The sequence below is a fragment of the Mustela putorius genome, unplaced genomic scaffold (assembly GCF_011764305.1).
Source record: "Mustela putorius furo isolate JIRA1106 unplaced genomic scaffold, ASM1176430v1.1 tig00000731_pilon_pilon_pilon, whole genome shotgun sequence".
In the NCBI taxonomy this organism is placed as follows: domain Eukaryota; kingdom Metazoa; phylum Chordata; class Mammalia; order Carnivora; family Mustelidae; genus Mustela; species Mustela putorius.
In genome coordinates this window covers 2,967,524-3,035,956 of record NW_025421461.1, presented here as the reverse complement: position 1 = coordinate 3,035,956, position 68,433 = coordinate 2,967,524, and the positions used below count along the sequence as shown (strand labels likewise).

At 52.6% G+C, this 68,433-nt stretch overlaps 3 protein-coding genes across 6 annotated transcripts; 2 read left to right on the top strand and 1 right to left on the bottom strand.

The window, feature by feature from the left end:
- Positions 1-4,118: 4,118 nt before the first annotated feature.
- ALDH3A1 (aldehyde dehydrogenase 3 family member A1) lies at positions 4,119-9,498 on the top strand. Its single transcript, XM_045083681.1, has 10 exons — positions 4,119-4,280; positions 5,715-5,946; positions 6,171-6,256; positions 6,480-6,688; positions 6,882-6,999; positions 7,540-7,681; positions 8,051-8,217; positions 8,565-8,664; positions 9,065-9,195; positions 9,298-9,498. Exons 1-10 carry the CDS (start codon positions 4,119-4,121, stop codon positions 9,310-9,312), a joined length of 1,362 nt encoding a protein of 453 aa, XP_044939616.1. The 3' UTR covers positions 9,313-9,498.
- A 19,305-nt stretch (positions 9,499-28,803) lies between these two features.
- Positions 28,804-46,700, top strand: SLC47A2 (solute carrier family 47 member 2). The gene is made up of 17 exons (XM_004776575.3): positions 28,804-28,994; positions 29,713-29,814; positions 30,071-30,139; positions 30,917-31,065; positions 31,634-31,676; positions 34,623-34,667; positions 34,881-34,978; positions 35,448-35,545; positions 36,611-36,724; positions 37,456-37,523; positions 38,432-38,540; positions 39,178-39,253; positions 39,680-39,749; positions 43,267-43,399; positions 43,480-43,574; positions 44,007-44,109; positions 45,162-46,700. The coding sequence occupies exons 1-17, from the start codon at positions 28,842-28,844 to the stop codon at positions 45,380-45,382; spliced, it is 1,746 nt and encodes a 581-aa protein (XP_004776632.2). The 5' UTR covers positions 28,804-28,841; the 3' UTR covers positions 45,383-46,700.
- Positions 46,701-47,054: 354 nt separating this feature from the next.
- Positions 47,055-67,996, bottom strand: ALDH3A2 (aldehyde dehydrogenase 3 family member A2). Of its 4 annotated transcripts, none has more exons than XM_045083673.1 (12): positions 67,873-67,996; positions 67,560-67,721; positions 64,740-64,971; positions 63,389-63,474; positions 61,784-61,992; positions 60,587-60,704; positions 58,652-58,793; positions 55,966-56,132; positions 54,461-54,560; positions 51,672-51,907; positions 50,427-50,497; positions 47,055-48,583 (listed from the first exon to the last, which is right to left on the bottom strand). In XM_045083673.1, exons 2-12 carry the CDS (start codon positions 67,710-67,712, stop codon positions 48,490-48,492), a joined length of 1,608 nt encoding a protein of 535 aa, XP_044939608.1. In that variant the 5' UTR covers positions 67,713-67,721; positions 67,873-67,996; the 3' UTR covers positions 47,055-48,489. The 4 variants fall into 4 exon arrangements, with proteins under 4 accessions (XP_044939608.1, XP_044939611.1, XP_044939610.1 ...); XM_045083676.1 differs by having other exon boundaries at positions 67,850-67,979; XM_045083674.1 differs by having other exon boundaries at positions 48,481-48,583; positions 50,427-50,546.
- Positions 67,997-68,433: the final 437 nt, after the last annotated feature.

Sequence of the window (68,433 nt, the reverse complement as noted above, 5' to 3'; positions counted from 1 at the left end):
GCTGGTCACTTTCCATCTCAGAGCATGCCCCCACCTTCCACCCACCACACAGTTCAGCACCCCCCTGGCCCCAGGCACCAGATTCTCCCTGTGTTTCCTCCTGCTATTTTGAAAGGTTTCTTGTTCTACCAGTCTGGGCTAGGGTCCTGTCCCTGCTTGCATTTCTGCAAGCTGCAGCGCCCAGTCCAGACCTCATCAAGACTGTGCCCTATTCAGAGGTATTCTCGAGAAACAAGTTCTGATTATGATACGCTATGATAAGTTCCTTCATGCCCACCCAAACCCACAGCCTGTCTGGCCCCCAGGGTGTCCATGAGCCCCTGGCCCCTGAAGCCTAAGCCTTGCCTCCTACTGGCAACAGCATGCCCATCTCAGTTTATGATTAACTGCAGGGGATGCGTGACCTTGTTCACGGCCTCTGTGCCTCTGCTTTTGCTGTTCCAAACCCTCCTGCTGTGTGAATACCCCTCACTCAGCACAGACGCCGTCTCCCTCCTGTGGTGCTCTCAACCCCGTCCCTGTAATGTCTTGTGCATGTTCCAGTTGCTACAGTTCCAGGTGGTTTGGTTTTTTTTTAAGATTTTATTTATTTATTCATCAGAGACAGAGAGAGCACAAGCAGGCAGAGTGGCAGGCCGAGGCAGAAAGAGAAGCAGGCTCCCCGCCGAGCAAGGATCGCGACGTGGGACTCGATCCCAGGACCCCGGGATCCTGACCTGAGCTGAAGACAGTGGCTTAACTGACTGAGCCACCCAGGTGCACCAAAGTTCCAGGTTTTGTACTCTTTTGAAATTTTCTGTTCATTCCATCATTTGGCAAATATTGATTGTGCAGCTACTATGTGCCCAGACTCTAAGTGAGGATTAGGGCGGTGAGCAAACCAGATTCTAGCTGAAGGGCAACCGGTAGCCAAGGAAATAAGCAGAGTAGCGTGTTGGGGGCAATGAATGCTCTGGAGAGAAATAAAATGGACAAAGAAGACCCAAAGGGGGTATCAGGGCAGGGCCTCCCAGGGAGGGAAGGGAAGGGCCAGAACACATCCCTGGGGGCTTATAGACCCCCCCCCCCATTGGAGAACCTCTGTTTTCCTCTCAGTGAAAATGGGAAGCAAAGGCACCCAAATGCTGGCTGGAAAAGAGCCTCCCTCCAGGTAGAAAATTGTAGCAAAGTCTGCTAGGAAGAGGTCAAGAGTCTGGGACAGCAGGACAGGAGTGAGAAGTGACAGGAAGTGACATCTGCCTCCTTCCCCATTGGGTGGCACAGAGAGACAAACATCTGGAAAGAGCAGAGGAAGGGGCTTCCCGATGCTTCCTTCCCTCCCAAGTATCTCTGGTTTCCTGGGTGACCACACAGAGGGAGATTTCCAGGCAGTCATTCCTGGTTCTTGGCCTTGTCTCCGCCCTTCAACAGGAGGGCAGATCTGCGCAGAGGAATCCCCCAGCCTGTAGTGCCCCAGGTGGGAGACGCTCCATCAGGGGGGCCCTGACACCCATGCACATGGCCGGGAAGTGAGGGGTTCCAGAAGATGTGCGTGCATTGGCACATGCTGGGGGAGCTGCGTGCGTACGCACCGGGGACTAATGCCTCACCTTCTGCTGACCTTATATAACAGGGACATCCGGAGAACAGCCTCTGGCAGTTGAACTTTGGGAAATCTAGGAGAGTTCCGTGCCAGGCTGAATCAATCAGGGCCCCCTTGCCCAGGGCAAACACTGAGGCTCCTTTTGAAGAGTGGACAGGAGCCCCACCCTAGCCTCCAGAGATGCATTCTTGCATTTCAGAAGAGAAAAAAAATAACAATAATAAACCACCCAAGGCCTAATCCCTGAAGCTGGGGCTCAGAGGAAGTCGAAGTTAGCTAGAACCCATATTCGAACAGTGTTTTTGTTCTGGTTACCCATACTTCCTGGGCAGGGACTCCGGGGCCAAGTGGGCGGGAAGAAGGGTCCTTAAATGCTTCCCCTCTCAGCGGTGGCTCATTCCAGAGTCTCAAGACGCTAGGAAAGGCTGTGTCAGAGGTAATCTTCTCCCCGACCCCCTTCCCATCCCATCTCCCGATCCCGTTCTCTCTCTCTTTTTTTCCCTAGGGGGGTATATCCAGCATCTTTCGGCCTCACTTTGCTCACCTGTAAAATGGACTCCTAACAGTTCCTTCTTCATGGGCACCGACACGGAGTTTTTGCGTGGATCAAAGCGGGTGACTGAGGGGGAGTCAACCATGGGGACTCCTTGGGGGCAGAGCTGGCACAGGTGAGGCAGGTGGGATTCCGAGGAAAGGAATTCCATCAGCTCCTCTTGGGGTGCCAAGTGCAATGTTAGATGCTCTCCAGCTCCATTAATCTCTGTAATAACTGAAGGGTGATGCCATTATGAATGCCATCCATAGAGAGGACTCCTTCCCACATACCCCATGGTTCTGAGTACTGGATCTGGGCTCTTCTACTCTGGGCTGCCCAGCCTTGGTGGCCGATGGCCAGAGCCTGCTGCCTTGGTTTGATCCCCTGAGTCCAAGGACAGAAGCAGGACCATCCTGCAGAGCTGTGTGGCTGGGGTCGTGGTCAGCTGGGATGCCCGGCTGCAGGCAGAGCCCCTTTTCTCTGCGCAGAATGCCTGGGGTGGGGGTCAGCACCGTGGACAGGGGACGCTCTGGAAGTTATCAGAAACCACTGGCTGGAATTTGAACTGGATTACACACACACTCTCTCATTTCCATTTTGCAAAAATGTATATATACCATATATACATATATACCATATATGTATACCATATATACATATATGTATATCTGTATAGTTTGTGTGGTATATATAATTTTTCTGCGAAGTAGAATTAGCCTTATTGTGGGTTTTCTTTTTTTTTTTTTTTCTGATATTAGAAGTTACACAGTATCTGAAAATGCTGGGCTATCTCTGGGCGGGATGGTGAGGAATTGCTGAGGGAAAAGGGAGACTTTTCTTTGTGCCCCTTTCCTATCTTTTCACTTTCTCTACCATGAGCGCATGTTACCTATTCAAAAAGGTACAAAACATTTTTAAAAAGGCAAGCTCGTTGCAAAAGAAGTCAAACATCATAGAAGATGAGCACAAAGATCGCTACTAATTCCACCTCTACCTGTCATCACCATGTTGGGGGTTATCCTTCTGGTCTTTTCTTGCGTGTGCAAGAGCACACGTACATACATGTGCGCATGTGCACACACACTTCTACGCACATGCCTCGTGTTCCTACTGTTCTGTAACCCGCTTTCTTTCTTGTATCTTGTGCTTATGCCTTGTGCCTAGGACACATCAAGCTCTGAGAGCAAGAGAGCTCTACCTCCCCCCTAAATCCTGTGCAGTCATCCATTACACGAGTGCTGGGTACCGCATTTCCATTGCCACTGGCCATTTAGTATGTTTCCAGTAGTCCTCTGTGGTATACAACCTTGGTGACCTTGTTTTTATTCATGAATGCTTGGGAATGCTGTGATTTCTGTGAGCTCCTGAATGTGGACCTGCAGTATCATAGAGAAAAACATTGTAAAGGCTTCTGCTAGAGGTTGCCAGAGGGCCCCCAGAAGAGCCATCCCAGTTTGCCAGTATGGTTTTTTGCATGGCTAGCAGGAATTCCTTCCGCACTTGTGTGTGCAACTCAGAAGCTAAGACCGGTGCTGGCCCACACCCTGTGTCTCCCAGGTGTTACAGGCATACTCTGGTTTTCTGGAATCAGCTGGCTGTGGAATCACGACCTGTGTGAGCCAGTCTAACCCAGAAACCAGCCGGGCTGCATGCACCTGGCTCTTGGCATGTTTGCCTGTCAGGGTCTCCAGCTTTGCAAGCAGGTGGAGGGGGGAGTGAAGGTTGAGAGATGTCAGGAAGGACCTGCCCCAGCACACAGCCCAGAACTCACCGCCAGCAATTAGGGTCGCGAGTCATTGCTCCCTGACTCTCCCTGCAGTTTTGTCATCAGCTCAGCAGGTATGGGAGGGCCAGAGGTTGGGATGTCTGGGTTAGGGAGCTGAGAAGGCAAAAGCATGCCACTTTCCCAGCACTCTTCCTATAAAATTAACTCGGTGCAGGAGCAATGAGAGTGCCAGCTCTCAGCCCCCAGGTCTAAGGTACTCTCTCCCCACAGGCACCATGAGCAAAATAAGCGAGGTCGTGCAGCGGGCCAGAGCCGCCTTCAACTTGGGCAAGACCCGCCCGCTACAGTTCCGGATCCAGCAGCTGGAGGCGCTGCGGTGCATGATCAAGGAGCACGAGAAGGACATCGTGGGCGCGCTGACCGCAGACCTCCACAAGGTGCGCCCCGTGCCCCCAACACCCCGGAGGCGTGGGACAGCAACAGGAAAAGTCGCTGCTCGCTTTGGGGACATCTGCTGCGCGCTGGCGGTCTGTGCCCAGCTATTTGCCTAGAACCTCAACTAGCCCTCAAAGCACGCTGCCCCTGGCAGGACCTTTTTATAGAGGAGGAAAAGTGAAGCTCAAACCATCAGCCCCTGAGATGGGGCGCTCAGGCCACTCCTTCCGACCCATTTCGAGCCCCAGGTTCCCCTGCAGCTCAGCACACGGGCAGCAGCTCCTTTCCCCCATCTGCCTCCCATTTCCTCCTGGCTTCACTTCCTTCTCCACCCAGCCCGGAGCATGAGGCCACCGTTTTTTCGCCATGACCTGTGGACAGGACACCGTGAACTTCCGGTCTGCTTATTCCCTTAGCCCTCAGCCCAATGTAGGGCCACCTAGTCCACCCCCCAGCCCAAGAGAACATCCCAGCTTGGCATCCCAAAGGGCCCCTCCCTCCCTCTCGATCCATCCCTCACCCTGAGCAAAATCAGACACCTGCCAATTCTCAAACCCTTTATCTTGCTGCCCCCAAGACGCCTGGCCTTGATCCCACAGTTCGATTCTGCCTTGGAGAAGAGCAGGGGCTTAGCTGGAGCTTATCCCCCTCCTTGGATAGGTCATGGGCTCCTGTATTTTTACAGGAGTTCCTTGTCTTAAAACAAAAGCTTCACAACTTCTGTTTTGCTCTTTCACAGCCAAAGTTCATGGAAGAGCTGTGTGTTCTGACGTCCTCTCCTCCTCTCTCCTCACCCCTGCATAGTGGCTTCCTCCCCACCCACTCCAGGAGGATCCCTTGAGCCCTCCTCTCCCTCTCCCTCTGCTGCTGAGGGTCTCCTGGATTTTGTCCTCTCTTTGGCTGTCTTTTTCCTGGACCTCTTTCTTCAAGGTGGCCTTCTTAGGGCTCCATCCTGGGTTCAAGGCTCATTTCAACCTAAAAGCATTCCTGGCGCACCGCCACTGGGTTCTCCCCACCTTCACATCCCTGCCCAAATCTGAGGTCCTGGGAGGCACCATGAACTTGACATGTCCAAACCTGCCTGGGCCCCCAACACTGTCAGAAAGGGTCCCTCATGGGTCCACCACCCAGGTGGCAAGTCCTCAGCTTGGCTCGGACCCCCGTGCCTTCTCTGGCCCCAGCACCCAACCTGGGGAGCCCCCCGTGAACATCCCCCATCACCCTGGCTGCAACATGCCAGGCTGTGTCCAACATGCCCACCCAGCCCTGACCTCCTGGGAGGTCCAGACCACACTCCCATTTTTCAGATGAGGTCCGGAGAAGGTAGGCAGCTCATTCAGGGTCCCAAATCCAGGGAACAGTGTGTCAGGACCACACGATCTCGACTCCCTCGATCTCTAGCCTATGAGCTCACACGGAGCCTGTCTCCACTACAGAATGAATGGAATGCCTACTACGAGGAGATGGTTTATGTCCTAGAAGAGATCGAGTACATGATCAAGAAGCTCCCCGAGTGGGCTGCAGATGAGCCCGTGGAGAAGAGTCTCCAGACCCAGCAGGACGAGTGTTACATCCACTCGGAGCCCCTGGGCGTGGTCCTCGTCATCGGCACCTGGAACTACCCCTTCACCGTCACCATCCAGCCCATGGTGGGCGCCATTGCTGCAGGTACATGGGCCCCCTTTCAGGAGGGAGTCACCAGGGATCACAGTCCCACCCCTACTGAGTGTGGCCAGAGAGGGTGGGGAGCTCAGGCCTGGGGGAAGATAGAGACCTGGGTCAGGTCAAGTTCTGATGAATCTGTCTTTCACGGGGTCTGATGGACTCAGAACAGATGGGGCTCCAGGCTTGGTCCCTGGGAGGGTAGGACTCTGAATCCCTGTGCTCTGCAGGGAATGCAGTGGTCACCAAGCCCTCGGAGCTGAGTGAGAACATGGCGAACCTGCTGGCCACCATCGTCCCTCAGTACCTGGACAGGGTGAGGTGCTCTCCGGGTCTTTGGGGCTTGAGAAACTGCATTTTTGCAGCAAGAGGCTAAGCTTTGGGTTGGGGCAAGGAGAGCTGGCCTGTCCCATAGAGGTGAATGGAGTCCTGGTGTCAGGAGAGGGGGGTCTGTTTGATGGGGGCTGTCTCGCCAGGGTTGGGGGGGGGGGGAGGAGTAGTGGTCTTTCCTGAGCCTCATCTCTCTCCTCACGTGGAAGGACCTGTACCCGGTGATCACTGGGGGCATTCCCGAGACCACAGAGGTGCTCAAGGAAAGATTTGACCATATTCTGTACACCGGGAACACCGCCGTGGGGAAGATCATCATGATGGCGGCGGCCAAGCACCTGACCCCCGTCACGCTGGAGCTGGGGGGGAAGAACCCCTGCTATGTAGACAAGGACTGTGACCTGGACATTGCCTGCAGGTGAGGTGTGGTCCAGCCCACGCAGACCACAGTCTTGATCTGAGTCTTAAAGCCTCTGGCTTCTGCCCGCCTGAGAGCTCTCCTGCAGAGCTCAGTCCCTCGCACCTTGATCCTGCGCTGGTGGAATTGAGATGCTCATCTGGGGGCACCTCCTGCGCCTTGCGGAATGTGATCTAATCTGGAATTTTCATAGACGCATCGCCTGGGGGAAATTCATGAACAGCGGCCAGACCTGTGTGGGCCCCGACTACATCCTCTGTGACCCCTCCATCCAGAATCAAATTGTGGAGAAGCTGAAAAAGTCCCTGAAAGTGAGTGAGCATGGGCCCCCTCCTCCCGCCCCGGGGGCTGAGTGAGACAGGGGCTACAAGGTAGTGGGGGGGCAGTCTAGACTTTAGAAAACACTGGACATTTTTTTTCTGATCTTAAAAGTAATCTACACTCATTGTAGATAATTTGGGAAAAGATTATAAAAGAATAAAGCGTAAAGCAAAAAAAAAAAAAAAGAAAAAAAAAAGCTCCTCTCAGAAACCCACCACCCCAAGGCAATCACTACTGACTTACTGGTATGTTCCCTCCCATTTCCTTTCTGTGAACGCAAACGTTTGATCCTAATGCCCGGTCCACACGACTGTGCATGTATTTCTTTCAAACAATGCTGTCTTACTGCAAGTCACATGCTGTGGACGTCTGGAGTGCCCCAGATGTCATGGCAGTCCAGTAGCCCTTGATGTCGCTGTGCACCTGCTGGGGTGGGGCCCACCTTTGCTCCCAGGCCAGGTCACCTCTCAGCCGATGGCCATAATGAACGAGCACATCCTTACCTGAAGCCTGCCTCCTGTTTTCTGTAGGAGTTCTATGGGGAGGATGCCAAGAAGTCCCGTGACTACGGAAGGATCATCAACTCCCGGCATTTCCAGAGGGTGATGGGCTTGATGGAGGGCCAGAAAGTTGCCTATGGAGGCACGGGGGACGCGGCCACCCGATACATAGGTGTGTGTGCTCGCCTTTGGTAAGGGCACCGCGCCCTCCCCAACTTTGCCCTCAGCTTGGCGGGGAATGAAGAGCTCCGGGAGGGGCTCAGGTGGTGGCAGGGCACAGTGCCTGCCCCCTCTCGATGTGGACCCTGTGTCCCCCCACCCCCGGCCCCACCGCCGCGCGCCTCCCCGCCCTTCTGTTTATACACAGTTCTCCCCATGGTCTGCTGGGATGGAGCCCGGGCAGGCAGAGGCCTTGTCAGGTGCCCTGCCTGAGACTCGGCAGCACCCCCTTACAGGAATGGAAGGAGGAAGCTAGATGCCAGGCTTGCCAGGTAGGTGGGGGTCTCGGCAACGGCTGACTCTCGCTTGCTTCCTGCCTCAGCCCCCACCATCCTCATAGATGTGGACCCCAAGTCCCCAGTGATGCAGGAGGAGATCTTTGGGCCGGTGATGCCCATCATGTGTGTGCGCAGCCTGGAGGAGGCCATCCAGTTCATCAACCAACGCGAGAAACCCCTGGCACTCTACGTGTTCTCTCTAAACGACAAGGTGGGCCTGGGGTCCCCTCCCTGCCAGGGTCTTGGGCTTCCCAAAAGGGCATCGTGTGAACAGGACCCAGGGGTCCACAGAGCCAGATTCAGATCCAGATTCGGTGCTCCCTGCTGTGTGATCTTGTGCAAGTCGCTGAACCTCTCTGAGCCCCTTTCTCATCTCTGAAGCCAGTTGTTTCCCACAAAGTACAAAACATGTGGGGAGAGTGGGAGACCCCAACTGGGGTTCAGACTGCAGTATGGCTCTGCCTGGCCCTTGAGGCTCTGGGATGCACCCAGACAGGGTGGGGAGGGACTGGGGTGCCCCAGGAAGAAGACTGAGGCAGGGGCTTCATGCCGTTGCAGGTGGTTAAGAAGGTGATTGCAGAGACATCAAGTGGTGGGGTGACGGCCAATGACGTCATCGTCCACATCTCTGTGCACTCCCTGCCTTACGGGGGTGTGGGTGAGTCCGGGGCTGAACTCACTGCCCACCTGTCTCTCTACAGATGTCCCCCCCCCGTCCCAGCCCTGGCTTGGGAGTTCAGGAGAGAACCTCAGACCCCCACGAGCTCTCCCCTGTGGGTCTCTGGCTCCTGCCAGTGTAGCCACTAGCATGTTTGACCTTGAGATCCTAGAGGTTCCTTTAGGCCCCCTGGTACACCAGGCCTGCTTCATGGAGGCCCTGAGAGAGGGGACACAGGCCGGAGGTCACACAGCCATCTAGCGGTATCGCCAAAACCGAACTCTTCAGAACACTCTCTATTGTCCCCTGGGAGGCTCAGAGAAGGGGTGCCTGAGGGTTGCAGGTGGGAGCTGGGGGAGTCTCAGGCCACTTGGGGTGACCCAAGGGCCTCTCCCTGCAGGGAACAGTGGCATGGGGTCCTACCATGGCAAGAAGAGCTTTGAGACCTTCTCCCACCGCCGCTCCTGCCTGGTGAGGCCTCTACTGAATGATGAGTCCCTCAAAGCCAGGTACCCCCCGAGCATGGCCAAGGTGAGAAGTGGGGGCAGAGGTTGTCCCAGAGACCAGGCTGCTGGGAGCCACCAGGTCCATGCAGGACACACGCCTTCCTGTCCCCTTGTGTCTTCTTCACAGATGACCCGTCACTGAAGTGGACCTGGCTTCCCCATGCTACACCACTGCCCCTCTGTCCAGCCGTAGGAGGATTGCTCCTGGAGCCCCCCCACTTGCTCCTCTGTGATCAGTGCATGTCCCCATTTCCTTCTGGGCCCCGGGCTTCCCTTCCCTAGGTCCCTGCCCCTTTGCTGGACATAGAGAGACCAATAAAAGTTCACCAGCCAGACAAATGTGTGTGTGTGTTTCCCCCATCCTCTCCAGTCCCATCCCTGCCCCCAGTCAGTTCTCATCCTGACTCAAGCAAAGATCTCCTCAAAGTCCCACATTGGCCCCCAGGGCTTGAGGCAGGAGGCACTGGTGTCAGGGAGACATTAACCTTGCATCTAGACAGTGGGCATCAGCTCCATATCTGCGAAGGGGATGGCCAGGGAGGGTGTCTGATGGCAAATGGCTCAGAAATGCAGGCTGATGTACTCCTCTCGAATTAGGTTTGACCCCTAGGTCAGGGGTCCCTCGGTGAGATCACGCAGTCGTCAACATGAACCCCCTAGGTGATTTCCGAGGGCAGATCCTGGGCAGGAGGCCAGGAAGCAAGGTGGACCCTCAGGACCCACGGTACCTTATGACTTTTGGTCAGGCAGCATCTGGTCCCAGGAGACTGGCCTTAGAGGCCCGAGGAGCAAAGTACAGGGTCTGGGGAGGGTGGTCTGAAGCGGGAGCCAAGAAGCAGCCCAGCCTGGCCAGCAGTTGCATGGGGGCAGACTGGGGAGATTGGCCAAGGCCAGCCTGCCTGGTTTACAAGCTGGCAGTGGGTACCAATGACTAGGGCTGGCGGCTCTCCGGGGTACATGTCAGGGGGCTCACAGGAGTCCTCATGGTGAAAGCAGAGCATCAGCTGTACCAGGCCCTGCGCCAAAGACTCCCTGCTCCCAACCAAGGCCAGCCTTGCACTGGGCCCAGGACCCCTGCCTCTCTCAACTTTGCCTGCTCCTGACCTTAACTCACGTCATTACCCCTTTCCCCTCCATCACTGCCCCCCCATTCTGTGCCTAGTCTCTAGTATCTCACATCTTATTTACCCTCCTCCCCCCAAACCCAAATACAACCCCAAATAAAAACGCCTGCGCTGTGTGTCCCCTCCAGTGAGGGGAAGGGAGGGGGACCAGGCAGACAGCGAGTCCTTCTGTATCGCTTGGACGTTCCCTGTGTGCACCATTTACTTATTTTGCAAACACCCAAATTATTGAATAATAATGAAACCAGAATCCTCCCAAAGCCCACGACCCCTCTAGTTACTGCCTCATGTCTCTGTGGTCCTTCCCCGGGACAGACTCCTCTGGACAGTAGGTCATCTGCTCTCTGACAGCACTTTGCTTCCACACACCTGACCCAGCCATGTGAGCCTGTGTCACGTCTACTCTGTTGGACTTGCTCTTGCCCGGATGCCCGAGAGTGGACAGACTCACCATCCCATCACCCCAACAGCCTCCCCGGTCCCATTGCCAGGCCACCCCTCCTTCCAACACTCCCTCACCTCTAGGGTCCTGGGATTCCAGGACCGTTCTCCCCCAACCCTCTTCCCAAATTAAAGTCTCTGATCTCAGCCCTAAGCGTTTTTTGTTTTTTGTTTTTATAAGATTTTATTTATTTATTTGACAGAGAGAGAGACAGCCAGAGAAAACACAAGCAGGGGGATTGGTAGAGGGAGAAGCAGGCTTCCCGCTGAGCAGGCAGCCCGGTGTGGGACTCCATCCCAGGACCCTGGAATCATAACCTGAACCGAAGGCAGATGCTTAACGACTCAGCCACCCAGCTGCCTGCCAGCCCTGAGCTCTTGATTCATAAATCCACCTGCCTACCTGACCCATGAACTTGGAATCTTTTTTTTTTTTAAGATTTTATTTTGTTTATTTACTTGACAGAGAGAGATCACAAGTAGGCAGAGAGGCAGGCAGAGACAGAGAGAAGGAAACAGGCTCCCTGGTGAGCAGAGCCCGATGCGAGACTCCATCCCACAACCCCAAGATCATGACCTGAGCCGAATGCAGAAGCTTTCACCCACTGAGCCACCCAGGCACCCTGAACTTGGCTTCTTAATAGTAACATAATGGCTTGCACGCCCAGGACAGAACTCTTGATTTCCCCCTAAACCAACGTGACATTGCCCTCCGGAGCAGTTCATTCGTCTCTGAGCCCCCAGATGAGATCCTGGAACAAAAACCGGATCATGTCGGGGCGCCTGGGTGGCTCAGTGGGTTAGGCCGTTTCCTTCGGCTCAGGTCATGATCTCAGGGTCCTGGGATCGAGCCTCGCATCGGGCTCTCTGCTCAGCAAGGAGGCTGCTTCCTCCTCTCTCTCTGCCTGCCTCTCCATCTACTTGTGATTTCTCTCTGTAAAATAAATAAATAAAATCTTTAAAAGAAAATGTTTAAAAAAAAAATCGGATCATGTCACCATGGGAGTAAATAATAAAAAGAGGCTTTGTCCCCCCACCTCCCGTCAAAAATAAAGAAACAGATTTTTCTCCCCTGGTAAATAAAGACTGACTTCCAAAAATTTGTCCTTGCATGTACTTTCTCTGTCTCTTTGAAACCTGTGGAAATCTTTTTTTAAAAGCTAAAAAAGCCTCTAGCCAGCTTAGTGGGTCAGGAGCTCTTTCTCAAGGACCTGGGAGCCGCCTTTTTTTGAAAGAGCATCCGGGGAAACAGCGCCTCCTATCGCCTCCGGTCGGAGCTGCACTTGGCCATCACTTGGCCACAAGTTGCAGAATGACCTACTTCCAGCCATAAAGGTAGATGTTTGTGTCCCAGAGGAAGCCCGTTAGTTAGCACAGATAGTGCTGGCCCCAAGGACCAGGTGAAGTTAGAATGAACCCTATGTGACAGATGGTGCTGTCGACGGACTAGTTATCGTTCATCTTGGGGTCGTGTGTGGGACGGAATGTTCTGCCTGGCTGTGTAAGGTGGTGGGATTCCTCCTGTTTCTGCCTGGAGTGTGCATGCCGTTCTGCTTTAATGCCTTCTCCATCACAAATCTGTTTTGTTTCTCCACTACCTTCGTGGAGAGGTTTCCTGGGTAGTGAGATTTAGGTTTTAATTCCATTCGCCCAGCAACACGCTCTGTTTAAAATCCTGCCATGGCTCCCTGCTGCCCCTAGAAAAAGTCCTCAGGTCCATAAATCGCCCTGCAAAGGGCTGTGTGATGTGGGCCCCACCTTACTCTCTGACCCCAGCTGACACCTCAAACTCCCCATCTAACACATACATTAGCCAAAACCTCATCATGGCAGGTGCATCTCATCACACCTGTCTCAGCCCAAACCTTACCAACAACCCCCCCAAGTCTTTCTCCATTCTTTATCACTCAACCTGCTTTGTGTCTCCAAAACACTTGTTATCATCTGTCTTTATCTCAATCTGTTCATCTATTTACAGTCTGTGTCAACCCATTAAAATGAGAGCAGTGACCTTTGTCCATTGTATTCACTGTATCTCCCTGAGGCTAAAACAGCGACCAGTGCATAGTAGGTGCTCACTAAATATTTAAGTGCATGAATGTAAATGGTGACATTGGGGTTTCTTGCTCCAAATCCCCCCTTCTTCCTGCCATCTTCTCATCTGAAGTCACCTGACTTTAGATGACTACGAGCCCACGGGAGTCGACTGGGGTTGAAACAGCCTGGAAGCTGAAACCGTATTAACCCTAAAGATAGCATCTGGGTCAAAGACTTTGTGTCCCTTGTCTTCCCTGAGCTGAAGCCCCATAGACATCGTTCCCCACCCCCACCCCAGGCCAGAGGCAGGAGGAAGGAGACCGCCTTAGCTGGTCCCCAGCCCTCTTTCTCTCCTTCAGTGCCATCCCCCTGCAGCCCTATGAGTTAGTCTCATGAGCCCATTCACAGATTAGGAAACTGAGGTGAGGAAGTCCCGTGCCTTGGTCTCATGTCACTGCGCCCGTCACAGTCCAGCATCCCTGGAGCACCTCCTCTTTCCTAATACCATGGAAATGTCACCTGGTGACATTTTGAGTGGTTCCTCCAAATGCTTATGTGAAGGGCTATTGAGACATACGGAAGCTTCCAGTTCAGAGAAGACATGGCCTGGGTTTTCCAAGGACTTGACCTATTTCATTCCAGAGGGGAGATTTAGAGCAGATAGGTAAAACTCCGGATTCTCTTTCTCCCGCCTCTTCCTCTCCTTCCCACCCTCCTTTTCCTCTTCCTTTTTTCTATTATCTTCATCAAACATGAACCTTGCAGCGTAACCTGTTTTAGTCCAAACATCCCCAACCCAACCTGTTCTGGTCTAATCCTATTTCCAAACTGGATTTGAACTCAAAACAATTCAGGGTGGGGGGAGGGGAAAAAAAACAACTTGATCTTGTCCCAACACCATGATTCAAACTACTATTTTTCTTTCTGCTGTTGTTCTTGGATGAAGGAATGGGCTAAAAACAATATTTGCCCAATTATGATTCAACCTTTACAAACAATTGCCATTGTCTCAAACATAAATGGCCAAGGATCGTCACAACTCATGTGTTACCGGGTGAAAGCAGGTGACATTTCCGGATTGCTCACGGCCATCCACACCGCACTAGACAGAGTACACCAGGGGGCACCTGTCACCTCCTGATTCACAACACAGTAACCCCGTGAACAAATCATCCTTCTGTTCCACTGTTCAATCGTTTCTAGTGTTTAGATTCTGAGATTTGGAAAAAAAAAAAAATCTGTCTGTTGTAGGCACAACTTCTTCCAAACTGTAAACTTTTGTTGTTACAAAACAGAAAGGAAGAGTTGGTCTTCCACAAATATTTGTTCCAGATGCTGGAAGAAACACAAGGTCTGTGCTTTTGAGTAGCCTACAGCTGATTGGAGTGGTTTAGTCAGGATAGGCTAGGTTAGGCTGAGGTAACGAGCCAGCTGCAGAGTATCTGTGGTTAATGCGGCAGGGTGTTGTGGGGCCCTGCTCCCCAAAGGCAATCAGAGACCACTGCTAATGGAGACCCCATCTCTGGGGTTCATCCCAGAGGGGAAGGAGATCCAGAGGGTCACACAGCAGATCACCACACCTCTCATCCCATTGGCCAGAACCACTTGCATGGCCCCACCGGGCGCAACAATACTGGGAAATATGGAGGAGCCTTGTTATTTGTAGATCAGAAAATGTGTCTTCCAAGTGGATGTTCCAGGATAGACAATAAACCCGTGAATCAACAGACAAGGGAAATACCTGGGCAAGGGCAGTGTTGTGCAGATAAGGAAGAACCTGATGACACTGAGAGGTGAGCATTCAAGGGGTTGACTGAGGAAAGGCGTGTCATGCACCCCTCATCACGGGCCACAGAGATCTAACCCTGATGGTGGTGGCTCCTGTGTGCCCCCCAACCCAGGTTGGCAATGCTGCCATCCCAGGCCATTATCCCTCCCCGAACATCATCCCCAGGGCTCTGTACACCATGACTGGGACTCTGCTCTTTGTCTCTGGCCATCTCTGAGAGCGGACAATGGGGAAACCCACCAAGCCATACTCCAGGGGTCTGGAGGGAGGGCAGATGGCAGCTGTGGGCACCGTCTCCTGCTCTGCTTCTGGGGTCCCCTGGGCCCTGCCTTTTCCATGGGCCCCCATCACCCTCAGGCCAGCCCCTTCTCTGTTCCTGTTACCCCAGAGTTTCTCTGCAGGCCCCTTGACTGGTGTGGACTAACCGTTAGGACCTTGGTAACTCTAGCAGGCACATTGTTGCCTCCAAGAAGTCTGTCCTCTCCGTCCTGGTTAACAAGATCTCCATATCATTCAGATGTTCACCTCCAAGAAAGGTCCCTTTTCCCCAGCTCACTTATCACGTAGACAAGTAAGTATCTCTACATGACAAGTATCACATAGTTTTAAACCAATAGTTCCTTGGGGTGCCTGGGTGGCTCAGTGGATTAAAGCCACTGCCTTCAGCTCAGGTCATGATCTCAGGGTCCTGGAATTCAGCCCCACATCGGGCTCTCTGCTCAGTGGGGAGCCGGCTTCCCCCACCCGCTTCTCTCTCTGCCTGCCTCTCTGCCTACTTGTGATCTCTCTCTGTCAAATAAATAAAAAAATCTTTAAAAAATAAATTTAAAAAATGAATAGTTCCTCAACTTTGGTGGCATGTTAGCATATTATAATTTTAGAAAATTCTAAAAAAAAATTAGTAATGCCTAGAATCTTGAGCTTTAAAAAAAATTTTTAACTCTTTTTTTTTTTAAGAGCAATTTGAGGTTCACAGCAAAATTGAGTAGAAAGTACAGAGATTGCCCACACGCCTCTGTCTGCCACCCTGATACAGCCCTGATACACCCTATACCCCAGGTACATTTGTTATAACTGATGAACCTGTATGGACACATCATTATCATGGATCCTGCGCTTTTCTTTTTAAGATTTTATTTATTAATTTGACGGAGAGAGATCAAAAGTAGGCAGAGAGGCAGGCAGAGAGAGAGGAAGTGAAGCAGGCTCCCCATTGACAGAGAGCCTGATGCGGGGCTCAATCCTAGGACCCTGGGATCATGACCTGAGCTGAAGGCAGAGGCTTTAACCCACTAAGCCACCCAGGCACGCTGATCCTAAGCTTTAGATTCATGTTCCGGGGGGGTGGGGGGAGACTAGACATTAAATATATATATATTTTTTTCTTTTTTTAAGTTCTCCAAGTGATTCTCATATACTGCCTGGGTTGAGAGCCCCTGACATGAGCCAATGATGAAGTGTGTTTTCCCAGCCAGAGACGGATTAGGGATGACCATGGGACCCAGTTGTGGGCAATAGGATCTGAGAGGAAGTCTACTGGGAGATTCTGGGAACGTTTCCTCCCCTGGTAACAGAAGCCCAGAAGGGAGGACCCCTCTTCTTAGAGGTGGGTGTGTCTGGATGTAACATTCGGGATAGTGCAGCCATCTTGTGACTATGAGGACAGTCCCACTATGGCTCAGCAGACCTACAAGAAGGATATGGCAGAAGGATAGGAAACAACTTGGTTCTTCAGTATGGGGCTGATATAGATGCCCTGTCTTTAGAGTCTTTGTTCAGTGTGATAACAAAACTGTTCTTTAAAAAAAAAAAAAAAAAGGGGGGGGTGGCGCCTGGGTGGCTCAGTGCGTTAAGCCTCTACCTTCGGCTCAGGTCATGATCTCAGGGTCCTGGGATCAAGCCCTGCATTGGGCTCTCTGCTCAGCAGGGAGCCTGCTTCCTCCTCTCTTTCCTTTTCTCTCTCTTTCTCTCTCTCTGCCTGCCTCTCTGCCTCTTTGTGGTTTCTGTCTGCCAAACAAATAAATAAACTCTTTAAAAAAAAAATTTTTTTAGAAGAGTGTTTTCAGTTATTTGCATGTGCAAGCATGGAGGGAATCAGCCATTTTCCCCACAATAGACTCCCATCTTCCCCTCCCCTCTGCTGGCGTCCACCTCTCGTTCACACCTTATTCCAGCATCTTCCAAGCAGGGCTGGCTTGTTCCCCTACCTGAGACTCCCGCTCGTGATTTCTGGCAATTCCTCCGTCCCGGTCTCACTTCCCTGACCTTACAAGCAGATGCCAGCTGGACCTCCTGATTCCAAACACCTGTTGCCATCGACCCCTCACTCAGGCCACTGCCGCCCCCAAGCTCTGGACTCTGAAACCAGCGGGAAAGATGGCCAAGGGCATCTGGAGGCAGGAGACCCTGGTGTTGGCCCCATCTTTGCCTCTTAGCTTTCTTTGGGACTGCATCAGCCTCGTGAGAATGAGAAATGGAAAGTCCTGGCAGTGCAAAAACACAGGAGGACCTGGGAGCTCAGGGTCCAGGCTGGGTCTCTAGGAATGGCTCCCAGGGCACATGAGAACTGTCCAGCTCTCTGCCTTGGGAATCAGAGGTCACCTCTGCAACTCACAGCCGTGAATTGGGAAGGGGAGCCACCCCCATAACTGCATCTGGACCCCAATCAAATCAGTGAGTGAGTGCAAGGTGACAGGTGGAAAACCCCACGGGTCCACGCCCTTGCGTGTCAATCCAAGCTGCCAACTCCTGCGCAGGTGTCCGTGAAGGACAGAATCTAATTTTCACCTAGAGCCCTGGCTGCAAGGGAGTCTGGGAGTCAAGTTCCAGCTCTTTGGCCCCCGCGGCAGAGAGCTGTTAGCAGGAAGCAGGCAAGGATGCTGAGAGCCAGCTGAACTTGGGGCAGATTCCTAAGCCCCTCAAGCCTGTTTCTTGATTTCCAAGGGAGTGTGATAGCAACACTGAGCTCTTCGGGTCAGCATGAGGATGAAATGAGATAATGTAATTAAAGCACTTGGTACCGTGCCTTGTGAGGGGCTGCTTACTTTCAGTTACTATTTTTGTTACTTTCTCCTGTGGTTCCCTGAGCCCAGGCAAAGCCCCTCACTCTGAAATAGGCACTGGAAGTCACTTGTGGGGTGGCATCTGCAGGGAGATTCAAAGGCACGGCCTCGAGAGGGTGGCCTGGCAATGGCCGTGGACAATCTCATCCAGCCCCAGCCTCCCCTAGACACACTGCTTCGGGCCTCCCGCCTACTGCCAGGCGGGCCACTTTCACCTCTCCAGCCTGGGGTGTGATATAACCTGCATCTTTTTACTTTGCTTACAGCAAAGCTTGAAAATACCAGTTGGGTGTGACTCAAAGTGTTTAATTCCTTAGAGGCTAAAAGGATTGTTTGGAGGCTCAGGGCAGCCACTTGGAAAGCAGCTGCCCAGGCTCACAGCCAGGTTCAGGAGGACAGGCAGGCACGGGCAGTCTCGCCATCAGTCACTCCTTTCTGGGAGATCTGCCTGGGGAAGGGGGGCAGCCCCGGGGCCCTGAGATGCCTCTTCCAACCCCATCACTGTCACGCCCTCGAGTCCCCTGCCCAGCCTCGAGGTCCTCCTCCACGATGGCAGCCCCCCTATCAAGTGATCTGGGAGCTCGCTCTAGGCATCTGTCACTTCTTCTGACTGGCATCAGCCTCTTAGCAAAGCCGGAGGACAGGGCAGCAGAGAGGGAGGACAGGGATGGACGGCCGGTGGGACGATGGTGTCACCTCTCCAGTGTGATCTAGGCTCTTAAATCGCCAAGACAGGGAGAAAGCTCACACCCTTGGTCCTCTCATGTGACAACAGTGCCAAATGACCGCCAGAGCCATCCCGGGAACGCTGCCCAGGCCCAGTCCCAGGGCATTACATTCACAGAACATCTTCCCTTTTGAGTCAGGACCAGACACGAGCTCACGTGTCCTCATGTGACCTTCTGGTAAATACATGTTCGTGCTGGTAGCTGTTTGTTGTTGTTGTTGTTGTTTGTTTGTTTGTTTGTTTGTTTTGTTTTGTTTTGTTTTGTTGCTGGAGAAAGACAACAGCTCTCTGTGTCCCAAATCTCGTCGTCTGGTAGGAGTTTACGGGGTCTGGGACCAGACGAAATAGGAGTGATGACTTCTGCTCCAAACCCCGGCTCGGTGCCATGTAGGCTGGAGAGGCAGATGCAGAACCCACCAGCTCTTGCTTCCTCCCCAATCCTGGACCAAGGGGGGCCAGTGCGAGTTAATCACTCCCCTTCTTTTCTGTGGAACTGGCTCCGGGCTCCCGACGCAGCAGGGCAAGGCGACCTGCCCAGGGGAGCCAAGCTGGAGGCTACAGCAATCTCGCTGCCCAGATGCAGTGGAAAGGACTTGTCCTTTGGATATAATACAGATCCAGCCTGATGCCAGGGGATGGAGGCAAACGCTTTGTTTCTTTGGGCTTTACTCCTTTCCTTTGTGAACCCCAGATCAGGTATCTGCCTGAGAAGGGTGGGAGGAAATCAAACCAGAGGAGGTGTGCGATGCTGTCCGCCCACTCAGTCACGATGGAGAGACCCTTGTTTCTACTTACACACCCGCATCAGTCAACACAAACCCTCCTCCACGTGGCGCAAACACAGTCTGCCTGGAACCGACAGGCATGGAAAGGCTGTGGAGGCCAAGAAAAACAAGGCTGTACCTACCTCGAGTCTAGCCCTGACAGAAGTACAGCCATCTTGGCAAAGCAAAAGCTGGCACCTTGCACCCCCTCTCCACCTGCCCCCCTCCCCTCAGTAGTATGTGTGACATTCCTCAGCCACCCCTGGCTGCCCTAAAAGAAAAACAAATAGTTAATTTGCAGAGATCACATCCTGTGGGACAGGAGTCTCCCTTGGTTTACAAATGTCCTAGTGATTTACAACAAAGAAGCTACCTTTTCAATAGCCAGTTTCCAGAGACAAATAACTCTGTTCCTTAAGCCCTAATGTCACCCTCCCCACCATAAAACTGAAGGAGGCTGAGGCAGAAGGAAATGTAAATCAAGTTAAATTTCTTCTAAACCTAAATCTCACTAACAAGGACACTTGATAGGAGAAATGTGAAACTTTATCTCTAATCCTCCAAGATAGTGTCAGCAATCATTCCCAAGCATATGACCCACTGAGATACATCTAAAGGGTCTCACAAGAAGATTTTTATTATTGGTAATGAATAACCTTTTCCCCAGACAACAGCTAGCCCCTCAAGGTCCTGGAGATCTCGCTTCCAAAATTCCTTAGAGACTTACATCATCTGTAACCCCCTTTGTCCTCACCCACCATCGAGTCCACCCCTACTCTGCCTTTAAAAACTCTGATTATAATCTGGTTCAGGGTCCAAGTCCCTACTCCACTGTGTCGGGGCCCAAGCTTAAGCTTGTCAAATAAACCCTCGTGTGATTACATCAGTGCTTGGCTCGTTGGTGGTCTCTTGGATGCTAAAACTCGGGCATAACAAGGCCACAAGCCGAGCTTTCTCTTGAATCTTCCTCTCCAAGTCGTCCTTCTCTTTCTCAAAAGATTTGTAAGGCAGCAAACCTCCTTGTGCAGATGAGCAAGGCTGCTCAAGGAAAGAAACCCAGGGACTTCGGCAGTGTAAATAACAGAAAGATTATTTAAAGTCTGGGCTTTTTATAAATTAGTCTCCTCGAGTCTCTATGATCTTACCCGTATCAGGAGTCAAGGACTAGAATTTTTTCTTTTTTTATTAAAGATATTATTTATTTATTTGACAGAGAGAGAGAGAAAGATCACATGTAGGCAGAGAGACAGGCAGAGAGAGAGAGAGAGGAAGTGAAGCAGGCTCCCTCCCTGCAGAGCAGAGAGCCCGACGGAGGGCTCGATCCCAGGACCCTGAGATCATGACCTGAGCCGAAGGCAGAGGCTTAATCCACTGAGCCACGCAGGTACCCCAGGGACCATAATTTGAGGAAGAAAGAAAGAAAAGAGACCCTAACATCTATTAAATGTTTACCATGTTCCGGGCATTTCTGTATCAACACGTTCTCTGAGGTTTCAATTTTTTGTATGTGTTTTGTTTTTAATCGTGGCAAAATAGACATAATATAAAATTGAACACCTTAAACATTTGCAAGGGTTTCAGTGAGTCCTGTGAAGTATTGTTGTTCTCCAGAACTTTTTTTTTAATATTTTATTTATTTGACAGACAGAGATCATAGATAGGCAGAGAGACAGGCTTAGAGAGAAGGGGGAAGCAGACTCCCAGCTGAGCAGAGAGCCTGACGTGGGGCTTGATCCCAGGACCCTGAGATCATGACCTGAGTGAAGGCAGAGGCTTAACCCACTGAGCCACCCGGGGACCCTCTCCAGAACTTTTTTCATCATGCCAAACTGAACCTCTACCCCCAGTAAACAACAGCCCCTCACTTCCTCCGCCCCATCACCTCCCCCATCAAACCCCTGGCAAACACCCTTCTCTTCTGTCTCTACGGACCTCACTACTGTAGGTGTTCATATAAGCACCTCATAGAATCCCTTATTTATCTTTTTGAGACAGACTGACTGCACTCCACACAATGTTTGCTTAATGTTCACGCGGTTCATGCGGTGCATGGCATGTGTCAGAATTTCCTTCCTCTTTAAGGATGAATGACTGCCCATTGTGTGGATTTACCGCATTTTATTTATGCCTTCATCCTTCAGTGGATATCTGGGTTGTTTCCACCTTCTGGCTATTACAAGTAATCCTGTTACAAACATGGGCGTGCAAATCTGTTTGGGTCCCTGCTTCCCATTCTTTGCGGGGAGATGGGGGAGACACCCAGAGGTGGAATGGCTCGATTATGGGGTAATTCCATCAATGTCGTGTTTTGATACAAAGGAAGAACCAGCCAAAGAGAAGAAATGACTTGCCTGCTGAGAAAGGAGCAGAATCAGAATTTAACCTAATTTAACCGAGCTTTGTTTCCACTTTCCTTTCTCACCCATTAAGATACACTGAGGCGGATGGAAAATGGTAAGAGTTTCTTTGAGTAGAAACTTATTCGACCCAGGCAGTGCCAAACCAGAGCGATTGCAAGCATTCCACTGATAGAAGCCCCGTGGGAGAGGCTTTTTTTTTTTTTTTTTTAAGAGAGAAAGAGGCAGATGCAAATCAAGGACATTATTTGTCTGTAGCTTAAGCCTTTGCTTTATGTCGAAAAAAGCCTCATTGACTGGGATTCGTTGTCCTTGGGTTTTGAGTTCTTAATCTTGAAGCATTTACAGGCTGAGTTCTGGGTTTGCTTCAACAGGCGACTAATTCGTTTCATTAACACTCCCTTGAGCAAACAGTTGAGTTCAGCGAACTACCTCATGAAAGGGGTACAGGAGTGATGGAAAGTGGGGGTGAATCCTTACCTCCCCGGCTGCCATGTGGTCTGATGGGTCAGGAAGGGTCCTGCTGGATGGTTTGGGAGCACCCCTGGCCCTTACGCTCCACGGCAGGCCTCCCCAGCAAGACCCACAGCCACACCCCATCAGACAGCGGGGACAATATGGCACAGAGGCTGAGGGTAGGGTGGGGAGCTGGCAGGCCCCCATAAGTCAGGTTGCAGGAAACAACCCTCCACTCAGATCACCTCAACTGAAAAAAATGGGATGGCAAGATACGGTGTCATCTCATAGGGAAAAGGAACAGCCAGGCCACACAGAGACTGGAAATGGGAAAATGTTTTAAAACAAAAGAGTGAATGGCCCACATCGTCGCCCCTTCCCTCTGGTGGTGACGGGGTGTCCCATCTCTGCCTCTCATGGGGTCTGCTATTCTCTTTTCTCCTGCCAAATCGGCTGCCTCCACTGTCTTTGCCCCCAGTGGCCACTTTAGCATGGGGGTTTCATACAGCTCTGCCCAGCCTGGCAGGGCCCAGCTTCCCCAAGATGCCACATCTCCATCGGCCTCCTGGACCGGCTTTCAGGCCCAAGTGCAAAGTCCTGGGAGAGAGCATCTGACTGGCCCAACCTGATGGGGAGGCAATCACGGGGCACACAGGACCCTCCCCACTTCTGGGCACGGTGTCAGTCCAGTGGGGACCCCTGAGCAGCCCCTCAGGGCATGGTCCACGGTGGGAGGAGGTGTCCACATGCTTCCCCTGCCCTTCTGCGTGATCGTGGCCAGAGCGAGTGGCTCTAGCAGGCATGTTATCCCCAGCTGGGTGCTCCCGGGCTATGTAATCCGGTAATCCGGGCCATCTGCGCACAGGCTGGGCTGAATTACCACTTGTTTTTAAATAAAGGCGGATTTATTCCCACCATTTGGCCGCCTGGAGCCAGGGCCCAGCTTCCTGTTTGCACTCAGGACACGTCACGCTCCAGCGCCCAAGGCAGGTGCGCTGGCCTGGCCTCACTTTGACCTTGGAGAACCTCTTGCTTCAGGCCAGTCGCTCCCTGTCCATGGAGGATGGGTGGCCCATGGGAGGGATCCCTGCACCCAAGCCTTCAGGTCCTGGTCCCTGAATGGGCCCTGCTGGTGGCTAGACAGATCCCATCTGGAGAGATCTCCAGGGCTCCCTCATCCAGCACAAATAGCTATCTCCTGGCCCTGAACTCCCCGTTCCCCAAAAAAACCCAGAGTCAAGACTTCCTGGGAGCTCAGATCTCCCAGCCCTGTGCCTTCCAAATCCTCCAGCGCTCTCCCTCTCCTAGGGAGAGGGACATGGTGGGGAGCGAGGGGGACACCCAGGGGTTCCACACCCACGTAGAGCCACCATCATCTCCACCCCAGGCTCTGCTGGGCTGTCCCTTCTGGTGCCTCAGGATACCAAAGGTCTCATGACACTTCTGGGCTGACGTTCTCGGGACCTGCTTTCAGGGAAGCACCCCTCCCTGCATCCATAATAGGTGCCGCTCACAACCCCTTCTGCCCCCTACCCCCTGAGTCCCCACTGCTATTCCTGCTGGTCCTGGCTCCTGATTGGCTGGCCTGACCTGCCCTTACCTGTTTTCTCGCCATCCTTCGGGATCTCCAGCACACCCACCTGTCCTGGTGGCAGTGACCTAGGGTTTGAATTGGGTTCAGCCTAGCCCCAGTGTGGGACTTTGCTGGGTCCGAGCCATCTCAGAGCCTCAGCCTTGCACCGGGTGTGGGGATAACCACCCTGAACCCACAGATGAGTGAGGTTGTGCCCCTTACACCTGTTGCATCTGGAACATTCCCTGACATGGACCTCTGTGGGTGGTTGTCTCCTCCCAAAGAAGCCCTGTACCCCTTCACTGTCACCTCCGCTTTCCCCTGCTCCCCCCACCTCTGCCCCAGGAAATCACGAATTTACTTTCTATCTGTGTGGCTTTGCCTCTAATGGCTATTTCCTGCAAGTGGATCACATGCTTCGTGGTCTTCCGTGCCAAACTTCTTCCACTTCTCATGTTTTCAAGCTTGTCCCTGTGGTATGCGAGGTCCACGCTTCCTTCCTTTTTACGGCGAATAAAAGCCCATTGTCGCACAGCTCCTGCTTTATTCATCCCTGCGTCCGGTCGATGCACATTCGGGTGGTCCCCGCTTTTGGTGACTGTGACGTGCCCTACCATGGCATTCTTAAACTAAGCGACAAGGGGGAGGGTATTTTCCTTAGACCTCAGTAAATGCTACCCCTTTATTATGATTTGGTCTATCAGCTTTTAATAGACTTTATTATTATTATTATTATTATTATGGGAGCATGGAGCTCAACACCAGGCTTGAACTCACCATGCTGAGATCAAGACCCAAGCTGAGATCAAGACAGCAAGACAGTCAACCCACTGAACCCCCTGGGCACCTCCGATAGACTTTATGTTTCAGAGTGCTTTTAGATTCATATAAAAATTGCACAAAAAGTGGGTCACCTGGGTGGCTCAGTCTGTTAAGCGACTGCCTTCGGCTCAGGTCATGATCCCAGGGTCCTGGGATCGAGCCCCGCATCGGACTCCCTGCTCAGCAGGAAGTCTGCTTCTCCCTCTGCCTGCTGCTCTGCCTACTTGTACTCTCTGTCAAATAAATTAATTAATTTTAAAAATTGTACAGGAAGTATAGTTTTATTTCAACTCCCTTCTCTCCCCCTCCCCCACCCCCACTTTTCCCCATTATTAATCCTTTGCAAGAGGATGGTGGTACATGAATTATAACTGACTAATGAGTATCGATACAGATTATTCATTGAAGTCCAGCATATACACCAGCGTTCAGTCCTGATGGTGTACGTTCTAGAGGTTTCAATCGACATGTAATAGCATGGACTCACCATTCTAGTATCGTACAGGATAGTTTTTCCACACGAAAAATTCTCCTTCCCAACCGTTCAGCCCTCCCTCTCCACCCACCTCCGGCCACCACCAATCCTGTCACTGTCCCCAGTCAATGTCGCATAATCGGAATCATTCAGTGTGCAGCCTTTCCAAATTGGTTTCTTTCACTCAGCAACACACATTTCAGGGGCCTCCCTGTCTTTTTATGGCTGGAGAGCCCATTTCTCTCTAGGGCTGAATCATCGTCTTTATTCGTGTGGACTTTTTCCCAGTAGGAAATGCCCCCCGCCATCTTTGGGGTTTGGGGAGCCTTGCCCTTGGCAGGTCTCACTAGGAACCTTGTTGTTCCTGCTGAGGCTCTCACAGCTTTGCCCCCCACCTCACCTCCAGGCCTGGAAGTGCCTTAAGTTTCTGTCAGGACCAGGCTCTGGGCATTTCTGTGGGGAAGGCGCCCAGTGAAGCCTTGTGAGAGGAGGGCATGAAGGGGTGAGGCTGGAAGGGGAGAGGTGCTGGGTGGACACAGAAAGAGAAGGAAGCAGCTACCTTGGGGGGGTGTGAGCAGCCATGGGCATTTTGGTCACCGCTCAGCTGATAGCCTGGGGACAGGCAGGAGGCAGACACCTTGTCCTTTCCAACTGTTCTTTGTCCTGAAGCTGGATGTGGAGCTGAGGGACTGGAAGGCCAGAGTCACCATTCTCCCCAGTGGACAACTGGGAGTTTTTTCAGTCAAGGGGCAGTGAGGGGGGCGATCAGAGAGAGAAACTCTGGCTCCCCAGCCTGGGGATGTGGGGCTTAGGGTAGCCAAAGGGCAAACAAAAGGGTGAGTCCTGGTGAAGTGTAACCAAGCGAAGAAAGAGGTTAACAGAGGCCCTGGCATCTGCTGTAGCACCCGGGGCAATCAGTTACCTGAGGGCAGACCCAGGCCCAGGCCCCCACCTCAGCCTCCCCTCACAACGTGGGCCTTGTTCTCCAAGTGCTGCTGGAGTCACTCTGTGCTGGCCTGTGGCAGGCGGGGAGCCTGAGACCTCCCGAGTTTTCTGGGCTGTGAGATTTGCCTAGGTCAGGAGCTTCTGGTTGGTTCCAAACGTGTCTCCTTACCCCACGGCTGTAAGCTCTTCCCGACACACTCCGAATGCCTTGTGGTACAAGTGAGGCTCCGTGTAGGGGACCCACTACCCTGGGGGGAGTAGGGAGGAGGCTCCCGTTCTTGACTAAAGCCTCTTTAACCCCAGGGTATGTTGGGGGGGGGGGTCTTGCAATGCCTCTCCCTTCGTCCTCACCCCACCTCCTACTAACACCAGGATTTGTGGCTTGAGGTCCTTCTTCCGTGGGAGGCTTCTGACAGGCCCAGGGGGGGCCCTCACCAGGAGGGGGACCTCATCTGTCTACCCCTGCTGGGCAGGGGCTGTGGGTAACAGGCGGATGGGGGAGGCGGGATGGGGCAGAAGGAGGGGAGCAAGTGTGCCTGTCTGTGGTGGGTCACAGATGCTGAGGGTCACCTGCCACTCTTCCCAGTTGGGAAACGGAATCTGTTTAGTCTGGGCAGGCCCTGTGGTCAGCTTGGGCCCAACAGACAGAAGTGACCCGTGTCAGCGCCCCCAGCTGTGTCTTGACACAAAATTGGCTGCCTCTTGCACTCCTGGAGTGTTCTCTCTTCAAGCCAACCCTGCACGGTGAGCAGCCCAAGCAAACCAGGGAATTCTGCGGAGGAAGACCCCAGTGGGCAGGGTGGCCCTCAGCATGCACCCCTGCCAGCCCCTGTGAACTGTCTGGCCCAGGCCTGCCCGCTGGTCTCACATCAGCTAATCCCAGCAGCCCAGTCTCAGCACACAGACGGTGGCTGATTTAAGACAATAAGTTTTGTGGGGGTGGGGAGGGGGATGGATCCACTATGAAGGATTTCTTTCCACCTGCAGGGCATCCCATCTTTTGGGGGAGCCCACTGCCCCACTCCAGGTGGCCACAGCACCCCTACTCCCCACCTGTTCCTCTTCCCTTCCCGGCACCAGCACCGGCTGGCTCCTGCTCCATCTTCCAAGCATTGGCTTCTGGGATGGAAGGTGTTTGCTGCTGAGTCATCTTGGGAACCTGGAGTCCAAAGTTGCCCGGATTCTCTTTGCTTTCCAGGCTGGTTGCTCAGCTTTCTTCCGCCAATGATTACTTGCTGATAATCATTACTTGCTGATGATTCCCCATCCGGCTCCCTTCAGCCCCCCCACCCCCGCTCCTGCCCTCCCTCCTCCTCCCCCCTTTCTTGCTCTTCTGGCATGAGTCTCAAGGGAGTTTCTACTGTTTCCACCAAAGAACTGTGATTGGCACCGAACTAGGCATGAGGCAGGAAATTGCGGGTCATGGGGTCCGAAGGGGAAGGTCACTTCCAAGAAGTGAGAGGCTCCCCAAGTCATGGGGCTTCATAGTCGTGCTCCCCCGGGGCTGAACTGCGTGGTGTGTGTTGTCGGAGGCCAAAGGGGATGTGGGGACAGGAACCCCCCCACCTCCGCCACCGCTGCTCTCTGCTCATATTATCGCTGGGCAGCTTGGAGAGGGGGGCTGACACCCCCACCCCCGAGCTTTTACTTCCCTGGAGGAGGGTGCCAGGGCCTCTGAGATGCTGCTCGACTCCACTTTGGTTGCCTCGGCTAGAGTCCTAGAACACCAGGCGCGGAGGCTGGGTCTGCAGCCTGCCAGACCGCGCTCTGGAAATCTTGTCAACCTCGGTCATCCAGGAGCATTTGGAAGATTCCAGATCCTGAAACGCCCCACCTGGAGAAGGCAGTTCCCACTGCGCCCCTGTGCCTGAGGCAGCACCCACATGGCCCCTGGGTCCTAGTCCCTGTTCCTAACACCCTAGGCCTGGACCCCAGACACACTGGGGCCTGAAAGCAGTGTGGGAAAGAAGAGCTTTATCCAGAGGGAAATGTAGGCATTATTGGCTTATGTAAGAATCCTGGGAAACGTTCGTGGGAATGGTTGTGGGAATGGTTTTGAGGACCAAGTCACTTCACAGACGCAGGAGTATGGGAGAGGGCCTAGACTGGCAGGATACCCCGGTCTGCGGACAGCAGATGTCACCTAACAAAGACCTCCCCACCCCCACCCCTGAGGCCCAGGTGCCCAGGAATGAAGGAAAAGGTTTGGTCACCCTTTCGAGAGTCAAAGCCAAACCAGCCCAGAAAGGAGAGAAGATCTGGAGAAGGCATCACAGGAGCCACATCATATTGTAGCCCCAAGCCACACAGCCCATGGCCCTGCCTTGTTTCGGTCACACTGCAACATTAATAAAATGTCTCCTTGCTCTTCTTTGTCAGTGGCAGCTAGTTTTGCTGTGTCATGTGGGGGTTGTAGAAATTCGCACTAGGCGCTCGACAGAATGGGGGCAGGAAGAGCTATTGCCCAGGTCACTGGGGTGCACAGAATGGCCAAGCATTTGGGAGTCTGAGTGAAGCAAGGATCTGCGTGTGCGTGGGGAGGGGGGGAGCAGCGTGTGCTCCAAAACCTTGTTCGATTGCATCCTGACCCTTCTCTCTTCCCTCTCCTCCTCTCTCTGTCTGGCGTCCACAGGGGCTGTGTCCTGGGGTCCTGCTGGCGGCTCCCTCCCTGCAAGTGTGGGTATGGGTGGGCGGTCTTCATTGCTCCATCTATGAAGCGGGAGTCATTGAGGGCACAGTCATGCCAGAGTATAAGATGCCCAGTGCCTTAGCCAGGCCATCCCACGCTCACCCCCAGAACCAGCACACCCCCATAATGCCCCAAATCTCCTCCTGGGGCTTTGCAGCTGACCACCCTGGGACAGCAGACCCAAGCCTCCCACAAGCATCAGCCTGGGTGATCCCAGGTGCCCAGGGCTCCATGTCGTCCTCCCCTGGTGACAGAGCCAGTGGGCTGGGCAACCGGACCACAGTGCCAGGAGACAGGACCCGTTCCATAGGTTGCTGCAGGGGCCCCTCCTCCTGTCCCTTACTCATTAGCCAGGCCACAAGGTAACATGGGCTTGGCTGGACAAGGCTGGCTGAGGAGAGTGCCCAGGCATGCAGGACGGACAGCAGCCTGGTCTCGGAATGGACAGAGTTCAAGACACAGCCCCCCAAGACCGAGGGGGCTGTTGCCCTGCCCTCCGCAGGCTGGTCCCCATTGGCTTTGGGGCTGAGGTGTGGACGCTCTTCGTCCTTTCCGGACCCCTGGTAAGAGGGTGAAGTTGGGGGCGGGTAGGTGGTAAGGCTAGGGGGCGGCTGCTGTCCAGATGTGATGCGGGCTGTGCCAGAAGCTGCTCACACCCCTCCCCAGAAACTGCCCACGCTGACCACGTGCAGGCTGTAGCAGGGGCCACCACCCAGAGCAGGTGACAGACAGCAGGACAGCTGTCCTCAGACAGTGCCTGGGGTGGTCGTGGGGCCTGACCTCGCTCAGCAGCCAGCAGCCCCGACTCCGAAGGGGCAGGCATGTCCTCCTCCAGAAACAAATGGGAAGGCCGGGTCAAATCCCTGGGATGACCAGTGAGACCCATTCATGCAAGAGTCTGCAGGCCCCGCCTTGCCGTTTGCAGGGGGAAGCAGGGGTCACCTACCCATTCTATTTCCAATGGGAAAATTGTTTTAGATACTTTTTTTTCTTCTCACCATAAAGACTAATCAGTACACTCTCCCTACGAAAGTTCCAGACGAAATGGAAAGTTATAAGGACACTTCTCTCTAATCCCACCACCTGGACACAGCCATTACTCAGCCCAGTATGAGGACTGACCAATGATTATGAACAACACCATGGGATTATGAGATGTTTGGGTTCAGCTCTCTGCACTCCGGGCCGGCAACCGTGTTTTTCGGTGGGTCTCCGGTACGAGCCCCCTTCAGTGTGGGGCTGGGCAGTGCAGGGCCCTTGACCCCGGCCGTTGTCCCCCAGTTTTTGTTCCAGGTGCTGACCTTCATGATCCATGTTGTGAGTTCAGTGTTTTGTGGGCACCTGGGCAAGCTGGAGCTGGCGTCAGTGACCCTCTCGGTGGCCGTGAGTATAGCCAGGCCATGTGGGGATGCCCTATCCTCCCCCCACCCGAGACATAGCAGGAGGGCTGATGGCTGCATTCACAGCTGGGCCTGGGGAGGAGGGGGGCTGGGCCTGTGTCACACAGCAGGTGCAGGCAGGGCCTGGGCAGGAAGGGGATCTCTGGCTCAGCCCCCAGACACCGGGTAGCCCCTGGGTTCCCCTCCTTCGGCCCCCAGCCCCTGACCAGCCCTGTGTTCTCTCCCATGCATGGTTCCAGTTTGTCAATGTCTGTGGAGTTTCCATAGGATTGGGCTTGTCCTCAGCATGTGACACCTTGATGTCCCAGGTAGGTGGGCCTCCGGGAGCCGGGCAGGAGGGCGCCCACTGAAGGCCCTTCAGTGATGCCTGGCTCTGGGAGTCCATCAAACAGGCCCCGGGACAGCAGCTGCTCCCGGCCTGCCTGCAAGGACCCCAATGCTATCAGGGACTCCACCCATCAGAAAGAGCCTAAGAGCCATGGAGGGAACGGGGTGGAGGCCGTTCCCTGACCTCAGGTGTCAAATACCAGGGTGCACCTGTGGGAACCCTCCCGCCCTTGGGGGCCCACAGCCCGGGGGGGCTCAGCTGTCCTGGGGAGGGGGGTCTGGACTCACAGTGGACCTGGCAACCTGGGCTTGGTCCTGGCTGCCACTTAGCAGCATGGAGACTTGACAGATGTTCTCGGAGCTTCCCTTGCTCCAGCTGTAGTTGGGAGAATGAGGCCCTCCTTGGTAGGGGCTTTTGAAGACCTGGGGACAAGGGCAGACAGAGGCTGGCCACAGGGCCTGGCATGGAGCTAGTGCTCGGTAAATACCGCTGTTGTAATTCTGCGAGCAGGCTGAGCCCAGAGGGGCCCTCTCCAGGCTGTAATCAGGGGGTGCCAGAGGCCCGCTCCCCAGGCCTGGCTGGCTGCCAACGATGTCCCAGGTCCATCCCCACAGCACTAGCGCCACTAGGAGGTTGACGCCCTAGCTGGGCTGCCCCATCAGAAAGAGCCTAAGAGCCATGGAGGGAACGGGGTGGAGGCCAGAGGGCAGGTACAGAAGGTGTGGGCAGCCTGACCCAGGACTGAGCTGTTTTGCAGAGCTTCGGCAGCCCCAACAAGAAGCATGTGGGGGTCATTCTGCAAAGGGGGACCCTGGTTCTCCTTCTCTGCTGCTTCCCCTGCTGGGCCCTCTTCCTCAACACCCAGCAGATCCTGCTGCTCTTCCGGCAGGACCCGGCCGTGTCCAGGTACGGCTTGGCATCTGCCAGGACTCCCTAAAAAGGACCACTCCCTAGCACACCCCCACCCCCACCCTGTGCTTCTCTGGGTCTCCAGCAGTCACAGGTGCCCCTTGTAGGGGGAGGTTCCAGGATCCCCAAGTTCCCATCTCTCCCTTCCTGGCATGCTGTTCCAGCTGCGGCCAGCAGGGAGCAGACACGAGGCCAGTTTTAATTTGGGAGGAAAGGAGAAAAGAGAAGGGATTTGCATTTGTGCCCCCACCTGGGAATACCTTGTTTGTTTTGTAGGACGTGCATTTTATTTGCTTCTAGATGGATGAGCTCTCTGCTTCTCCCCACCCCCTCTTATACACCGCATGTGACTTCCAATTGAAGTTCCCCAAGCTTTAGGACCTTGGGCCCTCCCACCCACTCCTGGAACCTTCCTAGAACATAGTAGTGGCACCCTGTGAAGTAGAGGCAAAGGTTCTCCTCAAACCTGGGGTGCCCAGAGTGCTTCTCAGGCAGCCTCCCAGTCCCCGCCCCTGTTGCGGAGGGTACAGCCTGGACAGCTCTGGACCTCCTGGCTCTCTTGCAGACTAACCCAGGAGTACGTGCTGATCTTCATTCCAGCACTTCCGGTAAGTGCCTCTGGCTGGCGAGCCTGGAGGAGGGTGGACTTCCACTCCCTTAGATTCTGGCCATTTGCTCGATCATGCTTTTCCCTGCTCATCCATGCTTTTCCATGCTGTATGCTGGGAAGGCCCGTGAGCCCGCGGCCACTGAGGGCAGCAGAAGGCAAGAGGGGAATCTGGGTCTCCTGCCAGTCCATTTAAGATTGCTCATTTAAGAAGTAGCATGTTTTCTGATTAGAAGACCTTTCATTGGAGAAATCGTGGGAGGCGTGGAAATGAAACATTTTAAATCACCTCTGGTCCTGCCTCCCAGAGAGAATATAGGGTAATCTCTCTTTCCGGGGTTATTTCTGTTCGCTGGACACATGCCTGGTTGGAAAGAGGGTCCGTGTGTGTATCTTGTATTGTAACCTGCTTTTCCCCTTTCCAATACATTGTTAATCTCTGGATATGATTATAAATAGCCTTCCGCATCCATTTCGAAGGCCATGAAGCCCCCTCCAGTGCCACAATGTGTTGACCAGTCCCTTTCTGGTAGGCATTTTGGTTGTTTCCAGTACTCACTATCAAAAAGAAGAGTGTGATAAACACTCTTACAGAAAAATCTTCCGGGGGGTGCCTGGGTGACTCAGTGGGTTAAGCCTCTGCCTTCGGCTCAGGTCATGATCCCAGAGTCCTGGGATCGAGCCCTGGCATCGGGCTCTCTGCTCAGCAGGAAGCCTGCTTCTCCCTCTCTCTCTCTGTCTGCCTCTCTGCCTACTTGTGATCTCCGTCTGTCAAATAAATAAATAAAACCTTAAAAAAAAAAAAAAAAAAGAAAGAAAAGAAAAATCTTCCTGAACACCTGTAACGATTTCCTTCAGGTGCTTTATGGAAACTGGAGTTGCTTTGGCAATGGCTAGTCAGTACCCATTCTCCCCGACTAGCAACACTTCACGAGTGCAGAGTATTGTTACTAACATTTTTTTTTCTGATCCGAAATAGTTGTCACAGGCGTTTAATTGCTAATGAACCTTTTTTTTTATGTCTTTATTGATCATTTTGTTCTTCTGTGAACGGTCCGCTCCCTTTGCTTATTTTAGTGGATTCATCTTTTTATTTTTTAAGATTTATTTATTTATTTATTTTAGAGAGGGAAAGGGAGGGAGGAAGGGGCAGAGGGAGAGAGGGAATCTCAAGCAGACCATCCCCCACCCCTGCAGAGCACAGAGCCCGACACAGGCTTTGATCTCACGACCCTGAGATCATGATCTGAGCAGAAACAGGAGTGCAATGCTTAATGGACCGAGCTACCCAGGAGCCCCTGAGTCAAACTTTTTCTACTTATTATAACTCTTGTTAACTAATAACCCTTTGTCCTATATGGCACACACTTTTTTCATTTTTTAAGCTTGTCACTCGCCTTTTAATTTTTTAGTATTTTTGGACTAAAGAATTTCTAATGTATACATAACAGATCCATAACCTTCTTTTTTATGGGGTCTTTGATGAGTTTAAAAACACTTATTCCCCTGTCATTGCAAGATTATATAAACATTTGCCTCTGTGTGGTCTTTGAGCCTTTCTTTGATTTTTATTCTTATCCTTAAGGCTCTACTCTAGCTAATAAACTTTAACTAGAACTCATGATTGCTTATTCTCTCCTTTCTCTATTAATTTATTAAATACCAGCTAAGCAGGGCATCTAGTCAAGTCAGTTTCTGAGATTTCTGGCCGGCCCCAGTGGTCGGTATGTCTGCTCAGGAATCCACTGCTACCCTCTTTGATTTGTTGAGGCTTAGTGAGACACATGACTGGCAGGAGATGGTGGGTCAGGGATGGCGTCCTTGGAACCACAGCACTTCTTTGGCATCTTGCCAGACAGGGCCAGCAGGGCTGGGCTAGGGGAAAACAACCTATAACGTTATCACTGTAGCAACTCCTTTATCGAATAAAGCAAGTCCCTCCCATAAAATGTTACTGTAAAATTGACCAGTAAAGCAATAATAAAAGTGCCAAGTATCATTTACATAATGCTTACCTAACACTTGGCATGCTTAAACGTGCCATATACTGTTTTGTGAGCATCTGACGTTATTATTAACTTCACATATATATGTAGAGATGAATATGCAGTATTCACAGAGATGATTATGCCCATCGTAGATGAAGAAACTGAGGCCCAGAGAGGTTAAGCAACTTGCTTAAGATCACACAGCTCATGAGAAAGCAGAGCCAGCACTTGAACGCAGGCAATCCAGCTCCGGCTCCTTGCTCTTAAGCACTGGGCTATACTGAAGTGAACCAGAGGCCTAAGGGAAGGGGTAGGGCAGGAGGGCACAGGCCCAGGGCCAGGCTTTGACAGAGGACAGAAGAGGGGCAGGGACAGAGCCCCCAGCACACATGCTCTCTCTGTCCTCCTGCCACCCTGTGGGGACTTGAGCCTACTCAACCGGAACTACTGACGGCCACCCTGCTCAGCCCCCCTCTCACTCCCTACCAGCCCAAGACCACTCCCCCCAGATTATTGTTTTCAGCAGCCGGAGCCAGGCTCAAGGGTGGTCACAGTCTGTGTATCAGGGCTCTGCTGGGTGCCTACCTGGGTGGCCTACCTGAGCTGATGGATAGTCAGGGTCAGCAGCCAGGAGCTCTCTGCCAGGTGCTCAGCCTCTTAAACAAGCCTGCGGAGCTGTGCTCTCTGTTGGAGCCAACCCTCCCTCCCTATCTGTCCCTCCCTACAACCAAGCAGGAGCCCCGAGGGGGCCTCTATCCTCCTAAGCAGGGCCAGAGCACCCAAGATGGCTCAGCGGGATTCAGCCCACCCCAGGGGGCCCCAGGCACACTTTGGTGAAGTAAGAGCACCATACTCAGGTATCAAAGAAATTCCTATTGATGGTCATCTCGTGCTTTGATATAGTCATTGTTTATCTGTGTGTCTGGTTTTTTGTTTTGTTTTGTTTTTATTTTACACAGGCATTTTTCCTTTATGTCCTGCTGGCAAAATATTTGCAAAATCAGGTACAGTTCTCTAGCTAGAGGGGCGACCCCTGGTCCCAGCACACTGCCCCATTCCAGTGGGAAGGGGTGCCTGGGGCTTTTCTACACGATCTCTGAGACTGATCAAGGCCTAGCAAGGAGCTGCATGGTCCCGGCCTCTTTCCAACCCCGGGGATAAGCCTGGGCTGGGCCACACCCCTCGCCCCTGCCCCCCACCCCCTTCATTTATTTCAGGGAATCGTCTGGCCCCAAGTCTTCAGTGGCATTGTGGGCAACTGCATCAATGGCTTGGCCAACTACATCCTGGTTTCCATGCTGAGACTGGGGGTCAGGTGAGCTCCGGTACTGGGGGGCTTCAGGGGCCCCATCAGGGACCACTGTTCCCCAGGCACCCCACCCCTGAGTGGGGCGGATCGGTCACCATCCTCACCTCACCAGAACCATAGGGGCTGCCTCAGTCATCCAGAAGTGGGGTGTCCCCAAGTGAGGAATTGGGGGTCCTACTGGTCCCTCAGATTCTGGGGGACTCTCCACCAAGGAGAGGGGGAGAGGAGCCCTCTTCATCCATGCCCCAGCCCACCAGGAAAGGCCAAGAGTGGGGACTTGCCTCGGTGACTCCAGGGACTCTGTCATCATGGTGCCTACGGCACTAGAGGGTCCTGTGGCCGATCCCAGGATGGGGGTGCTAGCTGAGCCATGCCTGGGCCCCCTTCCCCTCCATGCTGTCTTCAGCAGGGGAGCCCCAACCCCTAGGACCAGAGTCGGACATTAGCCCTAGCCCTGCTCTCTCTCCTTTCCCAGGGGCTCTGCTTTCGCCAGCACTCTCTCCTTCTTCGTGCAGACCATCTTCCTCTTTCTCTACATTGTGCTGAAGAAGCTGCACCTGGAGACATGGGCAGGTGCAGGGGGCTGCCCTGCCTTTGGGGGGCTGAGCAGACAAGCAGCAGGCAGGACCCTGGCATGGGTCCAGGGTGTGCATTTGGCAGGGGGACAGAAGACCCGGTTAGAGCCCCGTTGGAGGGACCCTATCTTCGGGCTTGCCTCCATTTCCCCTCAGGGTCTCCTTCCCTTTTGCTCTACCCCTCAGGACCCCGCCCCATCAAATGTGACATGGTACAGAGCCCTGCTTGGGACAGCCCCAGGGTGCTTTCTGGCCTGCTCCCTGATGTCAGGGTGAGGACACAGGGGAAATCCTAGGTGTCAGCAGCAGGCCCAGCACCCGACATTTCTGACCCCAGTTAAACTTCATGACACCTTATTATCCCCATTTTATTTACACAGAGGAAACAGAGTGAGTTTAAATGATTTGCCCAAAATGCCAGAGACAACACATGGTGGGGCCGGACTCGAACCTGTGGCTCTCTGAGCTTTCCTGCCTCCTGAAACCTAACTCTGCAGACCATAGGGTCCTCTTCCAGGCATTTCAAAATTAGCTCTGTGGCTGGGGCCTCAGTCACCGGGCAGGGAGTCTGGGATGCACCCCCCTCCCCACCTCACTGTCCATGTCTACACAGCCCTATCTGCCCTGAGAATCCTTTCAGCAACCTTGACCTCATGCCATCCTCCCAAAAACCCTTCCAGAGAGGCAGGGCAAAGACAACTCAGATTTTCAGATGAGGAAATGGAGCCCCGAAAGGGCAGGGTAGTTGCCCAAGATCCCGCCGTGGTGTAGCAGGCAGAGTGGGGACTGTCACCGTGACCGAGGCTCCCATCCCAAGCCTCCCCGTGGTGCCCCTTGTGTGAGCAGGTGCCCCGCCCTGCATCGTCCTCCCGCACCACAGGGTGACCGGCTGGCACACCCCATGCAGAATGCGAAGTGCCTACACCTGCTGAGCTAAGCCAGGAGTGGGTGAAGCCAGAGAGCCGGAGGCCTGCAGTGGCGGGGGGGGGGGGGGGGGTGCTGCAGTGAGCGGGCATGCGCCTTGGCTCCCGGCCCGCCCCCTAATGGGGGCTTCTGTTCCTAGGCTGGTCCAGCCAGTGTCTGCAGGACTGGGGCCCCTTCTTCTCTCTGGCGATTCCCAGCATGCTCATGGTGTGCATCGAGTGGTGGGCCTACGAGATCGGGAGCTTCCTCATGGGTAAGTGGACGAGCATGGCTCAGAGAACCGTGTGCGCATCTCCGAAACCTCCTCCGCAAGCGGGCAGTTCAGCAGCCTGGCCCAGGCTGGGCCTGTGGCTCTCTCATCCCCCTATGAGGTCGTGAGCTCCCTCAAGGCAGGCCTTAGCCTTTCATGTCAGGACCCCAGCACCACCCAGCAAAAGGCCTAGAACCCAGCAGGTGCCTGGGGCTAGGTGGTTGAGTCTCTGAGGAAGCAAGGGACTGAACCAGCTGGGGTGTGACGTGTGTGTTCTCATCAAAACACCCAGGGCGGCGTCCATACACCCTGAGAATCAGGCCCGTGCAAGAATGGCCCAGGGAAACCTTCTGGGCTAGTCCTTGCCCCCCATTCAGACAGGTAAACTGAGTTCCAAGAACAAGAAACTGTCCAGAGTCGCACAGAGCTGCACAGTGGCAGGGCTGGGACCCAAGCTCGGCTCTCCTGACCTTGGCCCAGGTCTCTTTCTCTTACTCGCCATGCTGAGGTACAACAAGGACTGGAAAGTCAAACCATACAGGCAACAGCCTCCAGAAAATTCCACTGGGATTTTCCTGGAAGGTTGAAGGCCAGGAAGGAACATCTTCCATTGCAAATCAGCCCTTGGAAATCATTTGGCCGTCAGCGTCCAAATCCTGATCTCTTAGAGGTCCCCAGGACTGGGTGCTGACTGTGTGCCCCCCACCCCTGTTCCCCCCCACTCCCCCCTGCAGGCCTGATCAGCGTGCTGGACCTCTCTGGCCAAGCCATACTCTACGAGTTGGCCACCGTAGTCTACATGGTGAGTCTCTTCTGGGGCCACACCCTCCATGCTGGCCTGGCCCCCTTGATGGCCTGGGGTGTCACAAAAGAGGGGCGGGCCGTCACCCTAAGGGCCATCTCTGTCCTGAGGGACCCTCCTGGACCCTCTGTGCCCATTCAGGTCTGGAACCTGCTGGGCCAGCTGCTCCACAGGTGGTAATACTGAACTAAAAGTGTGGTGTTAGAATTTTTTTTAATCATCACCATTTAACAATGGGGGAAATTTCACATGGTAAAAATTTTGCATTCTCTTGAAAAATGGAACATTCCATTTAGCGGTGGGCCCACACTCCCGGCATTCCCCAGTCAGCGAGAGCTGGGTGATGGCATTCCCTCGTTGTGCTGGTGGCAGGGGCAGGGGACCTCCCTGTTCCCCACCACAGTCCCCATAGCTCTCCCACAGTGACGTGAGTTGTCCCTTGTCACTCAGGTGTGTATCTGCCAGCCTCCTGGGGACAGGCAGTCTGTGACCCTGGGCTTAAGGAAATGACTCACAAAAGTCTCTACACTTACAGCACTCATGTATAAGGGGCTTTATTTTACAAATGGTTTCCACAAAACTTGGTTTTTCTGGCATACCTAAGACCACAGCTGCCTCTGAAAAATGTGTTTACTCACGAGTCGCCTTGTGACATCTTCTGGAGAGGGTGGGGACGGCTGGCTGGCTCAGGGCATCCCCAGTCCCTCTCCCCCACCGCAGCCAGACAGCCCTCTCTACTCATGCCGCCTCCCAGGGACCCGTCCTGTCTTCTTTCTCTTCTCCCTCTTGGCCTGGATTGGAGGGTGGGAGGGGCGCTCCACCCCAGCCCTGGCCTCTCCCTGGCTCAGGACCCACCCACCCCATTCAGGTTGGCTCCACTGACCGCCCCTTGTTACCTGTGATCCCAGATTCCCCTGGGGCTCAGCAACGCGGTCTGTGTCCGGGTGGGGATGGCCCTGGGAGCCGCGGACACTGCCCAAGCTAAGCGGTCAGCCATCTCCGGCATGCTTTGCACAGGTGGGTAGAGTCCTCTGGTGGTAGCGGGGAAGGGTCTTGGAAAGTTGGAGCCCTGGAGCAAGGGAGAAACCAGCCCCACTGGGCCCCCAGAGAACCCCTCCGGGGCTGAGTTGACACAACCTTTCCAGCCCTTACCTTAGTGTGTGACCATGTGAAGTCCCTTCCTCCCCAGGCTTCTCCCTCCAGCTGTCCTGGGCCCTTTTGCAAATTTGCTCTCCCAGCACCCCCAGGAGCTTGGGGGCCTGCCCACCCCCCCACCCCCGCCCCGGGCTGAGCCAATCTGTCCTCCTTCTGGCTTTTGTGGAGAGTGGCGGTTCTCAGATTTTCGGCTGCATTAGAATCGGCCTGACAACTGTGTCAGTCCACACACCACTGGGCTTTCCCCCACAGTTTCTGACCCAGGAAGGGGGGCCCAAGAACCCACATTGTGAACAAGTTACCAGGGGATGCGGAAGCCGCTGGTCCAGAAAGCCCACTTGGAGAACCAGAAGAGGAAGGACAGTCCCTCCCTTGTCCTGCCTTGAGGGGTCCTCAGCTGGGCTCCTCCGGCGATTGGGGTTGGGGTGGGGTGGGGTGCTTGGGGTGGGGGTAGGGTGGGGTGCTCGGGGACAAATGTACTTCCTTTTGTCTCTTCCAGTTGGGACCTCGCTGGTTGTGGCCGTACTGCTGAGCCTCCTGAAAAACAAACTGGGGCATATTTTTACAAATGATGAGTAGGTAATCAGTTCTCTTCACTCACTTCTGGGAAATGCCAGAGTGGCTGGCGGCTGGCCCTCAGGGTCGCACGGGCCGACTGGCTTGGCACTGGGTCCAGAGGAAGCGGGACTAGACCAGACTTTGCTCTCACTGGGAGGAAGCTAGTTAGCAGCTGGCTCTGCTTCTGTCCCCAGACGGCGGCGTCTGTCACCTACTTGGACACGATGCTGACCGGAGGGCGGTAGGAAAGTGGGAGGGATCGCTCTTCTGGAGTTTAAGAACACAGACACACATGCAGAAACTCAGCACCAGGAATGTCAGGTTCATCTGGGGCCATTTCTTCTCTCCCGATCCTTTTCAGGAGGTGGTGGAACAGAGGGGAGATAAGAACATGGTCATGCCCTAGATCTCCTCACGAATGTTCTCCCCTGTGTCTTCTGCAGAGAAGTCATGGCACTGGTGAACAAGGTCCTGCCGGTCTATATCGTCTTTCAGCTGTTTGAGGCTGTCTGTGTAAGTACTGCCCTGGTGGGAAGCCGACCCCCCAGTCCAAGTCCAAGTTCATGGGCGCTCCCTGAGGCCTCCATGGGATGCCAGGATTAACTCACTGAAACAGGTAAAGGGCTAACTGTATATAGTAAATGCCCAAAACCTTGGCTTGGATTAATTCTATTGTTATTCAAAACAATGACGACTCTAACCTTCAGTCTTCCATCAAGTCAAAACACAATGGAGATTAGCGAGAAAGATTGCACCAGCATTAACTCCTCCACCCTGTTCTGGAGCAAAGGGACCTGAGAGGGAGGGAGTCATCCCAGAGTACTGAGGGACCCGAGTTTTCTGCATCTCTGAGTGCTACAAGACGGGTCCCATTTAGTGCAGATCAGAATGACATGAATTTTTAAGAGCATCACATTTGAAAAAAGAAAACACTAATGTCTCCTTTTAGAAGCAGAATTTGGAACCCTGTATCTTCTACCTCACATCTTGAGTTCTTTTAGCCTGTGGCTTTGTTACTCATTTGAGTAGTCTGTGTGTGTGGATTCCTTTAAGATACTTGTATAGAATCAGATCTTCTGGGAATCAAGAGTTTTTTCCACGTGGCTGGAACTTGACTCCAGTATGAGGGATACACACAGAGCTTCTCTATGCCTTGCTCCAAACGTTAGGGCAAAAGGGTTCAATCTTTCAGCTTGAAATGTTATCTGTAGGATTTTTATAAATGCCCTTCATCAGGCTGAGGAAGATCTAGTCTGATAAAACATTTTCTCATGAATGGTGTTGGGATTTTCTAGAATGCCCTTCCTGTGTCTATGGAGATAATCAAGTGACTTTTGTCCCTTGTCAATATGATAGAATCACATTAATTGATTTTTTTTAATTTTTTATTTTTTATAAACATATATTTTTATCACCAGGGGTACAGGTCTGTGAATCACCAGGTTTACACACTTCACAGCACTCACCAAAGCACATACCCTCCCCAATGTCCATAATCCCACCCCCTTCTCCCAAACCCCCTCCCCCAGCAACCCTCAGTTTGTTTTGTGAGATTAAGAGTCACTTATGGTTTGTCTCCTCCCGATCCCAAATTGTTTCATTTATTCTTTTCCGACCCCCCAAGCCCCCCACGTTGCATCTCAACTTCCTCATATCAGGGAGATCATATGATAGTTGTCGTTCTCTGATTGACTTGTTTTGCTAAGCATAATACCATCTAGTTCCATCCACGTCATCTCAAATGGCAAGATTTCATTTCTTTTGATGGCTGCATAGTATTTCATTATATATGTATATATATATATATATATATATATACACACACACACACACACATACATACCACATCTTCTTTATCCATTCATCTGTTGATGGACATCTAGGTTCTTTCCATAGTTTGGCTACTGTGGACATTGCTGCTGTAAACATTTGGGTGCACATGCCCCTTCGGATCACTACATTTGTATCTTTAGGGTAAATACCCAGTAGTGCCCTTGCTGGGTCATAGGGTAGCTCTATTTTCAACTTTTTGAGGAACCTCCATGCTGTTTTCCAGAGTGGCTGCACCAGCTTGCATTCCCACCAACAGTGTAGGAGGGTTCCCCTTTCTCCGCATCCTCACCAGCATCTGTAATTTCCTGACTTGTTAATTTTATAGGCTCTCAGTATGAGGCCTTCCTTCTTTTTGGATCTAGGCATTTAAAGTTACACATCTCTAAGCACTGCATTAGTGGCATCTAATTCATTGGCTATGTTGTTTTACTTTGCATTCCAGCTATCTTACAATTTCTCCTGTTCTTTACTCTTTGACCCACAGGTTTAGAAACGTATTAACTTCCAAGAAAAAAAATAACCACAGAAGTGTGTGTTACCTTCCAGTATTGGGGGTCTTCCCAGATTTCTTTCTTTGTCGGTGTCTCTAATTTAATTGTCGTGTGCTCTGGCACAGACCCATCCCGGAGAATGTCGCATGTGTGACCTTTCCCCATGGCCTGTTGTTTTATTTGGGAATTTACTGGGGGGCTTCTGTGACTTCCATCTCCTCTACAACCTGCAGCTATCTCGCAACTCAGTTTGGTTTTCTGGGTTTGTTTTTTCTCCCTTCAATTTTAGGCTTAGCTTCCTTGGCGCTGGAGAGGAGGGGACAGGAGGTAGTGGCAGCGGGCCCTGGCCCGCCTTATGTGCTGGGCACTGGAGACTATCCATGTAATTCAAAATGCTCTAAAGGGCTTCGCAGGCTTGGCACTATAACATTTCAGATGGATAATTCCTTGTTGTAAACCTCCTTTAGCAGCATCCCTGGTCTCAACCCAGTAGGTTCCAGTCACACACCCCTCCCCACCATCCCACACCATCTCCAGACATTGCCAAATGTCCCCTAGAGCCCAACACTGAGAAATACTTGTGTAGACCACATCATTCATCATTTGGGAGGAGTCTTTTTCTAACCCCAAAATACCCTCTATGTCACAATAGATAAAACATGAGTAACCCAAAGGCCTCATTTCCAAGTTCAAGAGGTACCGTCTCGCCTCCTGCACACATTGCCTCTTTGCTCAAAGTGTACCAAACAAACCACAGAAACCGGCACATCCTTTATACTTACGGGAAAGAAAAAGAACCAAGTGTCTGTGCTTCAGACACATCAGACGGAACATGAACCGTGGCTGTAGTCCTTCGTGCACTAGGTCAGGCTGGGAGGAGGAGCCTAGAAAGATAAAGCTGAGCTAGTATTTCCCCAGAGGAGTTTCTATAACAGGGGACACATTTGCTCGCCCCGTGTGGTTTCCAGAATCAGGCCCCCCACCCCAAAGATACCTCTCCACATCCAAATCCCCAGGCCCGTGAAGGTCAGGTGGCAGGAGGGACTTTGCCGACGGGATCTCGTGAAGAAGGATCTAGAGCTGGGGCAGATGGTCTCGGATTATCCAGAGCGTAATCACGAGGGTTCTCATAAGTGAGAGAGGGAGGCCCAGAGGCAGAAGGAAGACGTAAGCCAGACACATGTGGTGGTGTCACCGCTGTCTGTGGACCAAGAGTCAAGGAATGCAAGGAAGCCTCTCAAAGCTGCAAAGGGCAGGGACACGGATTCTCTCCTCCGGCCTCCAGTAGGAACCTGCCCTGCCTTTAGCGCAGCAAGACCCATTTCGGACTCATAATCTCCAGAGCCGGGAAACCGTGCCTGTGCCTTGTTCCACGTTGCTGATTTACTGGAATTTGCCACAGCAGCAGTGGGAAGGCCACCTGGCACAACTCCATGAGCACAACTCTATATGACATTGGTCCTGTTTCCTGGACCGGCTGGTGGTTGGTTACCGGCCCTACCTTGATTTTCTAGAGAGGTGGTCACGGTGTGCAGATGAAGATGGGTGGGGGTGACTGGCCCCGACTCGGTCTCCCCACAGGAGGGAACGAGAGCACTGTCCCGGGGCTGGCTGAAAGCAGGCCTTGCGACGGGAGTGGCTTAGAAGGGAGCCCATGGCAGGAGACCTGCCATCAGTCTCCCGCCCCTCTCTGCCTCCCCTCCCAGTGCGTATACGGTGGAGTCCTGAGAGGGACCGGCAAGCAGGCCTTCGGAGCCATTGTGAATGCCATCATGTACTATGTCATCGGTCTGCCCGTGGGCATCGTGCTGACCTTTGTAGTCAGAATGAGAATCATGGGTATGTGCTGCCAGGGAAAGTAAGAACAGGGCTGGGGGGCCCTCGGACGCTCTGTCCCCATGGCTTCTTGTCTCCCGCAGGCCTCTGGCTGGGCATGCTGGTTTGTGGCCTCCTGGGCGCTGTTGCCTTTGCTGTCTACACCGCCCGGATGGACTGGAAGCTTGCAGCAGAGGAGGTGAGCGAGCAGTGGGCCCTGGCCTGGCCAAGTGTGCAGACTGACTGCTCCCCCAAAGTGCTCAGGGCACATGGGGGAGCAGCGATCTGGTGGGATGGGGGCACGGAGAGGCCGCCTCGGCCTCCACATCCGCTCCCGTCGCGTGGGGGGACCCCAGACGGTGCCAGGGAGCTCTCCAACCACAAGGAGAAGTGCACACACCAAAACCCTTCCTTAGCCAGCCCAAGCTGCTGGAAACCCGAACAAAAACAAAGAGCTCAGTCAAACAAGGCTGAACCCAGACAAGTCCCTGAGCGTGTGGCCCCAGCCGAAGGCAGACGCGTAACCAACGGAGCCACCCAGGCACCCCAAGATTACCATGTGTTAAGGAAGGGCGCTGGCAAGGCCAGTGGTGATCAGGAGGCCGACCCAGGCGAGCTCTTGCTTTCGTAGGCTCAGAAACATGCGGGGCTGCTGCCGCAGAGCCCTGACAGCACGGTGACCGTGGCGACCACGGCCCCCCAACCTGGGCCTGCGAAAGCCGTCACTTCTTCAGGTAATGCGCGGAACAGGTTGGCGGGGCACACACCTGCCGGGGGCACACCGTTCTGGGCAGCCTTGCATCTGGACCCCGGGCCAAGCGGGGACTGTGCAAGCCCAGCCCGCTGTTCCCTCTCTTGGTACGGATGTCCCCTCCTAAATACTGAGGAGACGCTACTATCGATGGATTAAGGGGCCCTGTGTGAGCTACTTCACATCCACAGCCCCGTGTGGTCATGACTATGGCCACGTTCTCAGATGAGGAAGAAGGGCTGAAAGCTTAGGCCTCTTCCCCGTGTTCCCGCTACTGGAACAGGTGAGATCATCATTGCAGGGGCCAGTCAGACCCTAGAGCATGTTCTTCTCCCTGAAGGTCATATCCTGGCCCATAGCAGTTCGTCTTGGTAGGTTAGCCTGGCTGGACCACCTTGCGGACAGGGAGCGGGGGGCACCTTCCCCTGCCCATCTCTCTGTGCCCCATCGGATAGGCGGGCACCCCTGGTTTATATCCAGTGTCTCTGTGATGAAGAGGCGGCCTGGGTTCGAGGCCCGGGTGCCCTCCTAGCTCAGGCAGGCGTGGAGTGTGGGGCGTGTGTGTACACAGCCCAGAGGCCTCACTTATCTCCGTGATCTCTTGGCATCCTGGGCTCTGCGTTCAGCAGCACAGTAGGGGGCCAGTGGACCGAACTCGGGCAGCTTAGAGTGTGGCGAAGAGACCACGGTCAGGTCCAACCAGGCATTTGCGCTCTGAAGACATGTGAACGTCACGCTCAGCACGTGATCATGAGGCCGGGCTTGGATAGGAACCCCTTTAATGTGATTTTAGCAGTAGCTTTCCCTATGTGGCAAACTCACATGGCGAGAGGTTTTCCCACTTAACCACATCATTTCCTCCTCTGATCCTGCTCTGGAGTAGATGTGGCCCATTCCTCTATGTTCAGGCACCGAGGCTGATTTATTACACCCAGTGTAATGCTCACAGCCAGGCCTCCTGGTTCTAAGGCCGCTGCTCTCCCCCAGCCCCCCAGCTTCCCAGTCCCATTGAGTTGGCTCCTGTTGCCTCTGCAGTGGCTATGGGGAACTCCCCCGGCATCACTCTGGTGATGTATTCGAGGCCCGAGGGCCATGTGGACCTCTTCGGGACCGCGGAAGTAGCCCGAGCCCCGTCGGCCCCAGCCAGCCCCCTGTCGATGAAACAGCTGCTCGTCCGCCGTGGGGCTGCCCTGGGGGCAGTGTCAGCCATGCTGATGGTGGGCCTGGTCATCAGGTTCCTGACCACCAGACACTAGCCATGCGGCTTGGAGCCAAAAAGGGAGCCAAGAGCGGCTGCCCCCCACCCCCACCCTCTGCCGCCCACATCTGCCTGCAAAAGCAACCAATCTGGTGTGGGGGTTGGGGCAGCTTGGACCACAGCTCCAAAAACCAGCCGCGGCCAGCGGCTCGTGTGACAGTTTTCTCCAGTCTGCTCCTGATGAAGCCATCTACCCACCTGAGAGAGAGCTGGGGCTGCTGCTAGGAGTCGGTCATGTACAAGGCTTCCAACTGGGAGATTTCCAATCAAAACACAATCACGAAACACAGTCACCCAATTAAAAAGTACGTTATTTTCTAGGAGACTCTGGTGCCCGGGTCTGTTCACAAAGCCTTTGTGGCATGCCGAGACTGGGGCCAGTGGACCCCGTGCATCTCTGTCCCACACACCCTGGCAGATCTGGGCGCCAGAAAACCCAGACAAGGCATGTGGCTGTCCACAGACCCTCCTTTGCCTTTCCGCTGACCCTCTGTTCTATCAGCATCGCGCTGATCACAGACCTTGAGAAGCACTTGCTCTTAGGGCAGGGACGGGGTACAGATGAGAGCAGCCGGACCCAGATGGCCAGGCCATGTGGCCTCGGGTGGAAGACAGTGCCGACCCCAATTCTAGGATGCTTCTCCTGGAGGCCTGGGACTGCCGAACGTTTTCAGGCTCCGTGTGCCTCCGAAGTGGAGGGTGGTCTGGCCTCCCCTGCCACACACAGACCCTTCCAATCAGGAGCTGTAAACGCACTCACAAATAAAATGAATTTATTGATCAGAGCCAATAGAAAAACCAAAAAGGAAGCAGAGACCATAATCCCAGTTTGCAAGAGTCACTGTGAACTCGTGTTGTTGGACCCGGTGACACTCCAGGCCTCCCACTTCCCAGAAGGTGGAGATCCTCCTTGTCTGGGGGATACACATACCTTAGTGAGCTGCTGGCAAGCCAAGGAAGTGACTGGGAACCAACCGAACACAGAAAAGTAATGTCGCCGTTTCCTTAAATGTGTTCTAAGGTTATGAAGTGTTCAGAGCAAAGGGTTCCCTGCCCAAGTAAGTTTGGGAAACAACCCAGGCCAGCACTGCAGATGTTCTACAGGCCGAAGACCCTCTAATATGGCTGCTTCCCAAATTCTGGTCGACAGAATGGGAGGCGGGATCAACTTTTGTGTAAAACCTCATGGGATTAGTGTTCTGGGTGGAGGTTTAGGAAACGCTTGTTTTAGATTAGCAAATGGGGATACGAGGGTAGAGCTGGAAAAAACGTATTTACTACACAGGTATTTAAAAAAATAAAAAGCCATAGGGGTGCCTAGGTGGTGCATTCTGTTGAGCGTCCAGCTCTCGATTTCTGCCCGGGTCACGATCTCAGGGTGGTGAGATCCAGCCCCGTGTTGGCTCTGTGCTCTGCAAGGTGTCTGCTGGAGAATCTCTTTCTTAAGCTCCCTCAGCCCCTCCCCCACAGCCCTCCCTCCCTTAAAAAGTAAAGCCTGAGAAAATCTTGGCTAAGAATTTGAGGAAGCAGGACTTAAAGTTGATAATTACCACCTCTGATAGATAAAGGCAAAAAAAGGATTAGTTGGGTGGGGGGAACTTAGGGCCCAAGAATTGTCTCCAAGGCCCTAAGAGGTTCTATGCGAAGAATGTCATTAAACCTCATGCCAGTTTTAGTAAATATAATGTATTTATTTTGAAGCAGAATATACCAATAGACAAGCCAATAATTTAGTTGAACTAGAAATCAGAAAGTACAATTTAGTAGGCTAAATGAAAAATTCCATATGGATATTCTAAGATATTTTATGACCGATTATCCTGATGGACTAGCCTAGTGACGAGTTCTTGACACCTCATGCTGACGTGAAGGTCACACGCTATCTGAGCGTGTGCAGTCAAGCCGGTGACTCATGCTCTGGGGATGGTGGGGCCCCTGCAGCCAGGAGTCCCCAAGGCCTGGCAGGGAGGCTGAGGTCTTTCCTACTGGACTGAACTGCTTCAGGTCTCTGGTCCCAGCCATCTCAAGAGAGCTCCCCTTCCTGTGTCCTCCGTCCTCTTCAGCGTGGCCGACCGCCGTGGCTCACAGAGTCCTTCTCCAAACAATCCACCATCAGCCCCCTCCAAAGCTCTCCAACTCTGAAGTCCTGATTATCCAAGGCCTCTTGGTCATGGCAGGCAGTGGCTTTCTGTGTTAGGTCCTGAAGGCTACACTCAGGACTCAGGGATCTCTCTGAAGTTTAGCAAAGTGTAATTTATGTGCATTGTGCTGTGCACCTAAGAAACTTACAGATTTGTCCTTGAAGATCCACTGACTTGAAACTTTAAGATCCTGAGAGAGAGTTAAGTATTAACTTAACTTGTTAGAAGTTAACTTGTTAGAAGTCTCCTTATTACAGCATTAAACATGCCAGTTAGAGTTTTAGAAGATGCAGAATCCTACAACTCCTTCACGGGAAAAATGACAGATGATACGTGCATGAAACTGGCAACTTGTCTTCCCAGAAGCCCTGGGGCGTACAAGGTGATGTTTTACATGGTATTAGTCACAGAAGGCATTTGTGGATGGCCCCAAGAGACTGTCCCAATATAAACAGGAGAGAGGATGGAGAATGGATGAGAAAGGAGCAAGACCACTGGTCAGGTGGCCCATCTGACAGAGGGCTGACTCCTGAAGGTTAAGTCCTCATGTCCCAGTGGATGAGAGACAGGGACCACCTGCCCCCGTGATATACAATTCTAGTGCCTCAAAACTCAAGCAGGGCTGGAAGGTCTAGCCTCACCTCTCTGGACGGGGAGGGCTGTGGATAACCCTGGGCAGGGTGTCTTGTGTCCCAAGAACTGGAGTGAAGAAGTCACTCAGCAGGTTCCAAGACTCCTTTACATGTCCCAAGGGTTTAGCCTAACACATTCGCCTCCCCTAGACTCAAGCTCTAAGGTCTGGGTAACCCATGTAAAATGCATTCTCGGAGAGCGTCCCCCGCTCCACAGAGGGGAAGGCTGGGGTTTGGCTGAGATGGCAGGTTTTATCCACGGGGCACGCCAATGACTTTGACGGTTGATTCTGATGCATTTGCGTTACTTCCTTACTATTTTGGGTAGGATTTTAAAATGATTGGTTCATTAACTGTTTAACAGAGGAATAATTTGGTAGAGGCAACCAGGAGTTTGAATAGGATCTTTCTTCAGTAGTATCTGGCCTAGAGAGAGGAGAGAGGGATCCTGGTTACTCTGCTGGTCTAAGACCCCACCTGACCAGCCCTGGAACAGGAAATCCATATCGGGACTCTACCAAGTGCCTCTTATTTTCAAAGACACGAAATGCGCTGTATTTAAAAAAAAAAAAAAAAAAAGGTCCCTGTCTCCCTAAGATGTTAAGGAAGGTCTGGGCTGAGGATAAAAGACTATACCTTCCCGTGCAAAGTAACAATAACAAGTCAGGCAGCGGTGAGGAGGCGATATTCTGTCTCCTGTCGGTGAGACAACCCCAGGGTTGGGCCAGGAATGGAAAATGTTCACTTACTATGCTCCAGTCATGAGTGGGAGGCTGAAGCCTCTACACGAAATCTGGAAGCTTGGATGGCATACTTGATTCTCTCATCTTTCAATGGTAGCCCTTTCCATTTCTCAACTTTTTTTTAAAACCGGCACCCTCTACCACGCTTTCTGTGGTTTCTGTGACACTTTGCTGGAACTTGACTTGGTATAGATGTGTGTACACACACACACATACACACGCACACAATTTTTTTAAATGCATAGAGAAAACTCCTCTCTATTCAGCGAGTCTGACATGCTCCCTTTAAACCGATCATTACTGCTTTCAATCTCCCATTTAACAATGTCCCAGGCCTGTTCTCGTTCTAGTGAAATGAATTAATGAAGTCACAACCAAGCACGTGACAAAATAATTACGTGCAGAAAAGCCATTTCAGGAAAATGAGTGCAGGCCCAATAAAGACTCCTCAAATAAAGGCACAACGTGGGCTCAGAATTGCTTATTTAAAATAAAAGGTGATTTACTAGAGTCAGAAGAGAAGTCAGCAGAGAAGCAAAGAGGAAAAGAAAACCAAATCCTCACTGGTCCCACACAGAATCCAGAAGGTCCAAACCACTAAACACATCCGCTTACAGTACTGAGAAGCGGGTCTCCCTAGTGAGAGAGACCACGGCTGGTGGCCCTTGTTCCACAGATGAGCAGGCCGAGGCCGAAGGGTGGACTCAGAACAGGCCTTGCTCAGAGCTGGAATTTGGCTGATCTCAGAGCCAGGGATCAAAGCCGTATTTTCCTGGTTCCAAGCGACATGTCTTTATACGCTGTTGCTTCTGTGGGCATTCACAGAGAAGGCTTGTCTGACAAACCCTCTGGGGAGCTCTGGGTGGTCTACCTGGCCTACCCCAGCCTGTCGGACCCAGCACGCTGCCCCTGTGGGGAACACCGGCAGCCTGGAGCCCTGAATGTCCCATGATGCAAAGAAGTCCCCCCAGCAAGATGGTGCCTCTCGGGCTGGCGATGGACAGGTGTCTGGGGACAAGAGAAGAGGGCAGAGGATGACTCCAGACCCATGCACGCCACAGAGCTCAGAGAGATGCAGAGGGAGGAGCCTCTCGAAGGCACACAGGGTTTCAATTCATGCCATCTGCCAGCACAAGTTCTGAAGTCACACTTCTTCTGAAACACCCAAACAACTCCAAAGAAAACAATGACTTAAGAGTATTTTTTAGAAGATTGGTCTCCACTTAGAAAGCAACGGGTTCACTGTGTACGTGTGGTCTATAGATCGGAGGGGATCAGCTCAAGGGGAGCCGAGTGGATTGGGGTGGGGGGGCACCTGCGATGCTCCTTTTTCTACAAGTGATGTGGTTTTCATCTAGACCCAGCTGAGCCATTACCTCCACATTTTTTTTAAAGACCCCAGCAAGCCACCCTGGCCCTTTTAAAAACTATGGCTAAGTCAAGTTTGAACACTGATACCCGGGGCCAAGCAACAGACTGCCAACTCGAACCACTTTACACAGAGATAGAAAACGAGCAGTTCCTACCTCACTCTTAAAGACAGAGCTGGGCCGTGGGATCTGTGGTCGTCACTGCTTACGGGACAACGCAGTCTGAGCTGCGAGAAAAATCAACAGGGCCTTTCTCCTCAGCATAGCCTTGTGTTTCTGAGAAAACCCAAATGATTTCCAATGCAACTGGTCTCTCCAGTTCCATCAGAGCGGTGACCCTGGAAGACGAGCCACTCCCCCACTTGCAAACTGGAACCAAAATGCAGATAAGAACACAGATATTTCCAGTGAATGCTAGAATCTGGCCTCCCTTCCAAGGCTATGGTGTCACAGGTGTTGTCACTATCTTTGGTGTGTCACCCCGACTGGGTAGCTGAGCGCTCAGAGAACACAGTGGCTTTGCCCCCACGTCTGTCTTCACTTCCGTCCCCTTGGACCTTCTCGGTCACCCCCAGGGACTCATGGACTGCCTTGGGGAGGCAGGTATCATGGGCCGCTCAGGGAGCCCACATCTACAGTAATACCCCCAGAGACAGAATTTACAGGGCAGTCAATGGGGGCTGCAAAGCATTCACCTTCCCCTGCCATAGTCACGCCAGCACACAAGTCATCCCCTCGTGACCTGTGGGCACGCCATGCGGATGCCCGGCACACTAGAGAACTGCACTGCCACCAAGACACTCAGGACCACAAGGATCAGAGCGCTGGATGGCTCAGAATCCCTCCAGCAAGTTCTACAGGGTTTTGCCCTTTGGGTTTTTGTTTCTGGGTTTGTTTTTTTTTCTTAAGATTTATTGGTTTATCTGAGAAAGAGAAAGACAGTGCAAGCAGTGGGGTGGGGGAAGGAAGAGAGAGAATCCTCACGTGGACCTCCCATTGAGCGCAAAGCCCACAAGGGACTCGAACCCACGGATCCCAGGACCCTGAGATCATGACCCGAGCCGGTATCAAGAGCAAGACCCTGAGCTGACTGAGCCATCCAAGAGCCCGGGGTCTTAAACTCTTACACCAGAGGTCGACATAATTCCTCCATGATCATTTATGCCCTGCCAGCCACATGGCCACTGCAGCACACACTGAGCTCTTGGGACGTGAAGTCATCACCAAGTTGTGGCTGTTGCCCAGGAAGACGGCTGGGGGTTGCAGTTCACCGACCCTGTCCCAGACTCAGAAAGTGAATACAAGAGACAGAGTTTATCTCTAAAAGCTGAAGAGCTCCCATGACAGAAGAGGAGAGTGTCTGACAGCCGTTCGGGCGGGCCCGGAAAGGCAAGGACTCACCTTGAGCAGCACGGCCGCCACAATGCCCAGAAGAGCCAGCAACAGCAGACCGAGTTTTCCTCTGTTGAAGCGCTTCAGGATGAAGAATTTTGCCCAATCCACCTTTGACTGGCTGTTGGGAGGATACCTGAGCTTGTTAGCACCTTCCCTCTTTAAACTCTTCAGCAGACAGGGCCGCTGATGAGAGAAGGTATCAAAACTGTACTTCCCATGGTAAGCTCCCATTCCGCTAGAACCTGAAACAGAGGGACCAGACAAGACAGGCTCCATCGTAGGGGACACAGCTGCATGAACCCCAACAGAGGAAACCCATGGCACTCCTTGCCGTCCTGGACACCCCCACCTAACTTCTCAGCGCAAATGATGCTTTGAGGAAGTTCTCCCCCCCAACCCCGCCCCACCCCTCTCCCATTCACCAGCAAGTTGATCTCCCTGCCAAAAAGGGGCACTCTCCAAGGGTCCAGTGAGGCTTGCAGCTCTCAGGGCCAGTGGCTCTCACTGAGACCAAGGACCCTGCTCTAAATCTATTCTCGCCACAACCCCTTGGTATGAAGGCATCAGTGCCCCCGATTCCAGAGACTACGAGGGAGCCTGCCAGGGTCAGGCAACTTGCCCAAGGTGGAGAAGGCAAAGCCAGAATGTGTATCCAGGTCGGCTGGACTCTTAACTACTGTGTGCTCTTTTCCTGCTATTCCATGTAGCTTTGTTTATCCATAGCCCTCTTCCCCCACTTGCTTCCTCTAAGCTCCTAGAGAGCAACAAAGACAGGATGACAGGGTTACCCCACTGGGTAACAGTAAGCAAGTTATAAATCCTTGTCCTCTTTTAAGCCATGCTCTGGGACAGTCTTCTTTATTATGGGTGCTGGGCAGATACACTGTATGGCATGGTGGCCATGAGGCATAGGAGAATGGGGCCAGGAAGGCACTTACTGGTACTCTGGGGGCTGCTGACACATCATTTTGGGGACAACTGAAGCTATAGAGAAATTTGGTAATATGCATCAAAAGACACACATTGTTATGGAGAAACAGAAATTATATGTCAACACACTGACAGCATTTATGCCTGGGAGACTACTACGTTTCAGCCTTACAGCTGTCTGTAGTGTTTTGTGGTTGCCCTTTTCCCTAAAAAAACTCTTATCACTTTTAGAACAGGAGGAAAAAAGCATTTCACTTTGGAAAAAAAAAAACAGCTCTTAGCCTTTTTAACACAGTATAATATGTTGAGACATTTTCCCCCAAGAATCAGAAATTGCACAAAACTGTATTAGAATCCTAACCTGGAAAAATGTGGACTCACAAAAACCTAATGCCAGGAATTAAACGCAAATACGGCCCATCTGTAGGACAGAGCACTGGTCGGTTACTGAAATCATGACACACGACCATGCCGACGTGGGAAGATAGCCCACTCTACTCTCACACACAGGTGAAAAACAGAGTACAAGTTTGAACAAAATATTCTTGCTTTTACATATACGAATGTGTGCAAACATGCACAAGGAAAGGAATTTTAAGGATGTACCCCAGAGCTTAATTAAAGAGTGGGGTAAGGGTAATCTAAGCTTTAATTCTTCTCTTTTCCTAGGAAGCCTGATTCCTTCTGTGTGTAGCAGGCAAAAGGTTTTGTTTATAAAGAGGAGGATATGGTCAATGATGCTAAACACAAAACAGGGACTGAACACAAGCCACTCGATGTACACTCAGGAGGCACCAGGGTTGCCCGAGTCTTTGCTGGGAGCCAGCAAAGACTGGGGTCTCACAGAATCCTTTAAGAAGCTGGGCAGTGAGGAATAGCAGCCTCCATCCTGTAAGCTATCTTCCCTTTCATTCACCCTCCCTCCCTCCACAACACACTCAATCCATCAGCAAATCCTGTTGCTTGACACCCCCCCCCCAAAATATCCAGCCCCTTTTCACTAGGTCCCCTGCAACCAGGCCAGTCCAAGCCACCACTAGCTCCAGTCTGGGCCCCAGCCCAGGCCTCTCTCAACCGGTCCCTCATGTGCACCAGGCACGGTGCTGGGCACTGACAATCCCCCCACACCCTAGAACCAGAAATGGGGCACACATGGGTGGCAGGCTGTGGTCTCTTGGGCTTCTAAGACAGTGGCTTTACTGTTTGCTTCTTACTGTGAGAATTCCTACACACTCGTTATTGGTGACACTTCAACAAGATATTAGAGAGGCCGACCACCTAGCTACTGAAGGAGAAGTATGAGCAGGGCCGGTCATCTGGCGTGTGGAAGAGGCAGGCGGGTCACCGCCCAAAGGAAAACAGCAGGGCCCGGGCTGTGTCCATGGAACCTCCCCAAGAATGAGCACGTCCTCAAAACACCGGGAATCTCTTCCTCTGCACCCCACACAGAGGCCTGGGGGGCTGTGGGGGTGGACCCCGAGGACGACTTCGCCCCACCCTGAGCAGACAGCAAGGGGGGACTCAGAAACCCCGACTGCCGCCTGCTCTGGGTGTTCTGCACCCGGCATCCACTACCTCACCGTCAAAAAAGACAGAGGAGCCTTATCTGTGAATCTGAGACCTGGCTTTGGCCAAAAAATAAAAATTTTTAAAAATCCCCTCAACCTAAGAAAAGGACCGTAAGTAACCAAGTAATAACCAATATATAGGCAAACCAGTGAAAGGAACAAAACCAGTTACAGACTGCGCTGGGGGCTACTAAGGACGCAAGGGGCGACAGGACAGAGTCACCCGACAGCCAGATGACCTGCACCACCGTGGGACTCTGGCAGCTGGCGCCACGTGTGGCCGAGGGGGCTACTCACCTACCCCTCCAAAGGGCAGCGAGCTGAGGGTGAAGTGCATGATGACGTCGTTGGCCGTGACGCCGCCGCTGGACGTGCTGTTGATCATCCGTCTGACAAGCTGAGGGAGGGAACACGGGCTCCGGGTCAGCAGTGCCCGTGGCGCCGGCCGCGGCTGGGAGGGGAACTCGCAGGCTCCACACCTGGGCCTACCCACCTGCCTCTGGCAAACAGTGCTGCCTGCATCAGCCTCCGAAGGCGCAGCTCGATTTGGCAAATGTGCAATCGCAGGTATGTGCTCAGATGCACGTCTGGCCCTCGGAGGCTGCCGCGGCCTCCCATGTGCTCCACTGCTGCCTCGGGCAAAGGCGCCCCCTCATGGCCACGAGGAACAGTCCAGACTGCATTCAGGGTCTCTACCATCACCCGTTTCTCTCCCTCTGCTCTGAATGACTGCGTGGGACTGGCAGTACCCTGGAGTGTTCGGGAACTGCCAATAATGTTTACGTGTTCAGACTTGGAATTTGATCTGTTTTGAAGAAATGGCTGGCCCAAGACCAGAATAGGCATGAGGACACCTGACGAAATGTCACTTCTCCTTGCTACCCACAAGGCCTCGGGAGTTCGAGTCACAAGGGTCACAGTGGGCTGTGGTAGGGCGACCCTGTCACTGGGCAGCGCACCCCACGGACGTGCGCCCTGCCCGGTAGACTTTGGGCTTCAGGGCTCTTGTGTGCATCACCTGTGGTCATTCAACACGTCAGAACATGATTAATAACCCATTATTCACGGAGGCCCATGCATCCGGGGTCCCTTCACAAGGCCGTGTCCCCACAGCACGGCAGGCTCTGGAAGCAGTGTGTCACCATGCACAGAACCTCCGTGTGCGAACTCCTTGGACCTTGACCGGCCCCCCCCCCTCAGGTTCTCCCACTTCTCCAGACGGCTCCTGAGCCCACCTGCCCAGTTCGAGGCCACTGTCCCTCAGCAACAGCCAGTCCCCTCGGGAGCCGTGCAACACGGCCAGGGGGCCACTCACCCTGGTGTAATAGGGCATCACAGGCTCATCTGACTGGTATGGCCCCTCGCTCTAACAGAGAAACTGAGGAAAGTGAAGTCGGCGATTTCACAACTGTACCTGTGACTGTTATAGACACCACAGCCCCACACAGCCCACTGAGGGCCACAAATGCCACTGGGGTAAGAGCGAAGGCTTTTACACAGGAATGCCCTGGGAGTGCAGGCCACAGAAGCTTCCAGTGCTGGTATGGAAGCCTTACAATTACAGGGGAGATGTTTGTCAGCGCAAGAGCTTGTGACACAGCCCTGAAGACTCAGGTCTGACCCCAGGGAGCGTGGGAAGGGTGACAGCTATAACCCCAGGGCCTCATTACTCCAGACAACTGTCTACAAGCAGCGCCTTGCTCGGTGAACTCTGTTACTGGAGGAAACAGACCATGTGGCCGGGAAGGAACCCGGTCTGTGACAGTGACTCGTGCCAGGGAGCCGTTCTCCACAGCGCCTACCTTATCATTGTGAGAAAAGATGTAGAAGGCCAGTGGCTTTTCACGGCTGTTGATGAACTTTATGGCCTCATCGGCATCCTTCACAGGCACGATGGGAAGAATGGGCCCGAAAATTTCTTCTTGCATCACCCTGGCTTCAGGATCGACGTCAGTAAGGATCGTTGGGGCTGGAAGAGAAAAGCAGCGAGTGGAAATGGTGAAGTCGAAGACAAGAACGCCAAGCTCTCCACTTTTTTTTTTGTTTGTTAAAGATTTTATTTATTTGACAGAGAGAGATCACAAGTAGGCAGAGAGGCAGGCAGAGAGAGAGAGGGGTGGGGAAGCAGGCTCCCCGTTGAGCAGAGAGCCCAAACCGGGGCTGGATTCCAGGATCCCGGGATCATGACCTGAGCAGAAGGCAGAGGCTTTAACCCACTGAGCCACCCAGGCGCCCCGCCAAGGTCTCATCTTAACGTTTGTTTCTGGCTCACTGATCCATCCCTTCGTGATCCCGCCCAAGAATTAGCTACTGAAGAATATTTTAAAAAGTCCTGAAGAAATCAGTCCTGATGTGGAGGAACCGTGCGTGTCTGTCTCCAAGCAGGTGCATCCGGGGATCCCCCAGGCAAGCAAGGAGAAGATACAGATGCCTGAGTCTATTCATGTCTGACCCTGCTGGCAGCCACATCCGCATGGACCAGGGGGTTGGGGGTTGTTTCCATCTCGCTCTGCGCAGGTCCCTCTGGCAACGCACACAGCCCCTCCATGGATCAAATGGACACCATCTCTTGGTTCGCATGCTTCCACGCATAGGATGCCACTGACCTTTAACTCTATCAGGTTAAGGATGGACTTCAGGGGTCAAGAGACCCTGAGTTCAGGGTTCCAGCCACTATGGGGAAGGCGTGCAAGACAGGCAGGCAATGTGGGTGCCGACAAGGCTTTGCAGAGTCCTGGCATCCATGCCATGCCACACCAAACTGCAGGGGTCTCAAAAACCCCACAAACAAGCCGGGTCTTCAATGGAAAGAGAAGGCACCTGCCAGTAACAAGCTCTCTCTCTTCCTTTCCCCCTCATTTCCCACTAGGTCATCCGGGCAACGTGGCAGAAGATGGCTCTCGCCAGCACCCTGCACGGGGGTGTCTGCAGTCTCCCCAAAACCACCGCCCGCTGCTTCCCGGGCTCAGAGAACCGTTCTGGGGCGGGGGCGGGGGCGGTCTACTCCCTACACAGCTGTGTGTACAGGTAAGCTGACCTTGACTGCAGGTCAGGGGGACATTCATAACTGGTTGATCTAATTGCAAAAGACCTTTTCTCTTGCTGTTGATGAGCCGAGGAGCGGCCAAGGTCAACAGCTGATGGGAAAACAGAAAGATGAAAAACTGGGGGTTTGAGAGCTGTTACTGATGTGAGAATATTTTCCTCCTCATTGTTTTAATCCTCTAGGGTTTTAGGTTCTTTCAAATTGGGTTTTTTGAGGATGTGCAGCATCCTGTCTGCTAAAAAGGCATAAGTAAAGCCATATAGGACAGCTTTTCAGCTGAGTAAGTGTGTCTCTCATTCCTCGGGTCACCTTATGTTATTTTACAATAATGTGTTTGGGGGCGCCTGGGTCACTCAGTTGGTAAGTGTCTGCCTCTGGCTCACGTCATTGCTCAGGGTCCTGGGATGGAGCCATGTTGGGTTACTGGCTCAGTGGGGAGTCTGCTTCTCCCTAGCCCTTCCCCCTGCTCCTGCTTTCTCTCTCTCTCAAATACAAAAATAGAATCTTTAAAAAAAAGAAGAAGAAGAAGAAGAACAGTGTGTTCAAAATGCAACAGGCATACATACTCCTGGTGAAGAATAAAAGAACACAAAAACAAAGTAAACAATGTCAAGCCTGAGAGAAGAAAAACATTTCTGGGGTGCCTGGGTGGTGCAGTCAGTTAAACTTCTGACACTTGGTATCAGCTCAGGTCATGACCTCAGGGTCATGAGATCAAGCTCCAGTAGAATCTATGCCCAGTACAGAGTCTGCTAAAGATTCTCTCTCCCTGGGGCGCCTGGGTGGCTCAGTAGGTTGGGCACCTGCCTTCGGCCTGGGTCATGATCCCAGGCTCCTGGGATCAGCCTCATATCAGGCTCCCTGCTCGGCGGGAAGCCTGCTTCCCCCTATACCACCCTCCTGCTTGTGTTCCCTCTCTCACTGTGTGTCTCTCTGTATCAAGTAGATAAATGGATAAAATCTTGAAAAAAAAAATTCTCTTTCCCTCTCCCCCTTCTGCCCCCCTCCCACTCTATAAATAAATAAATCCAAAAAAATTTTTTAAATGAAACAAGGAAACATTACTTCTGGACCAGTACTGCCACTAACTACTTGTGGTGGAATGATTTCCTCCTTGGGCTGTGCCCCCTGCCAGAAACCAGAAGGAATTAAACAAGAGTTCTGTTTTGCTTCTCAGGGTTAAGTTACAGGGTGTAGGAAGGGGAAAAAACAAGAAAAGAAAAGCTGCATGTAAGGCAAAAAGCCAGTGCAACACAGGTGGTATTATTTGTAAAGACCCAGAACCAGCTCTAAGTGGTTATACAAGAATGAGCACCAGAAAGCAGCGTGTCACTGTTCATTAAACATTACGTCTCCAAAAGCTTATTCAGTGTCAGTAAATAGCGTCAACGAAAACTGTCACACTGCCCGTGTCCCCAGAGCAAAAGGTCAATTTCTATTACCTACGTAGCGTGTGGCCTCATCGGTCTCCCCACCGAAAGCGATCTTCTGTCCTTCCAGCAAATTTAGTATCCTCTTAAAATGACGAAGGTTGATGATCCTCTCATAATCGGGAGATTCTTTTATATTTTCACCATAAAATTCCTATTTAAAATCATTGTATTTAACCACCACAGAAGACCGCTATTTCAGTTTAATAAGCGCAAAATCCACCCATGCCCGAAAAGCCATCTGGTTGTAGATCACCGCCCTCCTCCCTCAAGTGGTCTAACAGTGTTTACACTTCCTGGCAGGCTGGGCACGAGAACTAAGGCAGACGCACAGACTGAGGACCCTCCGTGATGTCCGGGGTTCGTAGGGTCATCCTGCAGACCAGCCGGGGGTCGTACCGGGGACGAATGCTCTCAATTTACTCTCAAGTCAGGGGGCACCTGGGTGGCTCAGTGGGTTAAAGCCTTTGCCTTCAGCTCAGGTCATGATCTCAGGGTCCTGGGATCGAGCCCTGCATTGGGCTCTCTGCTCAGCGGGGAGCCTGCTTCCTCCTCTCTCTCTGTCCGCCTCTCTGCCTACTTGTGATCTCCGTCAAATAAAAAAATAAAATCTTCAAAAAAAATTTACTCTCAAGTCAGGAGGAGTGTTGTTCACCCTGCTCCAAGCAACCCTCCCCCAGGTCTAGGTGCTAAGAATCTCCCCGGAAGCGTGCTGATGAGCCCCAGCTCCAGAGCTCCAGAGCCACGCACAGTGGTTTTCAAGGCTGCCTGCCCCTTAGAATCACTGGAGACCCAGACCAGCTGAACTGCAGTCTTCAGAAGGTGAGGACTGGAAACTTTCATACATGGGAGAACCTCAGGTGAGAACTGCTATCTTAAGGATGTGAATGCCTCAGAGGAAGGCAGAGGGGATCCTACTCCTTTGAAACCAACTGCATCCCCATAACTCAGCTAAACACGTCTTCTCCCATCTCCAAGGGCTTTCAGTCTCACAGGATGTCATGAAACCCTGATGTCCCATATTCCCCGAGTCTGGCCAAGACCCCTTTCATGTTCCCCTTTTCTGGCCCCATCTTCAGTCCCATCCCACAGAGCCAAGTCCCCTATCCAGACGTTCAGTCCTCTGTGCCCAGAGTGAACCCGCTTGGATCTTCTCTCAAGTTCCCGGGGCACACTTTTCATTCTCTGATCATAATGTTACTCTTCGGTGTCCCCAATCCTTCCTTTCAGTGCTCAGTAAGCATCTGTTGAGTGAACTATGACTGTTCCAGAAATTTCTTCCACCCAGGGGGCTTTAAATGGCCCCCTCCCACCAGTAAGCTCAGTCACATTGGTTCACCCCCTTCCTCTCTTCCAACCCAAACCCTACATTTCTGCGAGGCTGAGCTCAGACCACTTCCACAGCATTTCTCCATTCCTTCTAGAGAGATCTTTACTTTGGACACCCTGAAAGACTGAGAGAACCAGGCTGAGTACAATATCAATACATATTTGATTAATTCACTCCTCCAAACTACTGGCCTTCCTAAGCCCTCTGTACACGCAAGAACTGAGAACCTTAATCAGCAATGGCCAACAGGCCAAGGGCCTCTTCCTGCATTTCAGAGGACTGCCAATATCCTCTAAAAAAACCACAAAACATAGCTATTGATTTTTTTTTTTCAAAGCGTGTGCCACAACTAACCAGTTGTTCCAACACATCAGCTAGATAGCTGAAGAGGGTTAAACACCAACCTAACCTTGCTCCTAGCAGACACCTTTCTCAGAAAGGTTCCCAGAGCGTTTTGAATAAAACCATAAATTAACTCCACCACATATGCTACTGGAATTCTCCAGGAGGTGGCGGGGGTTGAGGGGTGGGGTGGGGACCAGGGATGCCGCCTGCACAGAGCTGATTAGACGCGTTTCTTAATGAAATCAATGGACTCAGATGTGTTAAGCACAAACCTTCACGGTTTCCTTAATCTTCTGCACAATTTGATGCTGGAGGGACGGTTCACAGAGGACATAGTCAGGAGCAATGCAGGTTTGGCCACAATTCATGTATTTCCCCCAAGTTATGCGCCTGAGGTGGGGGAGAAAATGGAAAAGCCACAGAATTCAATCTACTATTCATCTGCTACACGCTTTTCTGTAATTTGAGTATTCTGCAACTAGCATGTACTCATAAATCTACTTAGTAGGCTTTGTAGAAAAAGAACAAAAATGCTTTCTTTATAAGATTATCTCTACATCAGTCAGTTGGAACTTAGAATGCATTTTCCCATCGACACAGTACACTCTGAGGAGCCAGGACATTCTCATGCCAGCTCACAGGAAATGGTACTTTATAAGCAGGGAAGCCCTTGCCTGTTTTGAGATAAGCAGCAGCCTCCCCACACCCTCTTCTCCTCTGACTCTAGCCAGGGGACATCAAGACGCCGGGAGCCCCTTACAGACATCAGTTCTCCTGGCTGTAGCTGTAGGTCCTGCTGACAGGAGGTTCGGGTATAAAGAGAGCAGTCAGCCCCCAAGCCCATCCTCTTCTGTGTGGAGCCCCGCCCCGCTCTGGAAAGCCATGCCCGCGTGCGGATCAAAGCCTGCCATCGGCACCTTTCCCCAAGGCCTCAGGTTCTGGCAGCTAGACAACCTGGACACGGCCTGCCTGCCTCCAAGCCCTCTTTGCCCGTCTTGGAAGGGGAGAGAAAAGCCAGACTGATTTAGCGGAGCACCTGCAACCTGGCGTTTTCTGGTGCCCAGGTGCATGATGTTACTGAGCAGAAACATGAGTAGTCGCTGATTCTGTCAACAAAGGAACTCATTAAGAGGCGAGCATAACACTTTCCTGCTGGGAATCTAAAGATTTTACTATGTACATGCGATCCTTTACTCCCTCCCTGGATCACCTGGCAGGTCTGTAACCTCAAGAAAAGAAAGCACTTCTCTGTAACTCCTAAGGACAGCCACGCGGTGTCGAGACCCACCGCTCATTTCTTCAGGCAGCGGAGGCAGGAGGTGGTTTGGGAAAGAGTTCCGCCGCCCCTGGGGACATCAGCCACCCGAATGCCACAATGTCTCTTGGAGCCAGGAGGCCCAGGACTCCGGGGCACAGAGGACACACCAAGCTATCGGTGTCAGGAAGCCCTCAGGTACAAGAAGGCTCACCGGCAGGCAACGTCCAGGTCACAATCTGTGTCGATGTAACACGGGCTCTTGCCTCCCAGCTCAAGTGTCACGGGGGTCAAGTGCTTGGCAGCGGCTTCCATGACAATCCTCCCAACAGCCGTGTTCCCCGTATAGAGGATGTGGTCAAACCGCTGTTTCAGGAGCTCCGTGGTTTCAGGGATGCCACCATTAATCACGGCATACAATTCCTTTGGGAAGGAGAAACAGAGGCACTGACGTCACCAATAAATCGCCCTAACGAGCAACTTCTTCGACATAAACCTGCAGCGTTCCAGTACACCAGGAAAAGAAGGGGACCAGCGCCGGGGAGGAGGCAGGAGGGAGCTGACAGAGGACACATGGAGCACAAAGTCTGATGGCATCTGAGACCCACCGCCTGTGGTGGAAGGGACCGGCACGGGTCCGCAGGTTTCCATAATGAGCTCAGCTGTGAAGGCAGCCAAGAGGGGAGAGCAAGTGGCTGGATTCCACCGGGGAGGTGCATGAGACAGGGCCATGCAAGCTGGAGATTTTGATGAAGAGTCTGCGGTTGGGGACCACGGGACAGGTCCCAGTTGAGTGTCTCGAGCTGAACATTCCAGCACTACTCAACCCTGCGGAGCTCAACCTGGGCCAAGAGGCAGGGGAATGGAGCGAGCGCAACTCGATGCAATGCAGGGGAGAGGCAACACAGGAGAGAAGCTCCGCTCTAGAAGTCAGATCCAGACCAAGTCTGGGGTCTGTCACTTGCTAGCTAGGGGCCCTCAGCAACCTTACTGCACACACCTATGAGCCTGTTTCCTTAACCGGGACTGGGGAGAGGTCCCAAAGCTTTGGGCTGAGCCCTCGGTGCCCTATGCTTTTCTCACTATTGGAATGGAAGAACGTCTCATGCAGCAGCATGACTCGAAGAAGCAATGACAGGGAACAGATGGCAAGGAAGGGACACAGAGCCAGGTGTTCAAAAGATTCGGAGCGCATGAGATAAAAGCGGGCTTGGGGGCCTCATGCTTCCACCTGATCTCCTACTAATTAGGAGGGCTCGTTAGCTCTCGCTCACTCCACAGTTCAAGTGCTCAGCAAATGCTTCAAGTTGTAACTTGCATGAGTTCATCTATAGGACACCTGTGATTAGTCCCCTAACAAACTCAGAGAGAGTGAAGCAGGGGTAGGCCTCGCTATCCCCACCGAGTGGGACAGTCAAGAAATAACCCCCAGTGAGTGGCGAAGTAGGATTTTCAACCTCGATCTTCTGGTTCCAAATCCTACTCCACCCCTGACATCATCCTGTCTTCATCGCCCTCTTGGGCCAGATAACCACAGCTACTGGGACATCGTAGTTTCGCCCGCTGCTGCGGCAGTGACAAGACGGCAAGGAGAACCCACGGTGAGCCTCCAGATTGCTCGAGGAATGTGTCCAACTCCAGCTACGACACTGTACAGAGGCCTTGCAATGAAGGGTAAATTAGGACTCCTCCCTACAGCAACTCCATGCAGACAGCAGTCAACGGCACACAATAGGAGGAAGAGCAGATGTATAGCTCCCCACCCCCCCCACAGCCACCGAGAAACAGACACGCTGAGGATGGAGCAAGACATTATTACCTGGTCCAAATACTGCGGGAGGAGTTTGGCCAAGAGCTGAGCTGTTTTTTCACTTAGTTCAGAAGGCTTGATAATGACAGCATTTCCTAATCAAAGCAAAAAAAAGCAGGAAGGCATCTTTTAACACTTGAGTAACCTTAAAACCTACCACAACAGCGCTCACGGTGGGAATACAGGCTAGGTACTCCCATTACTTCGGCAGCTTTGAATTCTGCACTTTCTCAATGAGCATAAGAGATTCTTCGTTCTTTGTTTTTTTTTTAATTTTATTTGAGAGCGAGAGTGCGCGCGCATGCACACACACATGAGTGGGGAAGGAAGGGAGAGAGAGAAGCAGGTTCCCCACTGAGCAGGGAGCCCAACTTGGGGCTCGATCCCAGGACCTTGAGATCATGACCTCAGCCAAAGGCAAATGCTTAACCAACTAAGCCACCAGGCACCCCAAAATCTTGTCTTACTTCCTCAAACTCCTTGGTTCTCATTAACTTCACATCATGGACAGTAGGCTCCATTATCCTCTCCTCCTCCTCCAGCTTTACTCCCACTGTCCTGGCTAGACTTTCCTGTTTGCCTTGGAATTACTGGGCAAACAAGCCTTGTTGTCAACAAACATTGTTGACTGGGATCTAGCAGAAGAGAGAAATTAACCTCCTGGCGTTTGCCACATACCCAAGCTAGCATGACTCCCACAGCCCCTAGCCAGATGAAGAAACGGATCAGATACAGTCAAATGATTCGCCCAACACCAGAGCTGGCAACTACAACCACCCGAGAGCATGGACGGCTGATTCCAAACTCCGGAACCTGTCACTGCACGTCTTAAGACCTTCATGGGTTCACGGTCCAAGTATTTCAAAATACAAGGCACCATGCAAATCGCTGGAGCCCGCTTTAAAAAAAAAAAAAAAAGATAATAAAGGAGTGCTTGGCTGGCTCCGTCCAGAGCGTGCGGCTCTTGATCTCAGGATTGTGAGTTGGAACCCCACGCTGGGTACAGAGATCATTTTAAAAGAAAAAAAAAAGTAAAAAAAAAAAATCCTTTGTGTGTCACGGCTCCTCCCAGGCCAGATGATTTAATATCCCATCCCAAAACCACCTTTGGCCGGTTCCACCCCGCAGGACCTGCCCGCCCACCCACCTTGAGAGTGTACTTTCGTTTTAACAAACTGCTTTGCCCTTGCTAAATATACATTTATGATAATAATATCTTTGCATCCTCGGTAGTTGCTGGTGTAAAGCAAGGCAAACCACCATAGCAAATGTGTTTCATCAGTCACTATCCTTAATTTACAACCCATGGAAGAGAAGCAGCCCCTCCGAAGAATCAGGGAGACAGAAGCTGACCCCGGACCTGCAGCAATGGCTCCAATCAGAGGCTGAATGGTGAGAACAAAGGGGTAGTTCCAAGCTCCGATAATGAGTACGACTCCCAGGGGCTCTGGCTGGACATAGGCCTCGTCCAGCATGGTCAGCAAGTTCTTCTTGGCTGGCGTGGCAGTAACCCATTCAGAAAGATTCTCCAGCACAAGATCCAGTTCGCCAAGAATGGTAATGACTTCCTGACTGTATGCGTTGAATTCACTCTGTTACAAAGAGAGTCCCAGTTAACCTTGCACAAGTCTGACACTCAGTCCTGAGTGCCGAAAACCAGGTTACGTACACCTGCAGTGACATTTATGAGACTAAGCTGGTTTACTGTGCACACTCACACCCTTCACGCCCTCAGCAAGGGCTTGCTAATACAGTCAGCCCCTCTAAATCCTTCTTTACTGATTCAAGCCTTTTAATTTTTTTTTTTAAAGATTTTTATTTATTGGTGAGAGAGCGAGCAACTGTGTGCACAAGCTGAAGGAGAGGCAGGCAGAGAGAGAAGCAGGCTCTCCACCCAGCAAGGAGCCTAACACAGGACTCGATCCCAGGACCCTGGGCTTGAGCTGAAGGCAGATGCTTAACTGACTGAGCCACCCAGGCATCCCTGATGCAGGCCTTTTCAAGTCAGGATTCAATATTACCTCTTTCAGGAAGATTTCCCTGATGAATATTAGCCTGTCTTGATCACACTTTATAATATAATCACAGGAATTCTGCCTCTGGCGTGTATCCTAACATTTCATCATCACACACTGATTTATAACTATGTTTGTTTCCCAAATTTAAATCCCTCAAGGGCAAGGACCTCACTGTTCTTTAGTAATTGTATATACCTATGTACTCACTTAAATATCTGATGTTTACAGAATGACTAATCATCCTTTCTGAAATCTTAATTATGCCACCTTATTTGATATCTCATTGTTACTAATACTACTGTTACTACCCCTCAAGATGATCTTTGCAGGAAATAAGGGGGTCTCACAGAGCCAGAGCAGGGCCTTGTTACCCCTAGAACAAAGATAAAACATAAAAACAAAGTGATAACAATAGTACTAGAAAGCAGTAATATACTAATGCCCTAAATACCACCCGACACCTTGTTACTCAAAAAGTGGTTCCAGGTTTTTTGGGGAGGTCGGTAGAATAGGATAATTCTGAGCTCACCTCCTCTCATGGCCTCTCCAAGGCTCCAAATGCCTAGAGAATAACTCTCTGAGGATGACCTAGAGACCCACAGAACACCTCTTCTTCAGCTATGTCTTCAGCTAAAGACATAAAGAAAAAGCTACATGGAATGGGGTGGGAGGAGCAGAGAAACAGTCTAGTTCAAACGCACACCATGGGCATGGGGACCCACATCACAGTAGCATCAGCAGTGGCATCACAGGAGTAGCGATCCCCCCTGAAGATGGAGGAGTTCAAGCCCCACATCAGGTGTCCCCGCCCTGGAGACCCGCACCGAGGAGCCTCTGTAACTCAGCCTTTGAAAATCAGCAGGGCTTAACTGGGATGGGGATGGTTAGTGAAGAACTAGAGAGCTACAAGAAACCAAGACTCTGGTCTCCAGGAGTCGCCACACAAACTCACTCACTCTGAGCCCCAGCACGGTTTGAAAAGTGCCTGGACCATATGTGAAGGAGATTTATTAACTAATTTTAGGGGGCGTGCAACATTAAAAACAGAAATACACCACTCCACAATTCCACTTCCCAGTATTTACCCAAAGAAAATGAAAATACTAATTAAGGGGTTCCTGGCAGGCTCAGTCGGTGGAGCAGGCAATTCTTGATCTTGGGGGGGTGTAAGCTCAAGCCCCACAATGGGTGTAGAGAGGATTCTAAAAAATAAAATCTAAAGAAAAAGGCAAAAACCAAAAAAAAAACCCTACTAATTCAAAAAGATTGACGCATCCATATGTTCACAGAAGCATTATTGAATATAACCAGGATACGGAAGCAATCTGAGTGTCTGGATAGATGAACAGATGAAGAAAACGTGGTACACATGCGCGTGCATCGGTAGGTCTTGAATGGAATACTACTTAGCCCTAAAAAAGCAAGTAATCTTGCCATTTGTGACAATATGGATGGACTCAGAGAAGGTGAAATAGTAAAAAAAACCCATACTGCACAGCTAAGTTGTACACCTGAAACTAGTATCATAGCGTATGTCAACTACACCTCAATTTTAAAAAATGAAATAATGATTTTTAAAAAGTAAGGTTTCAAAATAGGCAACATGGTATCCACCTGGGAGCTTGTTACACACTTCGAATCTCAGATGCCCTCCAAGACCTACTTAACTGTAACTTGCATTTTAACAAGATCCCCAGGTGACTCACCATGGGACTCAAGTTTGAGGAGCAGTGGCCTAAAACAGAGTCAGGGAGGAAAACTTCAGCGCAACAACTGACAACCCAAAAACCTCTGTCTATAAAAGAAACCATAAACCAAAAGGCAAGAAACAGACCCAGAGAAAAACGTTTTGCGGGATATTAAGCTGACAAATGACCAAAATCCACAATGCAACAGACAACAGGCAAGGATCTAAAAGGCAATCACAGCAGAGGAAGAGGCCAGAAGACACTATCTATTTGTTGTCTCCAATCAGAGGCGCTGACTAAGCAAGGTAAGAGTTTCGGGAAACTTGCTTTATCAGTACAGCTGGAGATAACACTCCCTCGGTGCTTGCGTAATCAAAAATAAATTTTAAAAAAATGCAAAAGCTCGGGCGGAATGCGGTCCCCAAGTGGGACGGCGGGAGGCGGGTGTCCCGGCGCCCCCAGCCGCGCGCGTACCTTGCACAGATCGGCGCCGATGGCCTGCAGGATGTCCTTCTCGCGCTCCTGCACCATCCTGCGCAGGGCCTCGAGCTGCTGCAGCCGGAACCTCAGCGGGCGCGACCGGCCGGACGCGAACGCGTCGCGAACTCGCTGGATTCGGCTCTCCATGGCCTGGTCCTACAAAAAGACTGGAGGTCGCGGCGCGCCGCAGCGGCGGGGACGTGGCAGGCCGGAGGGATGGCCCCGCGGGCGGGCGCCGCCTCCCTCCCCGCCACTCCCCTCCCGCCCGGCGCCCCCCACCCTACCTCCCGCGGACGCTGAGCCTCACCCCGTTCACCCAACCGCTCGCTGGCTCGGCAGCGGTCTGCGCACCCGCCCGGGTCCGACAGTCCGACCGCGGCCGGGCGGGGCTGGGCTCGACCAGCAGCCGCGCTCCGATTGGCCGGCGCGGGCCACGTGACCTCGGCGGCCGGACGCCGCCCCGGGATCTGGTCCGGGGGTGGGAGCTGCGGCCGCGCGCGCGGCGGGGGAGGGGTGCGGCGGGTGGTCTTCCGAGCGGACGCTGAGGCTTTATGGGGGGGGAGGCGGGGCTCCCGGGAAGCGGCCGGAGCTCCGGGGAGCCCTGGCCCGGGACAGGAAACGCGGCCAACTTCCAGAGACGCCCTCGAGAGAGGGGGTTCCCGTCCCTCCTCCATTTTGTGGCTCCGATGGGGCCCGGCGCCGCCCAGTGTCGTTGGCGCAGCCTCAACGCGTCGGTGGGCAGTGAGCGCTCAGCCGCCCGCCCTCGTCGCTGCGCTGAGTGCTTGCAGCGTGCAGGGTTTTCCAGAAAGTTCTTTGAGGTTCGTCTCCTGAGGGCAGGGAGCCAGGACCTTATGGACAGCTGTGATGG

What these genes read in the sequence shown, in the direction of transcription:
- ALDH3A1 (XM_045083681.1), top strand. Translation starts at nt 4,119, where the DNA reads ATGAGCAAAATAAGCGAGGTCGTGCAGCGGGCCAGAGCCGCCTTCAAC. An exon ending in TGACCGCAGACCTCCACAAG is followed by an intron (nt 4,281 to 5,714) that starts GTGCGCCCCGTG and finishes TCTCCACTACAG; the next exon opens with AATGAATGGAATGCCTACTA. An exon ending in AGCTGAAAAAGTCCCTGAAA is followed by an intron (nt 7,000 to 7,539) that starts GTGAGTGAGCAT and finishes TGTTTTCTGTAG; the next exon opens with GAGTTCTATGGGGAGGATGC.
- SLC47A2 (XM_004776575.3), top strand. Translation starts at nt 28,842, where the DNA reads ATGCAGGACGGACAGCAGCCTGGTCTCGGAATGGACAGAGTTCAAGAC. An exon ending in GATCGGGAGCTTCCTCATGG is followed by an intron (nt 36,725 to 37,455) that starts GTAAGTGGACGA and finishes TCCCCCCTGCAG; the next exon opens with GCCTGATCAGCGTGCTGGAC. An exon ending in AGCTGTTTGAGGCTGTCTGT is followed by an intron (nt 39,750 to 43,266) that starts GTAAGTACTGCC and finishes CTCCCCTCCCAG; the next exon opens with TGCGTATACGGTGGAGTCCT.
- ALDH3A2 (XM_045083673.1), bottom strand. Translation starts at nt 67,712, where the DNA reads ATGGAGAGCCGAATCCAGCGAGTTCGCGACGCGTTCGCGTCCGGCCGG. An exon ending in TCGGCGCCGATCTGTGCAAG is followed by an intron (nt 64,972 to 67,559) that starts GTACGCGCGCGG and finishes TCTTTGTAACAG; the next exon opens with AGTGAATTCAACGCATACAG. An exon ending in GCTGCCCTTTGGAGGGGTAG is followed by an intron (nt 51,908 to 54,460) that starts GTGAGTAGCCCC and finishes CCTCTGTTTCAG; the next exon opens with GTTCTAGCGGAATGGGAGCT.